The following is a 72,089-nucleotide window of genomic DNA, read 5'->3' as shown; positions in this document are numbered from 1 at the left end:
GAAATTCTGGCGCATGCCTTTAGTCAACACATAGTTCGAGCCCATGGAATACCCAAGGTTGTGATATCAGATAGGGGATCCCAATTTCTATCCCATTTCTGGAAGGCCTTCACTAAGAAACTAAGTATTGACTCCAAGTACACGACTAGTTATCACCCAGAGACAGATGGCCAAACTGAGCGCACAAATCAAGAGTTAGAGCAGTACCTCAGACTATGCTTATTAGAACAGGAAGGAGATTGGCCAGATTATCTGTGGGCAGCAGAATTTGCCCACAATAATGCAAAAAACATGTCCACAGGTTATTCCCCATTTTATTTAAACACAGGAAGACATCCCCATCAAGCTGTAGATTTTCAAGAGGTAGATGTTCCAGCAGTAACAGACTTAGTTGATCACATGACAAGAGTGCATTCAATAGCCACAGACAATTTAACCAAGGCAAAGGCGACTTACAAATATTATTCTGATAAAAGAAGAAGGAAGGAACCAGACTTACTAGTTGGAGATAAGGTTTGGCTAAACACTAAGCACCTTAGACTTAAGGGGGTTAGGAAGTTTCAACCAAGATTTGTAGGGCCATTTGAGATTGAGAAAAAACTAAGTGCCGTGAATTATCAGTTGAAGTTGCCCAAAGGATTGCGTGTGCATCCAGTCTTTCATGTCTCCTTATTGAAAAAGGTTTCAAGAGATCTACGAGTAAAAATACCCCCAAAACCAATCCAAACTGAATTAGGGGAAGAATTTGAGGTACAGCGAGTCTTGGACTCCAAGATACGAAATGGGCAGATGTACTATTTGTTGGATTGGAAAGGTTATGGGCCCGAAGAAAGAGCTTGGGAAGTTTTCTCAAACATTCATGCTTCTCGATTAATTAGGGAATTTCACAAGAGATTTCCTAATAAGCCCAGAGCGGGAGGACGTCCTTTGAGAGGGGGTACTGTCAGGACCAGCAGATCATATACAACAGCCATCCCCAAGCGATATAAAGTAAGACTGGGATCTAAGATGGCCGCCGCAATGGGAACGCTTGAGCAGCAGGTTAGCGCTCTAGCGTTCCACGGTAATCAGTAGGATCCAGGTGTCAGCCCGGTGGAGAGGCGCACTTCACCGGAGTCGTGAGGAGAGAAAGTCATCGTTTATGTGCCGCGCATCTGTGAGGAGAATTATCGTCAAGTAGAGAGAGAAAATCGAGTCCAAGCCTCAGAACACTAAGTAAGACTGTTCCGTTGTTTGGCACGGAGCTATTTTTGGAAGAGTTATTTTTCCCTCAGAAACGAACTTGTAAGCGAAGGAAGGCAAACACACGCCTATCCTCGTTTTTCTTGAATTCATTGTTAAAGGCACCAGTATGTCACGGAAGCGAACTTATGAGGAAAATCTTCTATGATAAAAATTACTCAAGGCGTCACAGTTGAAAAATCCAGTCAGTCAGTCTGTGTAGGGAGTCCTACTCTTAAAACACGGCACAGATATTACCACAGGGTAGCGTGATAATAGGATAGTATGCAGTTTTAACTCCTTGGTAAAGTGGACACCCAGGTGACCTCCTAGGAAGCATTACAGGAGTGCAGAATAATGAGAGAATTGACACAAGGAAAAAGAGGAGAAAAGATACGGTAGCAGTACTCTAGAAGTTAGAAGAAGAGATACTCATCAACCAGAATCCAGTTAAGGCACCTACAGTGGTATCTTGGGTAAGCAAACTTATAGGAGGGAAAAGAAACAAGAAAACACAAGCTAAGTGGAGGGAGAGAGGAAAGACAAAACCTAAAAGAAATTATTTGTAATTACAGTAACAACATCCCAAGACAACACCACCACACAACAGAAGAGGAGCATCGGTCACTAGAAGTTAGGGTGGGTATCAGTAAGGAAAGGTTACTCAGAGTATAGAGGAGTAGAGTGTTAAATAGCGTGATTATTAAATGTGATTATTTCTTTACAGTATATCCACTACTATCACCGCAGTGGAAGATAAAAGAGTGACAACACTCAAGAAAGAAAAAGACGTAGTGGCTGTCTCTTCTCTGTCCAATTCCCCTTTCCCCCCCCTGGGTTTCTTGGGCCAACGCGTATCATAGGCGTGTGGCCCAGAGAGCTGGGAAGGGGCGTTGGGAAACAGCAACGTTCTGCTCCCGAGCGATTCAGAAGAGCACTGATCCTGACAGCGCATCTCCACTGGACATGTAGGTGTGGGCATCATTGATGTAGGAGCAACTGGGTCATCTGTGCAACTTGCTGGACATATGTATTGAGTATGTGCAGATGACTTAAGGGACACTCCCGTACCCAGGCTGTTGTGACCAGAGCCTTCTATGTGTGGTAACTGATGGCTGACAACCAAGTGTTCTGCTGACATGACTGAGACCTGCTGGGACTATGTTTGGCACAGCTGAGCTTCCACAGGAGTTGAGTCCCCTCAAGTAAGTGTGTTGTTCAATGACATTGCCTGGGCCCATGGTGTGTGTTGTGTGAGCATGTGTGTGTGTGTCCACATCCCTTTTCATACACAGGCAGGGTTCCCTTGATATGTTCCTGTTGTTGATGCTTGCTGAGATGTACTGTGTTCATCCCACATCTTTGCCATGGGCTACCAGATGTGGGGGTGCATGACACACTACTGTTAATTGGTGTTTCATCATTGGGATCTGTCAGTTCTGAGTGGTGATGATGTGGTCCGACGCAGATGGGACAGGGTCAGGGGTCCCCAAGGCACTTATTTGTTTGCAATATCATGTAGTTGTCCCTAGGTGGTACCTTTCAGTGATTGAGACATGTGTATGTGTGTGTGACTGCTCCCACTTGTCAGGTTCAGGACTGCAATGTTGGCAGGTGTCAGCATGTGTCTTGTGGTTCTCTTGGCTTCTGCATTGTCCTGGGACTGTGGCAGGCATTACATGGGTTACGGGAGCTTTGACGTCATGGCCATGTACCACATACTGTGCAGTATGTCTGTCATTCACCAGGGTTGTAGACTGTCCTTGTGTGATGAGTCTGTGCACCTTAGTTCCTCCCAACATTACTGTGTTTGTCATGGGTGCATGTGCAATGTCACCTGTCCATGTGGGCTTCACAGATGCACATTGGTGCAGTTCAGGGTGTATGGTGTTGAGGGTGGACTGATGTAAATGTTTGCATGGATGGGCCCCTAGCTCCTGTTTGTCCATGGATGACGGGCCATGCTGAGTGATTTGTATTTGTGTAGGTGCGATGTACATTTGTGGCACAGGACACATGTCTGGGTTCCACAGTTTGTACGACATCTCAGTCATCACAGTGGACGTATCGTACATACTTGTGTCACCTCAATGTCTGGTTCCTGGGGTAGTGCTGTTGTGTGTCAGTCTCTTGCTGTGCTAGTTGCTGTTCATTCCAGCTTGTGTCACATGTGTCTGTTGTGCTCCCTCTCATCTCACAATGCCTGATTGCCCACTAAGGGGGGCCCATGGATGGGTTACTTTTGTATGGCACTGTGTCCACATCTGTCTCACTGTGGTTCAGCCCCCCTCATGTGTTGTGTAGTTGCCTGGGGATACTGAGACACACACATGTTGTGTCAGATGTGCAGTGTGAGGTTGCCTGTTTGTGTTTGTGCAACTGCACCAGTGCATTGGTATTGCTGTTGTGGGCCATTGTCTGGATGTTGTTTTTGTGATTTACCCTGCTGTCCCTGTGAGTCATATCACATCATTCTTCACATTCATCCTGGTTGTTAGGTCCCATTGCTGGCATGGAATGGGAGTTTGTGACCTGACACCTACAGTCTACACAGGATGTTTTGATTTGTGTGTCTATTTTAGAGATGTGTGTATGCTTTGTGATGGTCACTTCTGCTTTTGTGTCATTGTACACTGTATGCATTGTCAGCCCCCATGGGTGGTGCTTGTCTGCACATGGCCGAGAGTATGTTACGGTTTCACAGCACTGTTAGCCTTACCACATCTCTGTGGGTATGGGACACAACCACTACTTTGCCCCAAAAGTGTTTCATGTGTTGGGACCAGGAATCATACATGCTGTTTGGCATTTGCAGCTTTGACCATGATGACACTTACCTTTTGGTCACTGTGATAAGGGGGGTTTTGGATCCCATCACCACAATGCTCAACATTTGCTGCAGTTTGGATCCACACACTTAACTTTTGTTCTACACAGTGAGGGGGTGTTAGTTTTACATTGACACAGTGCTATAGTGATGCTTGCCTTGTTTAGGCCACACTCAGTTTTTTGTTGCACATAGGATTGTAGTTACATTGTATGTTCGAAGTCATAATCACTGTTGTGGGCATTTGTCACAGACTACACACTGTTGTCAGGATGTTAGGGGGGATGTATTTTGCTGACATACCTAATGTTGGTGTATGATGGATGTGTGGCGCATCACCCATCCTATGGGTGGGGGTGGCAGGGGTGATGGGCAACATAAGCCCTATGAGTGGGGGGTGGCAGTAGTGATGGACAACAGGTCCCTTATAGGTGGGGGTGGCAGGAGTGATGGGCAACATAAGCCCTATGGGTGGGGGTGGCAGTAGCGATGGGCAACATAAGCCCTATGGGTGGGGGTGGCAGTAGTGATGGGCAACATAAGCCCTATAGGTGGGGGTGGCAGTAGTGATGGGCAACAGGTCCCCTATGAGTGGGGGTGGCCGTAGTGATGGGCAACATAAGCCTTATGGGTGGGGGTGGCAGGAGTGATGGGCAACAGGTCCTCTATGAGTGGGGGTGGCAGTAGTGATGGGCAACATAAGCCCTATGCGTGGGGGTGGCAGTAGTGATGGGCAACATAAGCCCTATGGGTGGGGTTGGCAGGAGTGATGGGCAACAGGTCCCCTATGAGGGGGGGGTGGCAGTAGTGATGGGCAACATAAGCCCTATGAGTGGGGGTGGCAGTAGTGATGGGCAACATAAGCCCTATGGGTGGGGGTGGCAGTAGTGATGGGCAACATAATCCCTATGGGTGGGGGTGGCAGCAGTGATGGGCAACAGGTCCCCTATGAGTGGGGGTGGCCATAGTGATGGGCAACATAAGCCTTATGGGTGGGGGTGGCAGGAGTGATGGGCAACAGGTCCTCTATGAGTGGGGGTGGCAGTAGTGATGGGCAACATAAGCCCTATGCGTGGGGGTGGCAGTAGTGATGGGCAACATAAGCCCTATGGGTGGGGTTGGCAGGAGTGATGGGCAACAGGTCCCCTATGAATGGGGGTGGCAGTAGTGATGGGCAACAAAAGCCCTATGAGTGGGGGTGGCAGTAGTGATGGGCAACAGGTCCCCTATGGGTGGGGGTGGCAGGAGTGATGGGCAACATAAGCCCTATGAGTGGGGGTGGCAGTAGTGATGGGCAACAGGTCCCCTATGGGCGGGGGTGGCAGGAGTGATGGGGAACATAAGCCCTATGGGTGGGGGTGGCAGGAGTGATGGGCAACAGGTCCCCTATGAGTGGGGGTGGTAGTGGTGCTGGCCACGCAACCCCTATGGTGGTCTGTTGCTAGTGGCGAGGACATGGATCCCCTGGGTGCGTGTGACATTTGGCGGGTACGTGTCGTTTGTTTGTGTGGTGGGTGTCTGACTTACCGTCTGCGCCGTCCGCGTCTGTTCCTGATCCGGTCATAGATGTACAGTACTGGTATGACCTGCGCAATGGGATTCATGATGTGTTCGTCTCGTACACGCTGCTTGTTGCTCTGTCTCGTACCCGTTGCTAGCTGGTCCGTCTCGAAGCTGTGGATTGTGTTCTCACGCGAATCGTACCAGATATACTTCTTTTCCGGATGCTGTGACGCGCTGTATATGGCGACCCGGAAACTGATGTGGATACTGCTTCCGGGTGACTTGGTTCGCGTTCGAAGGTACGGCTCGGACTGAGAATGAAGCTTGAATCACAGCCTACGTGTCGGTCGGATTTGTGTCAGTTATGCGCATCGTACTTCATCGCCCAGACGGATCGGCTCCGGGTATGGAGAGCTGTCTGAACCGGATTGGAATCGACCCCTAAGAAGTTACCTTTCCTAGAAAAGTGTAACTTTTCCTATTAGAGTGCCACCTTTTGTACTCAAGGGTCACGTTTAGTGGTAAAGCATAATTTTTCCTACGAAATCGTCACGTTTACTACTAAGAACTCGCCTTTCTGAGAAAAGTGTCATCTTTCCTTCTAGAGTCTCACCTTTCCTACTCAAGCATCATGTTTAGTGGTAAAACATCACTTTTCCTACAAAAGCATCTGATTTACTACTAAAAAGTCACCTTTCCAAGAAAAGTGTCACCTTTCCATCTAGAGTCTCTTCTTTCCTCTTCAAGCGTGCTTTTTTACTGACACATTCCTATGGAAATGGGCAATGCACAAACGACACACAACATGACAATGCACAGTGCATGGTCTCTGATGCTTTGACGTTGATGCCTGGCTTCCGAGCTGATTATAAACTTCTGTGGGAAATTTCTAGTTGATGAGATATGTGTAAGTAGATGTTTCCTGGAACTGTGACATAAACACAAAACAAGTAATGGTTTCAAACTTTTGTTGTCCTGTTGAACCTTTATGACATGTTGGTTAATGTTCCATTCCCGAACATGTGGATCAAGTAAAGAAATGTTGCACAATGTGTGTGCGTCTGTGATTACCAGCAGCAATGTTTTGGATGTCTCCACCATCAGCATCCACCTCCTACTCCTCCATTGGGTCCTGCTGTTGTAGGTCCCCGTCCCAGGGTGCATTAGTCCACACACATATATTGTGCAGTATGGCACACACCATTATTATTTTGCACACAATTTGGGGGAAGTTGAGTAATCTACCCCTGAAATGTCCAGACAGCGGAACCTGGCCTTGATCAGGCCAAAGGTTCACTCAACAATATTCAGTTTCTTGCCGAATGTCTAGTTGTAAGCCTTCTTCAGCTCAGAATGGGGGTGTGCATATGGGGTCATGACCCACAGCTGAATCCCATATCCCTGGTCAGCTAAAAGTGAAAAGTAAGGGCAACAGTTACTGATACATGCCAGGCCATGTGTGTTATGTGTAGTTACATTGTAATACAGATTTCTAACAGTGTTTTCAAAATATTTGTTAGTGACACAGTTGTTCATAGGTTGACATATTTCTCTTCCATTACTCTATGTTATAGCAAATGTTGCTCACGGGCTGACATATATGCCGGCCACGTCTAAAACCCTGCATATTTATTATTCATTATTCAACATAAAGGCCAACATTGATTTATTTATCTCTGAATACTTTGACTTTAGACACGTTACACATGTGTCCTCATGCTCTATTTACTTATACCTTCATCTCTCTATAGGCATTATCTACACTTTAGACACCGTGAATGCTAGAAACCGGGTCACCCTTTTTCAACCTATTTAATGACGTCTATTATTGAGACACTGTGTCACCTTGCTCGTTCCCACCACTCACGACTTGGAGTCTACTTGTTTTGGACCTGGCTTGTTTGTCAATTAGTGTCAACTCTAATTGATGATGGAATTTTTTGTTTGAAACTATACTAATGAGTACAGTTTGACCTACTCATATGCCTTCTCTTCTTTAGGACAGATTGGCTCCCTTCAGTTTGCACCAAGGTAGAATTTAATTTAATTACCCGACTAAGTGAGTAAGCATTAAAGATAGCCATTCCTATTGGTTGAATGTGACCATACTTGTAAGGAGAGTTTATATCTTGTTACATGTGCTCTTTCGATATTCCCTTGCAGGTTATTAACAATCACCAGTGGAACCCATCTGGGCGAAGACTTACCTCAAACCACTGGTGTAGTATTGTATGTCAGAATACTGAGAATTGTGATGCAACATTCCCATCATTTTCGTTATCTTTTTTGTTTGTTACATCATTCATGCACTTTCTTTCCTGGTCTTGATGAAAGCCACTTCACCTCTACGGAGGGCATTAGGCAGAAGCATGTCGGCCAACACTTATCTATGAAAGGTTGAATTCCTTCCTTTCATAGTACCTGTTTTTAGTCCTGACCTATGGAGGCCCTAATACATTTTTTAGCCTACTATAGAGATAGTTTTAGCCCACCTATCACCATTTAGTCCTTCCTCACCACACTCTGCCCACATTATTGTTTTAGGAAACCTCTAGCAGAAACACTAAAAACATCCTTGAGCTTCTCCCTCTCAGAGAGCGAGTTATAGCCAGCATCGCAACTAGGTTTGAAATGTGAGGAGGTTTCCCTATGATGAAGCCTGCCACCTACGGGTGGGTGAGGGGAATCGTCCTATAAAAGGGATATCCTACTTCCTTATATTTCTTTACTCTCCACATAGACCAAGTTCATTGTGCTGTGTGACATTGCACACTTCGGGGCCGATTCACAGAACTAACTTAAGACAAAATCCTACACTTACTACTTTTGGTCTTCACAGAAGTTAAGATTTTGTCTTAAGTTTGTCTTAAGACAAACTTAAGACAGACTTGAGACAGACTTAAGACAGACTTAAGACAAACTTAAGACAAAATCCTAACTTAAGTCTGTCTTAAGTCTGTCTTAAGTTTGTCTTAAGTCTGTCTTAAGTCTGTCTTAAGTTTGTCTTAAGTCAGTCTTAAGTCTGTCTTAAGTCAGTCTTAAGTTTGTCTTAAGACAAACTTAAGACAAAATCCTAACTTCTGTGAATACCAAAATCAGTAAGTTTAGGATTTTGTCTTAAGTTAGTTCTGTGAATCGGGCCCTTCTACATCATGACTTTCATGTTGATCCTGTAGTTATGTGATGTGTATTTGGAGATGCTTCTAGCCAGTCTATGTTATGTGCTCCTACTACATGTGTGAAGTGGCCGATTGTGGATCAAGTATTTGAATAGTTGGTCCTCCCTAGGTAGGTAATGACAGAAGACATGCCTTACACTGAAGCATGCATATGTGTCTATGGTAACTGACAGATGTCAGTGGTGCGATATGACATGCCTGATGAACCAAGGGAGTGGCATGTGGACAGCCCCACAACCCCAATGAAACCCCTTGCACACAGTGATGCTACACAGCATTTGGCCAAGCAATCCATTGCTTTGTACTTTTCCACCATTAAACGGCAACCATAGTGGCTTTGCGTGTTTTGACATTGGTAACTCGTGGGTTTGCATGACACATGTACCATGATGCATGGTTCATGTATGAACCTCACCCCTCTTACTTATTATCTGCGTCAACAGTCACAGTGATGGGATTTATGTCATCCATTTCTCACTCCTAGTGGGTGTGTTAGCTATTTGAGTTTTGCATCTACAAGTTGGCTAATCCCAAATTGTCCATTATGGAAGTGTTCATTTATGATGGGGTGCCTGAATATGTATGCATCATGCACACTCCCAGGGTACTTGGCCAGCACGTTAGTAAACATGCCCCGATGGTCCACGATGGTCTGCACATGGATGGAGTAGGTATGTTTCCTGTTCCGTTAGAGATGGAATGTTGCAGCAGGGGGTAAACAGCTTCTCATGTGTGCAGTCCAAAACACCCAGTAAATGTGGGAACCGAGCAATGGTATAAAACCCTTGTTTTGTCTCCAGCTACATTTCGTGGGTGTTGGGGAAGGGGACGTGGTGGGGTGTCAGATGGATGATGGCATCCAGGACAGAGTGAAGGAATGAGGAGAAAGATGGCTAGAAGATTCCAGCCACTCTGGCGGCTGTTATCTGAAAGGACCCTGATGCCAGCATGAGTAGTACCGCCATAGGTTTCACCTGTGGAGGGATGTTTTGAGAGCTGTCAGATGTCGGCTGTGGCCTTGGCACAACCAGGTGTAGCAGCTCTACAATGGACTTCCTCTTCAGCCGGTAATAGGTGATTACCTCATCCTCCCTGAGTCCTCTGGTGATAAACACGCGCCCTTCTCCTGCATTGCCTCTGTGGTGGTGAGGAAGGGGTGGGGTGTGTGTTTGGGCTGAGGGAGGATGGTGGTGGTTGTATCCTTGTGACTCCCATCTGCAATATTAGCACCTCCGTGGTTTAGTTGTGGTTGAAACACTATCCTGTCTAGCTTCTCTTTAAGTGGTAATTTCAATGCATCATTTCCTATACATGGGATTCTCAGGCGCAGGATTTTTGACATTGTCGACTTCTGCACCACTCAAACCACCACTGCGTCACTTTGGTAAAATCTCATAAATATCCATGCATCATATTTACTGTCGAAATTAGTACAGAATGCCTTTCTTGCATATTTTAAAACTTACATAACGCAGATGGTTCTGACACATTTTCCTATTGACGTAAGACTCCAAAAAGTGACGCATCCTCCAAGAAACATCACCTTGTAAATATGGAGAACTGACAGCACCGCTAATGCATCAAAATGTAAACTTTTGACGCATTGGCGGCATAAGCTCCTTGTAAATGAGCCCCAATTTTTTTTTTCTGAGTACTAGCCATGAGTTATTGCTTACCATTTTTTCTTAAATGTTTTTGTTGCTTAGGCAACATGATATGTGTCAAATGCCTTCTATGTTTTTAAAGCCACTTTCTTGACTTTTAATGATATACAGGCAGAGAATTTAGCTTACTTTTCACCGATTGAAGCAGGATTAGGGAATCAGGGGTATTACTCATTAAACTGAGTGAGCACAATATTAAGATTTAAAACCTGCAAAATCTGTATCTTAAACTGGTTCCAAAAAGTGTAAAAAATAAATGGTTAAGCTGCTTCTAATTACTATAATTGTACACAGGGTCCTCTTAAATCTGTGCGTACTTCATTTTCAACAGAATTAAAAGAATCTCTGATACCCACTTATATTTAGCTGCCTGTTGGCTTAGAAAGCAGTTTGGGTTACTGTTAGAGGAGTGAGGAAGGACCTTTAGCCTTTGTCTTAGATGTTCATGAAGCAGGCCAGAGGATGGAACCTCCTGGTATAAGGAGCTTTCTTCAGAGGGGCTCTAGCTATGCAACTAATTTCCTTGTTTCTTTTAAGGCTGCATATAAAATACTGGGAAAGCACTTCTGAATATGTAATGTACGTCCAGCACCATGAGAAGCCCAAAATAAACCTCTAGTAGGAAAGACGCAATGTAGCACGTGCCATCGATCTCCAGGCGCCAGTGAGGATTCGCGGCTATTTTAATATCTTAACAGCATTTATTGTACCCTGCTCTGTGGAATCCAAGGAGTTTGCACACATGAAAGAGGCCTGCCTGTTTTGTGCTCATCTCAAAGAGCTTCGAACCTAATACTGTGCTGGGTGGGCGCTGACTTAACGCGTGTGAAGATCCAGCCTTTCATCGAAAACTTGAGTGACTGCGCCTTTCGTGTTATCTTTAGGGAAAGGTTAACCCCTTCCTCTCCTCACACCCTGTCGACATGAGATGGGTTTGAATCTGATTGAGAGCAGGTCCAACCTGAATCTGATTAAATTTTCTCTGGCCTCTTTACAGATAGCTGCTAGTAAGGGACACAAACTACACTGGTAAAGCCTACCTTCGCTCCATGCTTGCTGGGGGTAGCATCTAAAATGATGAACAATCATGTATAAATGAATGCTGGCTATCAAAAGTTACTGCTTCTGTTTTGTGATCACTATTAACCTTCAGCAAACTTAATGCTATCTTCTTTCAAGTAGCCCATCTCCTTCAGTAGGAGAATCGAGCTTTAGTCATGGCTGACCACTCCGCGATAGCAGTGCTATGAAGTCACCTCAGCCATCAACCAGCCCTTTACAAGCCAATGAAATAAATAATACCTGGTCCCTTGCGAGTATCTGGTCTTCAGTGGGCTGCACCTCAATTTGAACATGTTCCTTCACCAAATTCTAATATTAGCTTTTATTAGCCTGTCCTACCGTGGTTCTGCTGTCTCTAAGAAAGGTAAATAACATCATATTATTACCCGGTTTAATCATACCCCGTTAACTAATCGGGAAGGATAAAATGCACCAGATTAAAACAAATGACTAGCAGATCACAAAATATGTCATAAGTGAGTCTTTAACTCATGGAACCATCTCGCCAACGGTTGTATGGTGGTCTCCTGTCGTTGATAGTATTGACCGACAAACAAATTGCATCCATTGCATTGTCTACATGGTCAAGGCGAGTATAAAATTATTATTTTTAACCTCCATATCTGCTTACCCTGAAGAACATTGAAACACAGTGCCTAGGATCCACCAGTGGATGCAACATGTCTGTCCTGCAATAGCACACTGAGCTAAAGTGGAGAGACCCATTCAGTGATTATGCAGCCCTGTAATGTAACATGATGCATGGTTTAGTAAACCCAAATTTGTATGTGTAATGTTATGTTATATTATGCAGATTTGTAGAGTGAATTATCACCAGGGAGGGAATCCTGGTGCTGAAGAAGGTGTGAGCCTAACGTCTAGTGGGACTACTGGGAAAGCAGGGAAATTCAAGAAGTGAGCAGATGCTTACTTGTTGCAGCAAGTCGTTCCATGCTTTAGGAGCAATGTAGGAGTAATGTGTGAGGTCATTGGGTGCTCTAAGTTTACAATGGAGCATACTGCACCTAGATGATATATTAAATAAGAATGAGTGCCAGTGCCAGGGCCCAAAGCTCTGCTCAGAAAAATTGGCACACCGAATACCAGGACTGCGTAGTCTTGAATATACCTCATGCATCTTTAATGCACTACCAGACAATCCCTGTCCCTTTATCTCACTTTTGTGGGTTTCTGCTTTCTCCTTCCATGACGGTTTTCTATCTTTCTCTGCCTCCATCTTTCCGTTGTTTGTTTTTCTCTCTCATGCCTGTACCCAACAAATTAGTGCCAGTTGCTCCCACCAGTAACAACTGACTCAAATTGAGCACTGCATTCATTTATATATGTTATTAAGTCTTTTATAAAGTGCACTAAACAAGTGTCATCATCAATACAAATCCAGCACTGGTGAGGGTTGAAGTGAGAGTGGGCTTGGGCTTGGTAGGTGTGGTGATGCAAAGGCAAGGTTGCAACTTCAAGTCAAAACAGTTTGCAAGGCAAATTTCATTAAAGATCTGCAATGAGCAGGATATGAAAGTATGAGTATCTAGGGGCATCGTTGAAATTCAGGATTTATGAGGCAATTTTTTATTATGACCTTCTCAGAGTGGTTATTGGCTGGCCGTTCAGGCTGGACTGTTTTTATTGACGCAGGACCAAAACCAATTTGCATATGGCATCTCTCTGATGGATGTAGCACAGCACAAAAAGTGGATGATTGGAGTGTAGCCTTAAGGACTACCATTGGCTGAGACTATTTGGAAGCATTCCAACAATAACCTTTATGTTATCCTTGAGTGTAGGAAGGTGCCCCTTTTGACATGGTTAGCCCCCACATTTTTATTGATGCCTGATGTGATTTCAAACTCTAAGTGCACTGGCTCCCTGCTAACCAGGTTCCCAGTGCCAGATTTCCTTTCCATAACTGCACCACAATAGGCACAACTTCAGCCACCTCTGCAAATCCTTAGTAAATGGTACTTCTGGCATGTGTACCGAAGAGGGTGCACTGGGGATGCAGCACAATTTGTGCCCCCCCCCCCGGGAACCCCTCACCAAGACCATGCAAACTGCCATTGCAGGCTGTGTGTCTTGGTGCAGATAAAACCGAAGAGTCAACATGACCCCACAGCCCTGGTGTGCCATGCCCTCATACAGTGCATGAGATATAGGTAAGTCACCCCTACTGCAGGCCTAACATCCGTAAGGCAGGGTGCACTATATCCTATGTGTGGACATATCTGCATGAGCAGACATGCCCCTGCAAAATCTGAGCCTTTCTTGGAAAATGTAAGTGCATTGAGAAGCCATAGAGAGAACATGGGCTGGATACTTGTCATTACGAGTTTCCTAGCTCCATGATGGTTTCACTGTACCCTACGTTGTTTGGTACCAAACATCTCATCTTAATAAATCCTCATTGATGCCATTGTTGTATTTATTATTAAATGTACACAGGAGAACCTTTAGAGTGTCCCTGAAAATCTACCAAGCACTGGTGTGGTCTCCCACCAGACATGTTTCTGACCTCATGGGAGAGGGCCTGCGCTCTCAGAGGCTAGAAACAAAGCCTGCTCTGGGTGCAGGAATTCACCCCTCCTCCTGATGCCAAAGCTTCCCCAGATAGTGGGGAATGCCATACTCCCCTGTCCTGCTCCACATTTGGCAAGAGGGTAGGTGGGAAATGAGTTAAATGAGGAGGAAAATCCACATTCAGCCAGCACCACCCCTAAGGTGTGGCAGGCGATGTGAACCCCTCTCCTGAAAATCCACCATCTTGGGATGGCGGAAAAATAATTTATCAGGGCTAGTGTAGTACCCCTTCCCACAGAAAATGGTCACTTAGAGGGTGTAGAAACCCTAAATGTAGGTAGCGCATTGGCCACTACCTTTCTCCCCCTTTAAAGCCCCTTAACTTAGTATTTAGGTGGCATCCCTGGACCTTGAATATTAGATTCGATGGACAAGAAGAAGACACAGACAAAGAAGAGCTGCTGCCCGAGAACTGAAACCCTGCTGCAGAAAGAATTGGCGCCAAAACCTGCCTGCTGCTTCAAGGACTCGACAGTCACGGTTGTGCAGTCTTGTCCTGAGCCTCTCAAGACTCCAAGAATCCTGGGGCTCCTCGAGCCTTTGAGAAATTCCCAAGAATCTTCCTTGGAGTGATGGTATCACTCCCCTGTACACCGCAGGCACCGATCCCACTAAGTCTGGTCTGTCGACATGCTGCACCCCGACGACTCTGAGGCAGCACCCACACCACAAGAGGTACATCACCTCCAGAAGGTCAGATCTGTCTCCACACCAACTTTGTAGACACCAAGACCTACTGGAGTAGCACAATACCAATACCTGGGGTACCAGACCTCCTTCAGCAAACAGCAAGACGAACAGTCGATGCCGGACTTCAACTACCCCAGAAACAAGTACCTATTTACCTATTTAGGGATGTTGAGACCTCAGAGACCCACATTGTGAGTGGCCCAGCTGTCCCTAAATTGCCTCTCCATGTTGCCTGCTCCTGACTGCGAGTACCTCTCGACGCACGGGCGCCCTGCAGACCTAACTGCTGTGCACCCAGCCTGACCAGCCCTGGTAACAATGACCCAGCTGTGTTCACGTGGTCCTGAGACCCTTGCGACCCTATCCCTCGAGTGGGACCTACTGGACTTAACTCCTTTGCAGTATCTTTCCAGGTGGCCTCATTCGTCATAGTGTACCAGCTACCAGCACCCTGCTCTCAGCCAAATCCAGGACACTCCCATTCTTCTGCTACTGGAACTTTGGACCTGGACCTGCTATTGGCCTAAAATAAGAAGGCCAATTTTGTGAAAGCATTGCCTGATTTTATATGCATTTTTCTGCTTCTCTCCATTAACTTCATTGGTGCGTAATTGCGCACACAAGTGATATATTTTTCGAACTCTGAAAAATTGTACATTCTTGGTCTTAAAAATTAGATTAAAATTGGTAGTATTTTATAAAGTGGTCTCAGATTTATGTTTGGGTATCATTTATTGCCTCTGTGCAAATGCACAGCACTACCCTCCGTTAAGCCTAACTGCTCGCCCCCACTACCCCAAATAGAGCGTTATTATTACTTTTACCTGCGTAAACCAATAAGGGACTCACTGGACTCTCTGCTAGGCCTGGGCAGTAAATTCTGTTCCGCTCGCGGAATTTGCGGAATTTATTTGGGTAATTTCTCGTTCCGCGGAGAACGTGGAATTGGTAAAAATTTCGAGATCCACGTCTTCGCGGAATTTTTTGCTTGTTCGTGCTTAAAAAAGGCGTTTTTGCAAGATATTTCTCCCCGAGCACGCAAGCAGCGTTCGCGAACAGGAAAAAAGCAGCGCGAACGGGCGGAACAAGCAATTCTGCGTGTTCGTGGAACTTTTGCGTGATTTTTTACTGTTTTGCGGAGCTTTGCGTAGCGCGACTAGACAAATACCACCCACCGCTACTCTCTGAGCAGTGAGCTTCATTTTAGTACACTGTATATATTACAAGTGTAATAAAGATCCACCACTGGTGAGGGTTGAGGTAAGAGTGGGCTTGGAAGGTGCGGTGAAGCAAAGGTAAGGTTGCAACTTGAGGTCAAAATAATTTGCAAAGCAAATTTAATTAAAGACCTATAATGAGGAGGGTATGAAAATATGAGCTGAGGTTGATGAGCATCCAGGGGCATCGTTGAAATCCAGGATTCATGGGGCAATTTTTATTATGGCCTTCTTGGAGGCGTTATTGGCTGGCCATTCAGGCTGGATTGTTTTTTATAGATGCAGGACCAAGACCAATTTGCATATGGCTTGTCTCTGATGGATGTCGCACAGTGGGCAAAAAAGTGATTGATTGGAGTGTGGCCTTGAGGACTGCCAGCGGTTGATACTTTTTGGAAGCATTTGACTTATCACCTTTATGTTATCGTTGAGCACAAGCAAAACTGAACTAATGTTGACCATACTAATAATAACTTTTTCAGCATACGACAATTCTATGTACTCTAAATTACACATGTTACTAAGTGTACTTAACTCAAAAGAAAGGGTGGTTAAGTCTACCTTTCTCTGGTTTGAATTTGTGACCTTCAGATGCATGCAAGAGTGCTACTTCTTTTGAGGAAAAGGCCACCCGAGTCAACTATAAACATATCCCCAGAACCCTTGAACCGAGATGTTTCACAATCTTATTCTATTCATATCTTACTGTTCGTCTACTCACCCTTTGACATACAAATAAAGTTGATGGGATGTCCTCACATACTTGCCAGGTGTCATGCTTCATCATTGGACAACCCCAATAGAATAAGATTGTGAAACATCCTGTTCAAGTGTTCTGGGTATATGTTCATAATTGCTAATGTGGGCCTTTTTGTGAAAAGGATTGTGTTGGAGGCTGGCTCATTTTTGAGGCCCCAAGTCTCCAATTCACCACCTAGGAGATTTTCCTTTGATTTTGTGTTTTTTTAAGAGCATTACTTCACCATCTTGCCAGCTGCCTATGAAAATAAGGTTGCAAGAGAATGGGCAGACACATTCTTGACATGGGTAACAGTGGACAGGGGTGGGTGCACATGTCTTGCAGCATAACATAAGGCATCCACAACTTGATTTTATCAATATTTGTTCTTTAGTCATGCTGATAAAATATTATTGTACGGGATGTGGTGTGTGAGCCTGTGACTTGGAGGGGTAAGGTGTGAGTGTTCACAGGCAATAATTCAGTAAATGAGTACTTTTGTAGGTAGGTGTTGCCATTTATGTAGTGTAAACCTAGCTGAAAAGCAATGGAGTGTATAAAGTGAGGCTGTACAAGATCATGTGGTGGTTTATAACCTTTTGAATTACAGAATTACATTTCACATGCCTACAGTTTTATTTCTTCAATCAATCAATCAGGGAATTGTAAGCGTGCTACTTACCCGTGACGGTCTCAAGGTGCTGAAGTGGGGGGGGCTTAGGGAAGGGGTCCGCAGATCTGTTTAGCCAAAGAGCCAGGTCTTTAGGGTCTTCCCGAAGGTGTTCAGGGAGGGAGCACGTCTTATGTCTGCTGGTAGCTCGTTCCAGGTCTTGCTGCAATGTGAGAGAAGGATCTTCCGCCTGCTCTGGCTCTGTGGATACATGGGGTTTCATCCATTGCGAGGTTGGAAGATCGGAGGTTTCTTTTGGGTACGTGGAAGTTGATTATGTTGTTGCGGTATTTGGGTTCGTTGTTGTGTAGGCATTTGTAGGCGTGAGTGAGGATTTTGAAAGTGACTCTTTACTCCACGGGGAGCCAGTGGAGACTTCGTAGGTGTTGACTGATGTCTTTGTGTCGGGAGATGCAGAGGAAGAGGCTGGAGGCAGTGTTCTGTATTGTCTGGAGTTTGCGGAGTCGGGACTTGTTGATGTGGGCGTAGAGTGCGTTTCCATAGTCCAGTCTACTGGTGATGAGTGCATGGGTGACTGTCTTCCTTGACTCTGGGGGGATCCACTTGAAGGTCTTGCGGAGGATGCGGATGGTTTTGAAGCAGCTGGAGGTGACAGCGTTGACCTCTCGGTTCATGGTGAGTGATGAGTCGAGTACGATGCCGAGGTTCTTGGTGTGGTCTGAGGGGGTAGGTGGGCTTCCGAGGGCGGTCGACCACCAGGTGCTGTCTCATGCAGAAGGGGTGGTACCGAGGATGAAGACTTCCTTCTTCTCGGCGTTGAGCTTCAGGCAGCTGTTGGTCATCCAGACTGCGACGTCTTGCATTCCTTTCTGGAAGATGAGTTTGGCAGTGGTGGGGTCTTTGGTGAGGGAGAGGATGAGCTGGGTGTCGTCGGCGTAGGATACGATGTTGAGGCCGTGTTGTTGGACGATGGCTGAGAGGGGGGCCATGTAGATGTTGAAGAGGGTGGGGCTCAGGGATGAACCCTGTGGGACTCCGCAGGTGATTTTCATGGGGTCGGAGAGGAAGGGTGGGAGTCTGATCCTTTGGCTTCTTCCGGTGAGGAATGATCAGATCCAGTCCAGGGCTGTTCCTTGTATGCCTGCGTCGTGTAGTCTAGCGACTAGTGTGCGGTGGGAGACGGCCGCTGATAGATCGAGTAGGATGAGGGATGGCCAGTGGCCTTGGTCCAGGAGGGTGCAGATGTCATCTGTGGCGGCGAGTAGGGCGGTCTCTGTGCTGTGGTTGCTTCGGAATCCGGATTGGGACGGGTCGAGAACTGCGCTCTCTTCAATGAATCGTGTCAGTTTCCTGTTGACTGTTTTCTGAGCAACTTTGGCTGCGAAGGAGAGGAGCGAGATGGGCCAATAGTTCTTGAGGTCGGTGGGGTCAGCTGTGGGCTTCTTGAACAGAGGTCTGACTTCTGCACGCTTCCAGTCGTCTGGGAAGGTGCCTGTTTTGAAGGTGGTGTTGATGGTGCGTTGTAGTTTGGGTGTGATGGCGGCCGCGGCTCTGTGGTGGATGTGAGGGGGGCAGGGGTCAGTGGGGGCCCCCGAGTGGATGTTTTTCATGGTCGAGGCAGTGTCTTCGGCCGTGATCGGTGTCCAGTTGGAGATGGTGGGCTGGCTGGTGTTTTAGGGGGCGGGGGGCCGTCTGTGGCAACTGGTGGATGGTCAATAAAGTTGTCGTAGAGGTTTTTGATCTTGAGGTGAAAATAGGTTTCAAGCTTGTCGCAGAGGTCTTGGAATGGGGTGATGTCTATGGCTTCGCTGCGTGGGTTGGTGAATTCTTGAATGACACTGAAAAGTTCCTTGGAGATGTTGGAGTTGGCCAGGATTTTGTTGTGGATGAAGTTCCTCTTGATGGCTCTGATCTGGTTATGGTAGTCCGTCATAGAGTCCTTGTAGGTGGCGTGGTTTTCGGTTGTCTTGGTGTTTCTCCAGTTCTTCTCCATGCGTCTGCAGGTGCGTCTGACTTCTTGGAGAGCGGTGGTGAACCAGGTGGCTTTCCTGGGCCGTTGTCTGTCGGGGTTGCATAGTGGGGCGAGCTCATCTGCACAGTTAGAGATCCAGGTGTGGCGTTCTCTGGCTGCGTCATTTGCATCGTGTGCCGAGGTGTGGTTGTCTCAGGTGAGGGTGGAGTTAAGTTGCTCGTCGGTAACCTTGCTCCAGTTCCTTCATGGTTGGCGTGGGGCCAGTTTGGGTGCCTTGGGTTTGTTGATGGCGAAGTGTACGCAGTGGTGGTCGGTCCATGGCGGCTGCATTGTGTGACTGTATTGGACGCTATTTCCTGCTGCGAAGATGGGGTCGAGGGTGTGTCCTGCTCTGTGGGTCGGTGTGTTGACGAGTTGTTTAAGTCCGATGCTGGCGAGGTTGTCATGAAGGATAGTGGAGTTGGGGTCGCTGGGGTTCTCATGGCGGAAGTTCAGGTCTCCAATGAGTATGCAGTTTGCTGAGGCGATGGCGTGGGGTGCGATGAAGTCGGTGATGGTGGTGGCGAAGTGTGTTCAGGGGCCGGGGGGGTCTGTAGACAAGGGTTCCTCACAGTGTGGCTTTGGGGGTGGTCTGCATCTGAAAGTGCAGGTGTTCGGCGGAGGGGAAGGTTTCGCTGGAGGTTGTGAGGCAGAGGGTGCTCTTGTGGGCGATGGCGAAGCCCCCTCCTGGGTGGTTGGGGCGGTCTTTCCTCTGGATCTTGTATCTGTCTGGGATGGCGGTGCTGATGTCGGGTGGAGGATGCGTTGGTCCAGATCTCTTGTAAGACATTTACTTGTTATGCACAGAGAGATTAAAATATGATTCCAAAATCTTATGATTTTCAGTCAGGTTTGGAGGCCAGCATTTGGAACGCAGGTGCCAAGGTTCCAAAATTGGCTACTTATATACAAAAGCACAACTCCTCTAAAAGTACAGAAACCAACCCTTGGAACTGTGATGAAAGTGGTCTACCAATCGTTGTCACACAAGCCTTGGTACTGAAGGGAAATATTTTTTATGGCTGATGTGGGCACTGTGCACAAGCAAACTTCCATCACTCACCAATTGCTGCAGTGGGTTGACCCATTGTCCCATGCATTACGCTGCTGTGGGCAAAAGCACAGTATGAATGACTTGGAGCTGAGTGGAAATAAACGCACCTGATGGTTCACTACTGGTCTGACCTCCTTTCAGTGGTGGCGATTTTCAGCTGCAGCATTCACCATAGTGCCTCTGTTCCCATTTAGGCGTCGGATGATGCTTTCATGTTGCCAGTGTTTTAAATTATTTGGTGCCACTGTGGATTTAGCATGTGGGTCCAACATGAGAATTCTTAGGCGAGATTGGGGGCTTGCTGGTTGGGAAGTAATAAACTAAACCATGCATACATGCTTCTTGGCAAATCTATGCCGCAAGAGAGATTGCCTGTCAAAAAGGGACTGTGACGTGAAGCCCATTTTGGGAAAAGGACAATGCGCAGGTCCAGTGGCCAACTTAAGTAGTAGGGATGCTTCATAAAGTATGCACAATTGGCTCCAAAAACATCTTGGATTAGGATAAAACGGCCATCATCGATAGGTGTAATCAGGTTAACCTGCCTGCACTGTATCTCAGCGACATGCACACCAGAAAAAAGATAGGTGACAAAATAAATAACCTGCCTGCACTCTACTTCAGTGACAGGTACATCAGAGAAGCACAATTGTTAAGTTATATAACCAGCTTCCAATATGGAATCATGCAAAACACATAGCAGTACACTTATCCTAGTCTTAATCGAAACCAGTGACAGGCACATCTGAAGAGTGCAATTATAAGCGGGGACAGATCTCTTGAATTTAGGCATAATTGGCAGTGTGTGGCAGCAAGGTATGTCACCTCATGTATAGAATACTAGTGCCAGCACCACTTCTGCAAGTACCAGGAACTCCGCCATTGAATTGGCAGCAATGGAAGGATACTTTTGAAGTCTATTTAGAGGCTTTTGATGGGAACACATTTTTTTCCAAAAAGAAAAAGGCGCTTTTGGTATACAGTTTAGGTACAGAAGCCAGGAATATTCTGAAAACGTTACCACTGGAGATATTAAGTGTTATTACATTGGGAGGGGAGGACGGTGATTCTTCAACTGTGATTGACAAATATGCATCCATTATCAGCACATTCGATACATGATTTAATCCAAGAAAAAACATAGTTCTTGAGTGTCATAAGTTCCTTCAGCGCTCCCAAGTTCCGAGAGAATCGACTGACGACTTTGTTGCAGCTCTTAAAACCCTTGCTGGAACATGCAACTATGGATAATTCAAATATGAGATTATTCAAGACCAACTGATAGAAACAACTGGTAATAAGAAGGTTCAAGAAAAACTTCTATCAACTGAAGATCCAGATTTAGAGACAGCCTTGGGGTTAGCTAGAAGCATTGAACATTCAAAAATTTGCATGAAAGGAATTAGTGAATGTGCTAAACCTACTAAAGTGAAGCATCTTAATACCAAACTGATTTCTAAGCAACCTACAAAAGGAGTTAGTAGTAGTATTCTTCGTAATTCTGAAGTTAATCATCCAATTCAAAGAGTGAGAGAGCTGAGAAAAGTCAGACCTCATGTTTCTACTGTGGCAGGAAGTCACTGTTGGGCAACACTAGATTTTGTTCAGCAATGAATAAAATAAACTGTTTTAAATGTGGCAAGAAAAGACACTTTGCACAAGTGTGCAGAACAAATACTGGTCGACGAGCCACTCCTTTGCAGACTGTCAAGAGTACTGAGGAAGATTTTATTGACTGTGATGAGGATAGCAATACCGTACTAATGTTATCCTCAGTGAACCAAGAGGAGAGTGGAATCGTGGAAATATCATGTACAGAGGGCTCACGCAAGAGGAAGCCTCTCTCTTGTGTAATATCTGTGAATGATAGAGATGTGAAGTTCTTGGAGGATTCTGGTTCTCATTTTACCTTGTTGAATATTAGGGATTTTGGTATAATTGGTGACACTGCTGTGTACCAATCTTCCATAAGAACTTTGTATCTATGGAAGCAAAAGAGTGGAAGTTGTGGGTAAATTTGAATTTGCAATTTGATGGAAAACATACTCTGGGACCAGTATACATTGTCAAGGATTGTGCTAATCTATTAGGTTGGGATGAGCAAGGGGAAGTGGGATATTTTGGACCCCATTCATCCTGACATGGTGTTATCTAAACAAAAGGTGGTTAGGATGGTTTGTACATAACTATTTCCCAGTCCCCCAAGTTCTAGCAAGGTCAATCATGTAAAAGCTGAGGAGTGGATAAAGATTTACCCTGGGGTTTTTAATGAACAATGGGGCAAGCTTAAGTGCTCCCACAACAACATAAGTTTAAAGAATGATGCAAGGACAGTGGCTCACAAGGTATGAAAAGTGGCATTAGGTTTGTGCGAAGAATTGAAGCTTAAGTTTGAAAAACTCTGTTCTGCAGACATAATTGAACCCATTGAGTCATCAGGTTGGTTGGCACCCATAGTACTGGCATGAAAAGCAGGTACATCTATCAGACTCCTTGTGGATCTTAGGGATCTAGACTCTAACATCCGGGTAGATTTCCAAATCTTGCCTAATATTAATAAAATGCTGGCAACTTTGGGTGGTGCTAACTTCTTCACTTGATGTATCCTCGGCTTATCATCAAACTGAGTTGAGTAGAGATTCTAGACACTTTACATCATGTGTTACACCTGAAGGGACATATCAATATATCCATATGCCATTTGCCCTGGCATCAGCTTCAGCTGTATTCCAGCATTTGATGAACAACTTATTTAAAAGCACCAAATGTGTAGTATTTTGATAGTTTGTGAATCAGAAGCGGAACATGACAGCAGAGTGAGAGGTGTGTTAGAAATCATTAAATTTTTTTACAAAAAGGTGTAAATTACTTGGGTCATCATGTATCAGGGATAGTAGTTGAACCGAAAGTGAAGATTTTAGATACCATTCAAAGTGCGCATAAACCCAGAGACAAAGACAAGCTTCGCTCATTTCTCGGGCTGGTAGAGTACTACTCCAAATTTGTAAAAAATGTTTCGATAAAACGGCATGTTTGCGTAGGCTCCTGAAGAAAGGGAATTTTGAATTAATAAAAAAGGAAATAGCAGGTGCCTGTTTCATCAAAAAGTTTGACATCAATTAATTATGCATCATCACCACTGATGCTAGTAATGTGGGGCTAGGTGCAGTGCTTTTGAAGAAAAAGAGTGATGGGAGGGAAGAAACCATTGCTTTTGTATCAAGAACAATACAGGGAGTGGAATCTACATATTCCACAATAGCGAAGGATGCCTTGGCTATGTGGTGGGGGTACAACATTTCAAAAACTTCTTGAGGGGTAAGCGATTGGTTTTAAGAACAGACAACAAACCCTTGGTGGATCTGTTCACCCCGAAAGGTGGTGGTAGAGCACCCCCAAGTATTGCCAAATAGCAATATAAATTGCAAGAATTCCTCTACAAGTTGAAATATGTCCCAAGGGTGAAGAATTATGTTGCTGACTGCCTCTCTAGATTACCATTAGAAGGAAGGGAAGAACAGGAACAGATGAATGATCTTGAGATGGTATGTGTGGTGAATTCGGTGAGTAACACCACGAAGGGGAGTTTGTCTGTGCAGGAGTGGTTGGAAGCTGTATTGAATGAAAAGGAATTATAAGAAGTGACTAATTTTGTGTTGAAGGATTGGCCTATTATCAGGAATACCCCAGAGGCATTGATTCCTTACAGGAGAGTGGAGGAGGAGTTGTCTATTGCTGGGACCATTGTGCGCCGGATTAGGCAGTTGGTTGTTCCTGAATCCCTACGGAGAAGAGTATTGGATTTGGCCCATGAAGGACATCTTGGGATTTGAGCCATGAATTAGAGAATAAGGGAGGATTTTTGGTGGCCTGGGGATGACAAAGCCATTGAACTTTATATCAGAGACTGTTGCATGTGTGTCCTTACTTATAAATCGCAGGTGACATGTCCTTCTCCCGTCAATCATATTGTAGTTAAAAGTATACCTTGGAGTAAAGTGAAATTTGATGTGGCAGGGCTTTTGAGGTTATGGGCAGTACACCTAAATATGCTTTAGTCATGATAGACTACATGTCAAAATAGCCGTAGGTGAAATTTGTGGACAATATAAATTCTGATGCTGTCATTAGATTTTTCAAGAGGGTATTTTTAAGAAAGGGTTTCCCGGAGGAATTAGTGACCGACAATGGTACCCAACTGATATCCAGGAAAATTAAAGGCTTTCTTGAAAAATCAGGTATAAAACACATCTTAACCTCCCTCTAACATTCCCTCAGTAACAGTCTTTGGGAGAGGGTGATCCGTGTTATCAAGGACCAGTTACAGCTTACACTCAACAATAGATTGCATTGAAAAGAGGCAATTGATGATATGTTGTGGGCAGCAAGAACTACCCCTCATATAAGTACAGGAATGTTCTGCTTTTCGTTGCTGAGAGGCAGAATTTCGGGGTCTAACTTAAATAAAGAGTGGATGTCTAGAAAAAGTGTTGATGTGGTAAGAATGGCAAATGTGATGGATGCTGTACAGGAGAAATATAGGGGCATATCAACAAGGGCTTTATCTCTGCTTTTTTGGCTTTAAAAGCCAAAAAAGCAGAGATAAAACTAGCACACTATCAACAACAGGGTGCTAACATGCAAATTTGCATGTTAGCACCCTTTTACTCTACGCTTCCCCTTGCATCTCTAATGAGATGCAAAGGGGGCGTTCCAGAGTAAAATAATAGGAGAAATGTCGCTAAGCGACATTTCTCCTATTATCAAGAATATCGCTAACCCTGTTAGAGACAAAAAAAGCAGCGCTAACCGCGGTTAACGCTGCTTTTTTACGTCTGGTATTTTTCTGACTTAGCCATGATATCCTATGGGAGGAGGATATCATGGCTAAGTTTGCCTGTCCCTATCAACAAGCTAACGTGAGATTATCGCTGGGTTTCCAGCGATAATCTCACGTTAGCCACTTAGGTTGAGGATTTTTATCGCTATTGAGATAAGCGTTGCTAATAGCACGCTATCTCAGCGATAAAAATCAACGCTAGCCGGCGATAATTATCCTAGCGCTAAGTGCGCTTAGCGATAATTATTCGCCGGTTGTTGTTGATATGCCCCATAGTTTTATGAATGATCGTCACAGGACCTTGTCTGTTCAGGTCGGAGACTGGGTGGTCTAGTTCTGTTCGCAAGGGTTTGTCATGCTTTCCTCCGTCTCTCCGGGTTAAGGAAGTGAACGATCGATCATGTTGTGGTGCTAGAAAACAGAAAAATGTGGAACAAGTTTTCTTTCATTAGTGCCCGAATCCAAAACCGAGCATGTTGGCAGGAAGATAAGAGTACAAATTTATGTTACTCTGGACAAGGAAAATGCCAATAAGAGGGCTCCTGGGAGAACGAGGTCCTGTGAAGTTAACAAATGTGGTAATCTATTTGCCTTGTCAATGCTGCCTAACTTTTGACATTCACTTCTGTGTTCTCTTTGTTGTGTTTTCTATTGTTGGTCATTTGTAATGTTGCACTCCTCATGCATTCATTTTTTATTTTTTTAAGAAGGAAGGGGGGGGGTGTAGGGATGGAGTGTGGGGAGGTTATGTTCTGGATCCTTGGGTAGAACACGGGATGGTTTCGATGTGGGGGTTCTGTTATCGGCAGTTGCTGCTAGGATGTGGGGCTGTGTGGAAATAAACGTACCTTGGCGGTTCACCGCCTGCAAACCTCCTTTCAGTTGAGTTGTAGTGAAGTGGTCCATCAGGTTTGGGTGTTAGTGGAGTGATCCCTCCGAGGTTGGACTGTAGTGAAGTGGTCCCACCAAGGATGGGCTGTAGGAGAGTGGTCCATTGATGTTGGTTTGTTGTTTAGTGGTTGTCCATCCAGTGTAGGGCTGTAGCCCACTCATGGCCCAGTGTAAGGCCACCGATTGAACTCGGTGAGCTCTCGATTTGATGACTTTTGAAGTGCACACATTTCATTCACCTCTAAAACATGTACATTAAACGATTTTATAATGAAGACACCAGAAGGCACAGAGTTCATCCAGAGAAGCTGTTACTAAGGGCACGACTGCCTTCCCTCTGAGAATCTCTCCTCCTTTCCACGGATTGGGTTTCACTGGTGGGAACAATAACTCTGTGTTATCGTGCGGCTGCGCCTTCGCTGTCTGCCTGCTTCGGTGATTTGTTTTCAGTTAATGCCTTTCATAACTCATGCGTTTTCCCATAAAAAATTAATGCTGCGCATTGACATAAACAAATGAAATGTATATTATTAATGTTTTACATAGGTAAGGCTTTGTAACAACAGATTCATCATAACAGACGTCCTTAATTAAAGACTCACACGTCCTCTGAAGTAATTGCCGAGACGTCTACTGAGACGTGCAGTTCCGTAGGAAGCAAGTCGGGGCAGAGGAGGGGAGGGCCACTTCATCTCCCGGAAGGACTGGGGGGGGGGGGGGGGTCTCCTGGCATCTGCAGTCAGTGCATGATGCAGAGTTCATCATCAGCGCAACACACAACAGGTGGAATCTGCCACAACATAGCAGGTGGCGGCTTGTTAATAAGTAACACCCCAAACAGCCAATAAACACCACATAATAAGGGGCAATGTTAGTGAAATACTGCCCAATTATAGCTCAGCGGGAGGAGATCCCTTAGGAGAATGGGACTGCTGACTGCATAGCACTCTGGAGCTGTGCAGAAACATCCTTCCATATGTACTGCCCCCTATTGCATCAGCACCCTGGCAGCTCCTTTATGATAGCGGCAGTGAGGTGAAATTTGCATCTAAGTTTTCCAACCAATAGAAGCACTCCGGAGGAACAGTGTGTCTAAGTAAATAATAGGACTCACAGTATTGGTTCAAGGGCAGGGCTCCCATATAACTTCAAAAAGTTCCGAGTCATGTATGACACCTTAATTCCGTCTTGATTTTTGCCATCAGAAACTACTAGTTGTAGCCATAGTGGTAGCAAGAACTAAGGGGCAGATTTACAATAAACTAAAGTGGTGCAGCAAGTCATTTTGCTGCGCCGTGCTGCGTTAGTTTTGAAGCACAGGGATGCAACATATTTGCAGCAATATGTCGCATCTCTGTGCTTCCCCCTGCGCTGGGGCAAAAACTGCTGCCTTGCGCCGACGCATGGTGAAAGGATGCCTGCATCACGGGGATGATTGTTTATGTACAGGAATGCAGCACGCATAGAAAGAGGAAAATAACAGGAGAAATTAATACATTTCTCCTCATTGCGCCTCCCTATGCCTACCCTGGGAGGTCTAGCATTCTGACGCATTTCCAGATTTACGATTTCTTGTAAATCTGGAAATGTGTCAGGTTCCATGGGTGTTGCGTGGGAAAACTCACAGCAACACCCATGGAGCGCCCCTTCAGGCAAAATGCTGCTTGTAAAGGGGCATTATTTACAAGGACAGGAAAAGCCACGCAGGGTGGCTTTTCCTGTCCTTGTAAATATGGAGCAGAAAAATGAGCTGCCATTGCGTCACAAAAAGTGATGCACTGGCAGAGCAAGGGGCTTGTAAATCTGCCCCAAAGGGTGCCATCACAAACCAGGAGCAATTGCAGGCTCAACCCCAACTAACTTGTTTGCAGGAACCAGCAATCTGTGGGCATGTAATCTGCAAAACCAAAGGAAATGATGGACGGAGTGTTGAACATTGCAAGCACTCACCCACAGTCATCTGATCTGGGTTTAATCCACCACCGTTCTTTAGCCCACTCTGCCACCCCAGTTCAGACATGGCCATATGCAAATCAGTCTGACTCTGTGCCTCATGGGAACAGTCCAGCCCGAACTGCCAAGCCATGTCCTGTGCTCTCCATGCCACTGGAATCAAGCTATCCTGGCTGAAGAGGGGTGAAACCCCGAAACCGGTCCTAGGATGCTTGTTTCCAGTCCAGAGAGGACCTGGCTTGGCAGTTGGGGCTGGACTGTTCCCATGAGGCACAGGGTCAAGACTGATTTGCATATGGCTTGGTTCAAACTGGAACGGCATGGTGAGCAAAAAAACAATGGATTTAGGCCCAGATCTCTGTACTGGGGTGAATGTATGACATTGTTCTGCATTCTGTCCATCAACTGTTGTTTTGGCATGTAATCTGCACCTGACTCCTAGTTTCAGAGCTCTGAATAGAGCATGATTTCCCCATTCAGAGGCACACAAATCAGTCTTTTCCATTATTAAGCCTCCAGATTTTCCATAGGTTTTACCTGGTAAAGTTGGTAGGTCAAACACTTGTGTATGGTACAGTTTGATTCAAACATGTAATCCTGTTTCTGGTTCAAACAGGAATTTGTGCCAAAACAGGTTTAACATCTTGAGTGTAGTATTCACAGAACCGGTGGTAGCTTTAGCGGTCCCACTGTCAGCAGTAGCTATAGTATAAGCATTAGGCTCAGTAAAACAAACAGTAGATAAATGAGTACCAGTAGTAGAACTAGTGAGTGTGGTACTAGAGGTACAAGTAGGGTTTAGGGAGAGAACACCATGCACAAGTTTATGGGGAAAACATTGATAGGGTCATAGTGTGGTATACTGGCTTGTGTAAGAAAATGTGTTCAAAGTTAAATGTGATGTTGGCAAAGGTTCAAAGAAGGGGCAATAATACCAACCTTTGCGAGATTTGCTTTTATCTCTCAATGTTGCACGAGGTCCCCATTGACGCACACCTTTTTATTCCACAATTTGCGGCTGATCACATTGCAGACTATTTGTAGAGCGCACAGTTACCCATATTCGGGCTTCACATGCATTAGCGTCTTTGTGTGGAATTTTGAACCATAGCACTCCGTGATGCTGCTGCATTTGCCATATGGCTCACAACATTATAGGTAGCCCTGAGTGGGCGCCTTCTCTTAGCAGCCTGATGTCCTTCCCCAGCTGTAAGGAAAAATAGGTTATCAGAGTGGATAAAGTCAGGAAACGTAACCTGCCTTCGCAAAAGGTAACGGGGCATATTATCAAGGACGGCGTTAAAATTATCGCCAGTTTAGCGGCAGAAAACTGCCGCTAAAGCGGCAATAATAATGGGCTTGATAATATGCCATGGGGAATTCCAATAGAAGCCCATGTTCACACCAGAGCATGGACTTCTATTGGAATTCCCCAGGGCATATTATCAAGCCGCTTTAGCGGCAGTTTTCTCCGCTAAACCGGTGTAGGAGGGTGGAATCTGACTACATGGTTGCCCCCACTTTTTTCCTGGTGTTTGAATGGTTTTTGACTAGTCTGGCTGGGATCCTGCTATCCAGGACCCCAGCCTATCTGCTTACTCCCTTAAATGACTGGTGTGCATATTAGATGCACTAGGGATTGGATACTGTGGTTCCTTATGAGCCCCTAGTATATGGTACCTTAGGTACCTAGGGCATAGGCACTTCACAGGCCTACGAGGGGCTGCAGCATGTATTATGCCACCCCTGGGAAGCAGACTCAAACTGACACCACAGGCCTGCTACTGCAGCCTGTGTGAGGTAGTGTTAGCACTCCTCACTGAGGTATAGGTTTCTATATCTCACCATACACACACATGTAAACCTATCAGCCACCCCTATGGCAGGCCCTATCAATCCTGAGGGCAGGGTGCTTGGTTTACAATGTGAGGGGGTGCCTCTGCATGAGCAGTGCCCCTCTGAAGCTACCAGAGCCTATTCTCTATGGCTGTTTGAGGATGCGGTTAAACCATATACTCTTAAGTGCATTACAATGCTAACTTTGGAATGACTGCATCAAAACATGTCGTGTTTGGTGTCAAACAACTTGAAATCATAATCCCACATCAGTCAATGATGTGGGAGCATGATCCCACCCTTCTAGAGGGGACGACATGTAAAACAACAGAAATCTGAAAGAGCCCTGGCATCACAAAATGGATGCCACCAGCACAGACACTGGGCTGCCCTCCTGCTGCTGACTGAAACTCGCAGTGGAGGAAGCCCAACAAAAGGCATCCTGTCACAGGGAGGTGTCACCACCTTCCAGACAGGATTTAGTGTATTGGGGCTGGGTGGGTGCACTCCTAGAGTGCTTTGAAGTCCTGCACTGGGGAGCAGTAGGCTCCTCTGTGCATATGCCAGCTCAAACCGGTTCAGGGGCTACCTGCCCCTGGTCTGACGTGAAACTGGACAAAGGGAAGTGGGTGTAACCACCCCCTACCCTGACCCTCCCAGAGGAGTGGTCATAGAGCTAGTCCCTCCCCTATCTTCAGTATAAGATAGCAAACCTTGCCATTGCAAAACAGATAACCCTGGACGACGCTCTACAAAGAAGAATCCTGGCCCTTCAACGTTCCACTATCTTTGGAAGACAGAAGAATCTCCCTTGGAGTCAAGGAGTGACTCCCCTGCTTGGCAGGCACCAAAAACCTTAATCAACAGTCGCAAACTTTCCCGCTCCCGCCGGAGTTCGAAGTCTCTGCAGCCCCAGAAGTTGATATCCTGACTTCTCGATGGCCATTGTGAGTCCCCAGCAGAGCTGTGGCAAGTGGACCCAACGAGTGACGAGGAAATGCAATAACTGGGGACCGTGCACTATTGTCAAGTGCAACCCCTTCACGCCGTTCTATGAACTTGTGCATTAGACCATTTGTGGCCCAAGCCTCCAGCAGGTTTTGCAGCGAAAATCAGAGGCCTAACCCGTCCCGAGTGACCGTGGGCTCCTGTGAAGCATTTCCTGAAGAGGTGTCTTTGCGATCCCTTGCCCGTTGGCTGGTGGGTCCCCCGAAGACTTTTTATCAACTCAAAGTGTTAAATGGTAGAGGCAGTTTCAGTCGATAACCCTTCAAGTATTGCCCGGCGGTAATCGCCTCTCATACCATTCGATAATTTACCAATGAAAGAGGCAGGCGCCGGAGACTGGAAGGCAGGAAACAAAGTTTTTATTCCATCGGAGCAGAACACATCAGATCAGACAGCAAGGTATCATCACGAGGTGCTCTAACTGCATCTCTGAGGCCTGGCCTCTTATACACAGGTTTATGACTTTATTGCAGGTTTATCATACATGGCACATTCTTGAGATCACTTTGATGCATGGAAGAACGTCTTCAGAATCCTTGGCTCAGATCCGATCCCACGCATAGCTACAATAGAAGTTCCCACCCCACCCGCAGTAGGAGATGGCTATCACACAGCAGGATATTCCACCAATTCCCGGGGGTGTGTGTGACCGGTCGGGTCTCAGGGGATGGGGGGCCTTGATCTACTGTAATCCCTTTGATGTGGGGCGTTTCCCTTACAGTAGGGACAATAAACTGCATCCGCAGGGCTAGGTGATGGCCTGGGATCGGTTCGGACAATGGGGCGCAGAGGAAGGGGGTTATCAAAGAGATGCATGACCATGTATGGGATGTCGGTCAGGCGTGGGATGCGGTTCCATGGCAGGGTCGCGCAGAAGGAGAGGGTTTATGGCCCGTGTATGAGAGAGCGGGGGTGGCCGGCGCGCGGGGGATGCTTGCAGCGCCAGGGGGACGCGCTGGCGATCGGCAATGAGCAGGGAGAGACCAGGGTGCCTAAAATGGCTGCCGTGCGCTTTCCTGTGTGTCGCGCTGGGGAGAGACAAGATGGCGCAGATAATGTTCAGTTTGCAAGCTAAATTTCCACAGTCCTCCCTTTTAACATATCTCGCCAGCTTGTCTAGTTCGGATCTATCCCCATAATACTACGAACTTCCACCTCATACAGAGCTTTCATTCGTTCCGCTTCAAAGTTCAAAGTCTTAGGGCAGATGCAGTTCATAAAAAGCGAACATAAAGGTGGCAGATACTGAATCCCCAAGCAACATCCACATAGTATCACAATCGGTATTAGGATAAATGAAAACAGCCTCCATCCCCAACTTTTAATAGTGTCCCAAAACCAACTCCCAAGGGACCATCCTTCTTGCTCCTGATGAACCTCTGCGGAAAGTCTGTGGAGGTGTTCAATTGCTTTGTAGACTGAGGGTGGGTTATCCGGTACGTAGGTACAACAGCTGGACCCAATGATGCGGCATGCTCCTCCACGATCAGCCAGAACCACATCTAGAACGAGGCGGTTCTGAAGGGCCACCAGGCGGACGGCCTGAAGCTCGGCAGTGTTGTTGGTGAGGATGCCAGCCGTAATGTTCATCGCCGTCTCGACTGCCTGAGTTAAGTGGCGGATGGCACGGCTGTTTGCCATTGGACCCCAGAGTGGAACAAGTCCCTTTACTGCATCCAGGAACTGTGCCCCGGTGGAGTCGGCTTGTACAAGGTCTTTGGCACGTTTCTGTCGGTGATGGTTTGCTGGAGCCACATATGTCGGAGGAAGGACAAAAGCGATGTAGCAGGTGCCTCCCCAACCTTTCGGGAGCCAGGTGTAGGCCTTAGTACCACAGATGAAGTACATATTCGGGGAGGCAACAAAGGAGGGTGGATCAACTGAGTCCAATGTTCGGGTGATGAGGCAGGAGCTGTGGCCCACCAGCTGCGCCCCCAGGCTCTTCGAGGCACACAAATCCAGTGATGTTGATGACGGATAGGGCCACTGTCAGGGTGGCGGCCATTCGTTTCCGGAGGTAAGAGAAGGTGGGTCTGGCTGGGTTGTTGAACACTTGCATTTCAACTCGTTCTTTGGCAGGGATGTTCATGTGAAAGGAAGTGTTTGATCTCAGAGGGCAGAAGGGGGCAGAAGTTTTTCCAGTTTTGTTCAGCCAGAACCCATGGTAGAAGTGTGACACAGTTTTGCCGGAAGTGGCATTGTCCTTGTAGCTTTCCTGCAGGAGGATTAGCCAGGCGAGGCAGGAACCATGGACAGAAAAAGGTGAAGGGATGAAAGGGATAGAGTGTCCAGTGGCATGTGGTAGCAATCCACAGATCCAGCAATTAGTGGCGTTGGCAGCAAGATTGTGTTGGTGGAGCAACTGCACAAAAGAGTTATTCCAGAACTCCTTACGCCTTTCTCGGAGTTGGGGTGAAAGTGAGATCAGATGGTGTTCTTTCATGGTGGTAGGTTGAACGGTGGTCAGCAATGTCTTATGAGCGGGTGTGCTCTCCTCCATGATCCAGAAGGTGACCACGAGGAGAAGGCAAAAGAGAAGGGTAATGAAAAGTGCAATAGTCTTTGAGCTGTGCATTCTGTCAGTCTTTGGGTTTTTGTAGTGGATCTTCGGACGTCCGGTTGCTTCCATCATCTTCATGTCGGGCGCTTCCATCACCTTCAAGGGACTCGGTAGCGGGCAGAACCACAGACTTTGTTTAGTTTCTCTCCTGGTGGCCTTTGAGGTGACTAGGCTACCGCTCTGAGATTTCCACTTAGTTTGTGGTCTGCTTAGCCGAAGTTCTCTCCTTTCGTCGCAAGTTATACCCTTCCTTGGATGGCACGGTGGGATCGGGATATTTCACTAACTCAAGTGTCTCCGTATCTGGGCAGCGGCTCAGGGATGGTCGGTCTTTGTCCAGGAGTTCTTCTTGGGCGGTGATGTTGTCCGTGGTCGTCAGGGTCGGTGATACCTTCTTGCAGTGGTGTGCATGCAGCCAATTGCGTTTCCCCTCCACTCGAAGAGCTGTTCGGGTGGTGATCAGGACTTGCAGGGGGCCCGTCCACCGGGGCTCCAGACTCTTGGTGCGCTGGAAGTTACGCACTAAGACAAAGTCGCCGGGTTGGATGTCGTGCCCGGGGCCCCTGGAAACATCGGGAATGGCTTGCAGCACCTGCTGATGGATAACAGACAACGTTTTAGTTAGGTTATACAAATAGTCAGACATGAGGACGTCCGGGACGTCGTGGATGGATGTTGGCTTTGGTGCAGTCCAAAGGTTCATGGGCCGCCCGAAAACGACCTCATAGGGGGTTAAGTGGTGTTTAGTGGGGGTGGAACGCATTGATAGCAATGCTAGCGGGAGAGCGTCTGGCCATTTCAGTCCTGTGGTGGCAACTATTTTTGCTATCTTAAGCTTCAATGTGGCATTATGTCGCTCAACCAAGCCTGCAGATTGGGGATGGAAGACCGCATGGAATTTCTGTTTTACACCCAGCCCCTTTAAGATGAGTTGGATAACCTCGGCTACAAAGTGGGGGCCGTTATCGCTCCACAAAATTCGACAAAGGCCGTATCGGGGGAAGAATTCTTTCAGTAGTACTTTTGCGGTAGTCATAGCGGTGTTGTCGTGGGTTGGGTAGGCTTCCACCCACTTGCTGAAGGCACACACAACGACAAGTACGTACTTAAAACCTTGGCACCTTTCTAACTGGACATAGTCCATTTGTAGGACTTCAAAGGGGTGATTGGGAACCCCAAACCCTCCCCGGGGTACAGCAGTTCCTTTCCCAGGGTTGTGTTGGAGGCATACCAGGCATTGTTGGACCAGACGTTTGGCTGAGTCTGGGATTTTGTCGTTGTGCCAGACTTTGGAGATGAGTTCGATCATGGGGGCAGACCCTATGTGTGCGGGGGAGTGTGCCATGGTCAGCATGGGGATCAAGTATGAGTCGGGTAGCAACCATTTGTTCGAGTCTTTAGTTCGCCAGCAACCGTCATCGTCCTTCAATCCCACCCGGGCCCATTCAGTTAATTCGTGTGGTGTGCTGGATAGTTGGATATCCCTAATCGTTTCCCTAGCATCCTTCCATTTCTCAGTTTGTGTCCTGGTCACGTACATATGGGTCGTGGACCTATTCTCGGCTGTGGTTCGGGCAGTAATGTCAGCTAGTGCATTTCCCTGTCCTATAATGTCTGTCACCTTCTTGTGTGCCTGGCATTTGATCACAGACAGCCGTGTGGGGAGGAGGACTGCTTCGGTCAGGGCAGAGACTAGATCTCCATGCAGGATGGGTGTGCCATGGGAAGTCAAGAATCCCCTCTCTTTCCATAAGAGCCCAAAGTGGTAAACTACCCCGAAGGCGTACTGACTGTCTGTGTAAATGTTTGCGGTTGTCCCTGCTGCCAGGATGCATGCTCGTGTGAGAGCAATTAGTTCCGCCGCCTGTGCGGATCGCTGTGTGATGCGGGATGTCTCAACAACTGTTCGGGCTGTGGTGACTGCATAGGCAGCTGAGGTGGTGCCATCGGGGAGCTTGATACATGAGCCATCCACCCACAGTTCTCCGTCAGGGTCCGGGAAGGCAGTATCCCGGAGGTCAACCCTACTCTTGGTCTGTTCGTCGGTGAGGGTCACGCAGTCATGTATAGGGGACGCATTGGGGTCAGCGTCAGGGAGAGGTAGTAGAGTAGCTGGATTCAGAGTGGTGCATCGTTTCAATGTGATGTGGGGTGCAAGCAGAGTTAGTTCGTAACCAGTCAGTCGTGCGCTAGTCAGGTGTTGAGTCTTGGTTTGGTTCAGGAGGGTGTCAACCGCATGGGGTACCAATACTGTGAGGGGGTTCGAGAGCACGATCCCCTCACTTTGCCGGATAGAGACAGCAGCGGCGGCTACTGCTTGAAGGCAGGCGGGCAAAGCTCTGGCTACAGGGTCAAGAGTGGCAGAGAAGTAGGCACAAGGGCGTTGTTTAGGGCCTATGGACTGGGTTAGGACAGACAACGCACATCCCTCCCTTTCGTGGGTGTAGAGGGAGAAAGGTTTAGTGTAGTCTGGGGTTCCTAGGACTGGGGCCGAGCAGAGGGCGTCTCGTAATTATTTGAAGGAGGATTGGCATTCGGGTGTCCAGGGGAGGGGGAAGGGGACATCTTTAGCCAGCAGGGAAAGCAGAGGTTTTACAATAAGACTGAAGTTTGGCAACCATTGTCGGCAAAAGGAGGTGAGGCCTACTAGAGACCGCACTTGCTTCTGAGTTTTGGGAACAGGGGTTTCTAGGATGGTCTGAATTCGGTCAGGGGTAAGTTTCCTCCCGTCTTTGGATAGTAGGTGGCCTAGATATGTCACTTGGGGTTGGCAGAATTGCAACTTCTTCCTGGAGACCTTGTGACCGTTTTCCGCGAGGAAGTGGAGGAGGTGAATGGTGGCTGTGACGGCAAGTGGAGTGGTGTCGGCCGCCAAAAGAATGTCATCGACGTACTGTATTAACACCACTCCATCGGGTAGTTGGACTGCATCTAGTTGTCTCTTGAGGGCTTGGCTATAAATGCTGGGACTCTCAGTGTAGCCTTGGGGTGCCCTACAGAATCTGTACGAACGGGCTTTTAAAGTGAAGCCGAACAGGTAGCGGCTGTCTGGGTGGATGGGGATGGAAAAGAATGCGTTCTTGAGATCAATAACGGTAAAGGTGGTGGCAGTGGACGGAATCAGGGTGAGGATGGTGGTGATGTCTGAGACCACGGGGTACTGAGGTATGACTACTTTGTTAACTTCTCGTAAGTCAACAATAAAGCGGTATGCTTTCTCATCTCCCTCGCCTTGCTTTTTTACAATGGGTAGGATAGGGCTGTTGCAAACATTACTGACTACTTCTTCTACCACTCCTGCATCGACTAGGGACTCGATGATTTCCACCAATGCCTTCTCGCCTTCGGGCGATATCCGATACTGTGGAAGCTTTGGGAGCACTGCGTCCGGTCGGACGGTTATGTGTACTGGGTCGATCACCATGCGCCCTACATCTGAGTCGGTTTTAGCCCATAGATGTGAAGGTAACGTGTCGAGTAGGGACAGGTCAGCATCGGTTATAGAGAGCATACGTCGTGTGTGACAAGGTCTGAACAGATCTGGGTGATCGTGCAGGATGACTCGAACTCCGTCTGGGGAGCATCTGATGGTAGCTCGAAAATGTTTTAGCAAATCAAGTCCCATAATAGCATCCGGCGTGTTGGAGGAGAGCAGAAAGGTCGTGTCAGTGGCGTTATCTTCTAAGTCAAAGGAGATTGGTGCTGATAAGGGGTTAGTGGAGGGCGTTCCATCGAAGCCTATTGAGGTTACGTGTGAGCCAGACAAGGGTGCCCTAGGAATCAGTCGTTTAGATAACGCACTACGTGTCGCCCCAGTATCTACCAGGAATGGAGACTTGGTGCCCAAGACCTTAGCAGTGACGTAAGGACCTTGCTGGTCAACACGGAGTTCGACTGGATCCCTCCCTTGCCCCTGGCGGTCCTATACGAAGTCATGGGTGCTTTCGTAGTCGGACTGCTGACACTGGTTTTGTCGGGGGCGATCAAAGGTGTTTGGTCTGCCTGGCCTGCCGTTGATGGCGTCGTTCGTGTACCCTCGTCCCTGTCCTCTATTTCTGGGGTCATATGCTGTGTCTCTGGGGTCCCTATTTTTGTTCAATTCCAGAAGGACCGGGCACTGGGATTTCCAGTGTCCGAACCCTCTACAGAACGCACATTGGTTCCCATCTAAGTCTCTCCGTCCGTTGTAGGGTGCAGGTGTATGGTCTCTAGGGGGTAGCTTTCTAGGGGCGGTTGGTTGGTAATTTCCTTTCGGGGGTTCCCTTCCTATGGTCACCCCTTGCAACTGTGCTATCATTACCCTCTCCTTCAGTTCCTTTTTCTTCCTCTCTGACGCCCTATCGTTCTCATTCTTTTGGTTTTCGTAGTATTGGTCCATCTGGAGGATTGCTGCGGGTTTGGAGGCTGCCCAACTACTCTCGCTGGTCTGTAGCTTCTGGGAGACTTCTTGTGACAGACCCTTCACATAATTCTGGACAAAGAGGTGATGTCCGGTTGCAGTGGTCATGTCCTGGCCACTATAATCGGAAAACACAGTCTCGAATCGAGAGAAGTATTCAGACACATCCTCCTGGGGTTTCTGGCGACAAGCCGTCACTATCGACCAGTCTACCTTTCTTTCTGGGATTAGAGTCTTCAACTTCTGTACAATCTTGTCTGGGAGCTCCAATATGGCTTTCGGGGGTTTCTGTCCCGGTTCTCGCTGTTTATCTATGGTATCGAGTTGTACCCAGGTATATCCGAACGGCTCAGCGTGGTCAACTTTCCGGATTTGCTTCCACACATCAGCCGGCAGACATAACCCGAAGAACAAGTCGATATCTGCTAAGGTCATTATTGTTGAACCTAAGGCTGTACCTAGTTCAGTGTAGAAGGCAGTCGGGTTCTTTCTTAAGTCGGGTAGGGTTTTTCTAAAGGTCAAAATGTCTTGTCGGTCCCATGGCTGGTAGACCCAATTATATACAACCCTTCCCTTCGCATCTTGGTGGTTGATGTCGTCATGTGTTCCCTGACCTCGTGGGGAGACCCAGTAGGGGGCGGCCTCTTTGATGGGCATCATGGTATCAGTCCTTCCTTCCTGGGGCTTAGTCGCTATGGGGGTTTCTGCTTTGGTTGTCTGTCTGTGTTCTTTAAGGTGTCGATAGACCTCGAGTGTACGAGTGAAGAGGTTCGTCACATCGCCCTCTCCTTCTTCCCCAATGTCTACCTTCCTATAGAGGGCCGCTAAGCCTTCGGGACCTTTATCGTGGTACCTATCCTCATATGTATTCAGGGCGTGATAACAAAGTCGTACGACAAAGTGTCGTCTGCGGCTGTCGGCATACGAGTTATACACGTCTGTTATATACTCCTCACTTTCCTTTCGCTCCACCAGTGTCCCTACTATCTTGTCGATTCCTGCTCGTTCATCCTTTGTTAGTCGATTCATTCTGGTGGAATCTTTCTTTCTCATCTCAGGGTCATCCAACGTTATTGCCGACGTTGTGTTCAGTACAAGAGGCTCGGCCGGCGCGGAGGCCGTGAGGACCGAGGCCCCTGTACTGCTTTCGCTCGTGTTTGGGGGTTGTGGGTGTTGCACTACCGATTGGGAGGGTGCGTATGGAGGGGGCATGTAAATGATCGGGGGACCTAATAGTAATTCATCATTCGTTCGTTGCTTAGAGGACAACTCAGGGTAGAGCATAGAGGGGGTCCCAACAGCGTACTGGCCTGATGTTTCGGGCTCCTGTCTTAGTTTAGTTTCCCTTCTCTCCTTTATTTCTTCTTCTATTTTTCTAGCGGCAAGGTGAGCTGCCTTTCGTAATTCCTTTTCTGCTTTTACTTCTTCCCTCTTTTTCCGTTGTGTTGCTTCTTTGCGCCACATGCCGATACTGTCAAGCATAGTAGGCGTCGTCTTATTGCTACGCAGAGCTATTTCTAGCATTTCTATCTTATGGTCGTCGAAGGATCCCATCAGTGGCCACTGACTCTCGGGGTCCTTCCTTGTATATTTATGCCATAGCTTGCTATAAGCTACGGCGACTAGTCCATATTTAGTGAACATGTCCTTATTAGGGGTGCCTTCCAGTGGAGCCGGATGGTCCACCTCTAATAAGCGGTCCGGGCAGAACCAACTACCAATCAGTGGGGAGAAGATAGGCATGACGGGTTTCAACGGGGACAAAAGTCAGCACTACCTATCCTTTCACTGCTTGCAAAGACTAGACAGAATATCTCTATTTCTCGTTATTTGTAAGCAGAGAATACCTCCAAAGAACCAATATCGAACAACTAGTGTTCGGACAATCAATCAATCAATGGGGAGATAAAGATAGGCACGACGGGTTTCAATGGGGACAAAAGTCTGTGTTACCTACCCTTCACTATTTGCAAAGACTAGACAGAATATTTCTATTCTACGTTATTTGCAAACAGAGAATATCTCAAAGAGCACTATTCTTTAAAACAATCAATGTTCGGACAATCAATCAGTGGGGAGATAAAGATAGGCACGACGGGTTTCAACGGGGACAAAAGTCTGCGTTACCTACCCTTCACTATCTGCAAAGGGAGAGAGAGAGAGAGTATTTCTACTCCTCCCCGTTTGTAGACAGCGAATATCTCAAAGAGAACAATCAATAAGCAATACTAGTATTTCAATCAATCAATCAATCGTTTCGCAATTTGTCGTGTTTCACGACCTTACCCGGACAGCGTGGACAGTTTCTCGTCTTCCGCCTCCAGCGCCCGATCGTCCTCTACTCTCCGTATTTGCCGCGGCACTCCTGATGGTTCCCAGTCAGGACCGTAGATCACTCGAGAGAGGTCTGCTCGGAACCAGTGAAGTTCGGATGATCGGCTGCCAGACGAGGGTCTATCGGGCAGGAGCTCTCCCGATCGTTGCAGTCGTTCACTCTGTCGTCGGGACCTCTCCCACTGGATCCACGTGTCGCTGATGGGCCCCACATTGGGCGCCAATTGTTAAATGGTAGAGGCAGTTTCAGTCGATAACCCTTCAAGTATTGCCCGGCGGTAATCGCCTCTCATACCATTCGATAATTTACCAATGAAAGAGGCAGGCGCCGGAGACTGGAAGGCAGGAAACAAAGTTTTTATTCCGTCGGAGCAGAACACATCAGATCAGACAGCAAGGTATCATCACGAGGTGCTCTAACTGCATCTCTGAGGCCTGGCCTCTTATACACAGGTTTATGACTTTATTGCAGGTTTATCATACATGGCACATTCTTGAGATCACTTTGATGCATGGAAGAACGTCTTCAGAATCCTTGGCTCAGATCCGATCCCACGCATAGCTACAATAGAAGTTCCCACCCCACCCGCAGTAGGAGATGGCTATCACACAGCAGGATATTCCGCCAATTCCCGGGGGTGTGTGTGACCGGTCGGGTCTCAGGGGGTGGGGGGCCTTGATCTACTGTAATCCCTTTGATGTGGGGCGTTTCCCTTACAGTAGGGACAATAAACTGCATCCGCAGGGCTAGGTGATGGCCTGGGATCGGTTCGGACAATGGGGCGCAGAGGAAGGGGGTTATCAAAGAGATGCATGACCATGTATGGGATGTCGGTCAGGCGTGGGATGCGGTTCCATGGCAGGGTCGCGCAGAAGGAGAGGGTTTATGGCCCGTGTATGAGAGAGCGGGGGTGGCCGGCGCGCGGGGGATGCTTGCAGCGCCAGGGGGACGCGCTGGCGATCGGCAATGAGCAGGGAGAGACCAGGGTGCCTAAAATGGCTGCCGTGCGCTTTCCTGTGTGTCGCGCTGGGGAGAGACAAGATGGCGCAGCTAATGTTCAGTTTGCAAGCTAAATTTCCACAAAAGGGCTCCCCTGGTTGCTCCATGCCTGCCCTCACTTACCTTTGCTGGGTGAGTCCCTCAGACCTTGCTGGTCTGCACCATCTACGTTCTTCACTCCACACAAGACTTGCAGTTGCCAAGGTGTGTTGGCTCCAATCCGGCTGCCGACACCGCCATCAGCTGCAGACGTTGTGGGACACTCCGTATCCAGCTGCCGATCATCGTCGATCCCTCCTGGACCTCGTGAGCAAAGAGTCAAAACACCATCGATGACCTGAAATCACCCGACATCCGTGGTCAGCCATCTTCCTGGCCACCGGTCACTGGCAAGTGACTTTGAACCGTGTCCCTTCAATTTTCAGGTTGCCTCCATCTTGAATGCACCCTTGGATTCCACCGGACACTTCTCCAGTCGACGCAAGTAGAAAGTCTTCTTTGGTCTCCATAGAAAACAGCGACGCGACCCGACACCAAAAGACACCTATGCACCCGGCTTCCATGGGTGAGGTAACTCACGCACTCCGGTGCCCTAGTGTGTGTTGGCCCTCAAAGTACTTACCTTGTAAGTGGCTTGCTTGTAGACTTCCTTGAAGCACCCTAAAACTTTAAAAATCAAACCGCGACTTGCACCATTATAATCAATAGGGAACCCGCGGCTGTGTTCACACACTGCGCGCGTCTCCCGTGGGCCTGTTACGTACCTGCCAACACTGCAGTAGTGAAGCCCGAGCGATTCCCCTGGCCCTAGGCCTTCTCATTTTGCAAGTCGACATTCTTATACCATTTTTTTAGTATATGGTCTGGTACGCCCCTAGGGCTCCAGCCATATTTGTGCTTAATTATTGAGAAACGTTGAATTTTGAATGTGTATCTGGCTTCTAATCTCATAAAGAGATTAGTAGAGTGTAGACCAATCGCAATGGACCGCACTCCGCTAGCCCCTCCTCCGGGTCGCCCCTGGGGAAGCTGGTACATGGAGTTCTGGAGTGGTTCACCCCATTGGGTGCAAGTCAGTACTTGTTGAATTGATGATCTCTAGACCCGATACATGTCCCGGGTTTTAGAATATCACCCGAGACATGGCTCGGGTTTCGGGATAACTTCCCTCCTCAGTAGAGAAAATAGTTAGGGGTGGAAAAGAGGGCCGCCAAACAACCGTCAAAGGCCTCGTTGCCCGCACAGGCACGCAGGTGCGTCGTCCAGGAGCTCGTCAGCTCAAAGCTCGAGGGAGCCATATTTGTAGACCAATCGCAATGGACCGCACTCCGCTAGCCCCTCCTCCGGGTCGCCCCTGGGGAAGCTGGTACATGGAGTTCTGGAGTGGTTCACCCCATTGGGTGCAAGTCAGTACTTGTTGAATTGATGATCTCTAGACCCGATACATGTCCCGGGTTTTAGAATATCACCCGAGACATGGCTCGGGTTTCGGGATAACTTCCCTCCTCAGTAGACAAAATAGTTAGGGGTGGAAAAGAGGGCCGCCAAACAACCGTCAAAGGCCTCGTTGCCCGCACAGGCACGCAGGTGCGTCGTCCAGGAGCTCGTCAGCTCAAAGCTCGAGGGAGCCATATTTGTAGACCAATCGCAATGGACCGCACTCCGCTAGCCCCTCCTCCGGGTCGCCCCTGGGGAAGCTGGTACATGGAGTTCTGGAGTGGTTCACCCCATTGGGTGCAAGTCAGTACTTGTTGAATTGATGATCTCTAGACCCGATACATGTCCCGGGTTTTAGAATATCACCCGAGACATGGCTCGGGTTTCGGGATACCTTCCCTCCTCAGTAGAGAAAATAGTTAGGGGTGGAAAAGAGGGCCGCCAAACAACCGTCAAAGGCCTCGTTGCCCGCACAGGCACGCAGGTGCGTCGTCCAGGAGCTCGTCAGCTCAAAGCTCGAGGGAGCCATATTTGTAGACCAATCGCAATGGATGCACTCCGCTAGCCCCTCCTCCGGGTCGCCCCTGGGGAAGCTGGTACATGGAGTTCTGGAGTGGTTCACCCCATTGGGTGCAAGTCAGTACTTGTTGAATTGATGATCTCTAGACCCGATACATGTCCCGGGTTTTAGAATATCACCCGAGACATGGCTCGGGTTTCGGGATAACTTCCCTCCTCAGTAGAGAAAATAGTTAGGGGTGGAAAAGAGGGCCACCAAACAACCGTCAAAGGCCTCGTTGCCCGCACAGGCACGCAGGTGCGTCGTCCAGGAGCTCGTCAGCTCAAAGCTCGAGGGAGCCATATTTGTAGACTAATCGCAATGGACCGCACTTCGCTAGCCCCTCCTCCGGGTCGCCCCTGGGGAAGCTGGTACATGGAGTTCTGGAGTGGTTCACCCCATTGGGTGCAAGTCAGTACTTGTTGAATTGATGATCTCTAGACCCGATACATGTCCCGGGTTTTAGAATATCACCCGAGACATGGCTCGGGTTTCGGGATAACTTCCCTAGTAGAGTGTGTCTAGTAATAAATACATATATATTTGATATATATACCTGTGTGGTGTCCTTTAATTTGGTAATTCAAGAGATTATAAGGTAAAACAAGCTGCTTTACATTCCTCTGAGACTTAGCCTGAAGGCTGCTCTCCACAGCTACCACGAGGATAGCTTTCTTTAAAAGGTTGTCTTAAACCTATCTACCATAAGAGTCGAATTGGACTGGTGCAAGATGGCCACTATAACTAGTGACCAGCATATGCCACGCCAACTTCTCACAACCGGCGATAATTTTTAACGCCGTCCTTGATAATATGCCCTAAGGTTTCTTGACTTCAGTCAAAATCAATGGCCAAGTAAAAACTTTACTCACCTCTAGGTGAAACCAAATACAATAAAACAGTTATCACAATTACAGTAGAGAAAGAATGCACTGTCAGAGTTGCTATTTTGAGCTGAAACACTTCATGGGTGTTTCACAATAAATCTTTGCACCCTGCCACCTTGAGTGAGCATGTAGGTCTTTGAAAAACAGGATTTTTTAAATGGTAATGCAGGGGTTCAAAGTCTGAGCAATGCACTGCTATATATATTCACTGAAAAAACAAAGGTTGAACGGTCTTTTATTGTTATGTAAAAATGTCAGTTTAAACAACTTTTTAAGCTTACAAAACCACCCAAATTTACCAGTTATAGTTATCTCAAGTAACAACAACTACTGCCTTAAAGTAACTATAACTCGCGCTCTTACCATGCATAGTGTAGTTATCAATGATTTAATTTCATATGTCATCAGCAATGTTATAAATGATGTGATAGAACATCACATGAGTAATATAATATGTGAGATACTAAGCAGTGCATGGTGAAGCCGGCCTCAAGGCCTGCAAGTGCTGTGGTTGTCTAAGGTGGGACTGTGGAACCCACGCCATTTTTCTTTTTGCTGTAGCCCTAGGGGATGGGATCCCAAAGGCCTTGCAATGGCTTGTGGAGGAGGGTTGCATGCCCCACTCCCCTTTAATAATATGATCCTGTCCCTGGGTAAGGGGACCCTGGGGCTTCACAATGGCTCAGTCAGTGGGGGGGGCGCATGTCCCCCTCCCATTTAGTAATATAATGTGGCCCTAGAGATGGGGTCCTTTGGGCCTTAAATTAGTTCAGGGAGAGAGGACAAATGTCCCATCCCCTAAAATAATAAAAAGCAACTCCCCTGGCCCACCTGGAATGGATTAAAATTGAAAGGAACAGGAGCACCCCCTCTTTTTTTTTTGATTCACGGTCACATAAAAAACATACCATTTTTGGACCCAGAGACCCTACGACCTGGCCTAGGGGGTCAGGGAATCCCTACCCTGACACCTTAACTGTTCTATTTAACTTTTTGAGGAACATTGGACTGAGTCTGATTTGATTTGATTTGAGCCTCCAAGACCTAAAATGGCTGCCCTTACATCTTTGTTGATGTGATGGCAGCCAATCAAGTCTTATCTGTTGATCTGTCAAGTCTGTGGATACTCTGTGGCCTGATATGTACATGTATTTTCAACCTTAATTACTCAAAAACTACTGAACAGATTTAAAGCAACTCAGAAAATGCACACTTTCAGTATCAAGATCGAGCTTTCTGCCAAATTTGGTGTAATTCAGTTAGGCAGTTTTTGCAGTACTATGGTTCACTTTCCTATGGAAATGACATTGGAAACATATGTTTTGGGATCCCCCTTTTTCTCAGTGCCCTTAATGGATCACCCTGAAACTTTCCCAAGAAAAAGCTGAGGTGGCTAAGACTGTATTTGGGAAGTTTTGTGAAGATGCATCAAATGACACCAAACTTGTTAGCAAAACAATAAATACCTTTGCTATGGAAACGCAGTCCGAATTATAACTACCCAGTGGCAATCAAAATATATATAACTATGAACTCATCATCTTACAGAAACATTTTTAATAATCAACCAAATTTAAAAAATAAGTGAAACTTTTAATAAATATTAACATAATTGTAGTGGAATATATATATATATTGAGTGAAAAAAACAAAGGTTACAGCGATGTTATACTTAGGCTCACTCATAACAAACCATAGAAATTTAGCAACTATAGTTACCTGAGCTAGCTATAACTTACGCCCCCACAATGCACTGCTTATGATCTTACATATTACATCACTCATGACATGGTCAGTGGCATCACTGAGGAAATCACTGATTACATCATCTCATGACTGTGGTGTTTTGTACACATTTCGGAGACTTAAAGATATATACTAAGTTACAGCATAAGTTAAATTACTATTCTTTGTGTACCAGTAATTAGTCATACTATTTCTTACATATGTCATCTGAGTGGCTGTCCGACTGTATCAGTGTGTTAGTGGATGTCTGACTGGCTGCATGGGTGTTTGGATGAGTGGTTGTATGGACATTGTAGTGAGTATGTTATGTGAGTAGCTGTATGAGTGAGTGAGTGACTGTGTGAGTGATAGTACTGGAGTGAGTGGGTGTGTGAGTGGCTATATGGGTGAGATAGGGGTTGTGCGAGTGGCTGCATAGGTGTGTGTGATTGGCTGTATGGATGACTGAGTGTCTGTGTGAGTGGCTGTATGGGTGAGTAGTAGCTGCTTGAGTGGGAGTTTGGTTAACTTAGTGGATGTGAGAGTGGCTGTTTTGGAGAGTGAGTGTTTGAGTGGCTGTATGGGTGAGTGAGTGATTGTATGAGCACATGTAGGGATGAGTGAATGGGTATGTAAGTGGTTGTGAGAGTGTTTGAGTGGGTGTGTGAGTAGTTGTAAGGGTGTGCCAATAGGTCTATTGAGATGCTGTATGGGTGAGTGACTGGCTGTCTGAGTGATTGTATGATTGATTAAGTAGGTGTTTCAGTAGCTGTATGGGTGATTGTATGGCTGTGTAAGTTGTATGGGTAAGTAAGTGGTTTTATGAGTCGCTGCATGCATGAGGGAGTGGTCATGTGAGTGGCTGTATGTGTTAGTGAGTGGGTATGTGGGTGTTTGCATGGATGAGTGAGTTGGTTTGTGGCAAGTTGTATGGATATGTGAATAGATATGTGAATGGCTCAGTGGTTCAGTGGGTGTGTGAGTGAGTGAGTGTATGAGAGACTGGAAGGGGGTGTGAGTGTGTGTGAGAGTGGTTATGTGGATGATGTCCCTGTAACCTTTGTTTTTTTCAGTGAATTTGACATCACGGGTGTCATTTGAGATGTCACCCGTGATGTCATCAGTGATGTCACTGACCATGTCATGAGTGATGTAATATGTGAGTTCATAAGCAGTGCATTGCAGGGGGCCTAAGTTATAGTTAGCACAGGTAATTATAACTGCTGAATTTCTATGGTTTTGTACAAGTGAAATCTGAGACTAACTATAACATCTCTGTAACCTTCTTTTTTTCAGTGAATGTCTCCGTTTAAAACGAAAATTCTATTTCCTAACTATAAAGTCCCTGTAACCTTTGTTTTTTTCAGTGAATTTTAAAGGTTTTATTTTAAAGTTAATTCATAACTATAACATCCCTGTAACCTTTGTTTTTGTCATTACATTTCTAAGGTTTTTTAAATTCTTTTCCTAACTAGTGGAGAAAGGGGGCAGGGCCTCCCACAACCTCCTAGCAATCCCTCTGTGTGAGACTTACTGGAGGTAACAGGAGGTGTTCTTGACCCCCAAGGATCATCAGCATGCAAGGAGACTTCATACCCCAACCAGTAGTGGACCAGCAGGTGAGTTTGCAGAATTGTGGAGAAAGGAGGCGGTACTTTGGATTAGCTCTCGGCAATCCCATTGTGTGGGATTTACTGGAGGTAACAGGAGGGGTTGTAGGACTCTCAGTATCCAAAGGGACTTCATACCCAACCAGTAGTATGTCAAGAGGGAAGTTTGTAGAGTGGTGGAGAAAATAGGCGGACTTTGGATGGGCTCTCAGCAATCCCATTGTGTGGGACTTACTGGAGGGAACAGGAGGGGTTATTGGCCCCCAAGGACTCTCAGCATCAAAGGGGACTTCATCCCCAAATCAGTAGTGCGCCAGGAGACATGTTTGCAGAGTGGTGGAGAAAGGGAGCAGTGCCTCGGATGCCCTCTCAGTAATCCCACTGTGTGGGACTTACTGCAGGCAACAGGAGGGTTTGTTGGCCCTCAAGGATTGTCACTAGCCAAAGGGACTCATCCCCTAGGCAGTTGTGATTGGTTTAGAAATGGGGCAGGGCCTCTGATGACCTCCCCCGAGGCCGACCTTTATTTAAATGTAGTTTAATAGGGGAGGGGAGCCGCACGGCACCCCTCCCCACCCAATTTCTACCCGGGGGCCACATCCCTGGGGTGCAGCCCTTTTGCAAGGGGGGTGGGAACTGCATGCCTGATTTTGGCCCTGGAAACCCTATCCCCGGAATGTTTTGGGGTGATCCATGAAGCAGGGGCAAAAAAAATGGGGGGGTTCCTAAAATGCGTATTGCCTATGCAATTTCCCATAGGGATTTTGAACACGACTACAGCCCGAACCGTTAAATGGACTTACGCCAATTTTGGCAGCAAGCTAGCTTCTGGTTCAGAAAGAACCCTTCATGAGATTTGGTGTAAATCCAATCAGTAGTTTTGGAGTGAAAAAATAAATGTTTATATCTAGGGACGCGAATCCTCTGCGGATCCAAGAGCTCTCATGCTGAGATCTGATTGACTGCCAAAACTTGAACCAGGAATCATTGGCAGCCATCTGGGAGGGGTCTCTAAAAGGGGTGTGGCCTACGTAGTTATAGTCATGGCTTAAACACATAAACTACATTTCTGTGCAATGATCAGATCACTTTGCGCTCGGGAATGCTTGTTCCATTGCATCACACCTGATTTTCTTGTATTCGTCTCCCATTTGGTACCATTTTTTAATGGAGAGGATCACGCTACACACCAGACATTAGAGCATTGACTCCCTTGGTTTGGGGATGCCTCCATTTGGCTCACAGCATCCTCCTCTTGGAGTTATGAACCATTATCATCAGTTATTACTCCCTAGTAGTTGCCAATTTTTGCATTACCCCTTGAGTGTTTAACAAGATCCCTTTTTTACTCATGATTCCCAGGCTCAAATCCTGATGATGATCTCGTTATCTCCTAAGGGACTGAAACGTTGACTGAAATCACAGACACTTATCTTTGTTATTGATGAGCCAAGAACAGAGCGCGCTATTCTTGTTTTTAGATACACACTTTTAATCGCTATTGTCACACAGGTGTATCACCGATAAGAGAGCACCGAGCATGTTTTATTAACTCACAAAAACTGCACCTTTATATAATGCTTTTATAAATAAACATTTTCTAGATTATTGCTTGGAATACACAACCGTTTGGTTGGTAGCATTGTTGCATTCATATGTCTAGGGGCCCTTGTTTTGTATTACTTAAGAAGGGTGTGTCAATTCGAATAGTTTTGCATAGGTTATAGTTAATAGCAAATGTTATAGCAGTTTTATTGAAGCCTATAGGCAGATGCCCTATTACTCTCAATGTTACATGGGTTATGTGCAAGGCCCTTCTTAGGATGTGTTTTAAAGTATTGTTCCCATTGGCATTGTTTAACTGTATGTAGCTTCTTGTATGTACTTTTCATTTTTTAAATGGGTGCCTTTTGTCCAAATGTCACCTCTAATGTATTAGGTAAATGTGTACAGTCTTCTAGAGCCATTTCGTGCCACAACTTATTTTTCTTCGGGTTTGCATGGTGGTTCCTGAGCCATCTAAAAAGTTCAGAAATAACATATATTCATGTGAGGGGGCTGGTGCGTCATAGGTATACTGCAGAGGCACTTTCAGAAACCTCTCTCAGAAGGGATAAGGTTGGTGGGTACAATAAAACAGAGAAATTCAGCAAGCAAAGCAGCTCCTGGAAGGCGATTTAGCCAGAGGCCCAAGCACGGCAGGAGCATCGTGAAGCGAGGAAGTGGGAGGGGCCACATGTCACTCCTAAAGATGAAAAAGAAAGCTTTGCAAGCTACTCAGCGGGTCCAAGTGTGTGACATGCAGAAGGTATAAATGATGCCCGTGTTGCATGGGTCACTGGTGGCAGGAGGCAGTGGTCACCCCGTGCCCAGAGCATATGATAAAGTACTCAGTGGTCTAACGCAATTAGAGGTGAGACTGCGGGGCAGCCAAGAAGATAGAGCTGCGGGCAGAGCAGGTCCAGCGTGGGGCTCTCCTGCCCTCTGATTGGACGTGCTCAGGGGAACCTAAGATTCATCTTCACGGCTGCTGAACACGAATTTGATGCTCAGTGCAGTGACCCCTGTGAGTCTGTGGCATTATCTAAAGATGAACGCACCGGAGCAGCACGGATTTAGCAGGGATCAGAGCGCGAGGTTGAACTGCAGCCATCTTGCTCAGCGCGCTTCGCTTCCATTGTCCCGCCCTTTCCTAGCCCCATGTGCTCTGCTAATTCTTAATGCTGGCATGCCTCTTACCTTACCTTGAAGACCCCAGTGCCTACAATGACAGGGCTAGTCCTTCGTCCACTCTGCTCCTTGATCTTGTCCTCCTTGGGGTGTGTCACTTACTCACTTCCCGCCTCATGTAGCTGGTCTCATCTCAGCATCCTCTGACCGCTAGCATTAAGTGACCCTGTTCGCAGCCAATCTCTCTCGTTCCCTGTTTATCAAACAGCGCCTGTATTAGTCATCGCTTCTTTCTTCTCCCACCCCGTTGCCGCACACTCTTCGTCGGACGCATCCTTCCTTGTCACTTTGTCCTTTAAAGCTCTGTGATCTGATCTTTTTGCCTGTGGTGTCCTGTGTTAGATTTAGGCGGACTGTAGTGGCCTTCAGATCTCAAAGCGCTGGTCCTCTTATTCACAGAACCCCTTGATGCCACAAAGGTTTGCTCTCTGTAGTGTAGATTTAGCTCCTGAGAGGGGGAGGATCATCGAACCAGGCCGGGGCCTCTGCCTCAGCCTACTTTGGCGCCTGCGCACTCGTACTGAAGGGTTCACACACCAGTTTCCATATTACCTGCTCCCTCTGCAGGGCTTGCACTGACACGTTAATCCTTACTGGGTTCCGGAGTAGCATGCTACTTTCCAAAAAAGAGCTTCAACACCACAGCAGGGGTGACAAGCATGACATAAATGCAAACCTTTTCCCCTCTTCTACCCCTCCGCTATCCTTCTGAATCAAATAACTGACTAACCTATCCACCACTCAAATCACTTTCATATTCAACTATACTAATTCAACACTAATCCTTTATGGGTTCCGAAGTAGTGGGCTACTTGCAGAAAAAGCGCTTTGACGCTTCGTCAGGGGTAGTAAGCGCTATAACAATGCAATTACAATACAATACGATATCTCCTCCGTGAGTTGAGGTAAAGGCAGCGCACCGTGCAGATCAGAAAAGTGGATCAGTGGTTCCCAGGCCTTATTTCTGAGCTACACTGAACTGCGTGGGATAACTCACAGCTGGCATGTTACCTTATGCACTGCAGATTTTTTGACCAGGCCTACCGAACTGGTGCAAATTGAAGCCAAGAAAACTGCTAACGCCAGAGAAAGTATGACTGGAAAGTTGCTTGCTTGAGAAGTGCCTGAGGAATGTAAAACTCACTTTAGCAATATCTTTCAGGCACGCTTGCATCCTTATTCCTGGGACAGCCTGGAACTATATACCCCACCCCTAAAAACATGATTGTGCTGCATGACATATCTCCCTAAGCTAGCGTAAGGGCTGCGAACAACACATCGTGGAAGCATGGTGTCCGTTCCATTGATTTGTTTGTTTATTTATTATGGGGCATATTATCAAGACAGGCGATAAAATTATCGCCGCTTTAGCGGCAGAAAACTGCCGCTAAAACGGCGATAATGGGCTTGAGAATATGCTCTATGGAATTCCATTTGAAGCCCATGTTAGATGTGGAGGCCGTCTAACATGAGCTTCAATTGGAATTCCATAGAGCATATTATCAAGCCCATTATCGCCGTTTTAGCGTCCGTTTTCTGCCACTAAAGCGACGATAAGTTTATCGCCTGGCTTGATAATATGCCCCTTGGTTTTTTAATGATTAGTGCAAACTAGGCTAAAGGGCATCAGAACACTGAAATAAATAGGCGCAGAGTGTTAGAGCAAGCATAAACATTAAACATAAACCGTTAAACAGAATACAGGGTACCAGCTTAGGAGGAATGTTCAAGACAAACACAAAATATAATCAAAATATACAGAGGACTGGGAAGACCAGCTTGATGACAGAAGTAGAGGAGACTAGAGAGAAACCAAAGTGGCATAGTAAAGAATTGGGTTATTACTTGTGAAGGATGGGAGTTCTTCTCAAGTAAAGTGTCCACAATGGTATCCTTACTGGGAACCACGTGCCCTACTGTAGCACTTGATTCTCTCAGAGTTAGTGAGGCTGAGCAGTCCAAGACCGACCCAGTGGAGGGGTTGAGGGCTAGCAATCCCAACTCACTGGCACGCACCAACAACAGTCAATACATTATTGTCTAGTCAGTGCTTTTTCTTTTAAAAAGGAAAAAATACTTTTATTACACACACACACTCACTCAAACATAAATACTATGCATTAAATTACAAATATATACATTCAGGTAGATGAAAATATCTTTGGTGGCACCCTCATTACATTATTGTGGTTCCTGAACCCCTTAGTCACAATACTCCTCTCCTCTACATAGCAGATGAAATATCACAAAAGAAAGGGTGTCGGTATATATCAGGAAGGCCTCCTGACTTTGTCAGGGAAGGTGTCAACAAAAGCAATCACATGTTATACTTTATCCATGTACCATAAATGGAATAAATGAAAACAATATTGATACTGAGAAGCACTCATTCTAAATGTCAACATGGCATTGAGTCACCATTACCCTCAACAAGACATACATTCAGAACAACCATAACTATATGTGTCAGTGACTTTGTTTAAATTTAACAGGCCACACAATGCAACCATGGAACCAACCACAAGCAACCCCCCTCATTCCAGCTCCCAAGAGAAAAAGCTCCAGCTGTGGGAGGGATTAAATGAAAGAAAACTTCTCCCTGGGTCATCATTTTTAGGCCCCATGAGAATTGGGGCACCTTATGAGAAACTCTTGGGAAAGGGTGGGGCTGCTGCACCTCTGCAGCCCCCCACAACACATTTAGAATACATTGGTGGCCCCTGCCCAATTTGGAGCCACCACAAGGAAGTAGGATATATTCAAATGATCCCTTGTGGAACATTATGGAGAGCTCCTCACCACAGTTTACGAATAATAGATGAGCAGGTTTACCCACTGATTTCTATTCACAGCTGTTTCACACTGCCTATATGTTTCCAGTGTTTACTTTACTTTTCTGTGTCCTAGTCTCATCTGGGACATCTACCGCCTCATTGATTCATTGGGGGTCGAGAGAGAGCCCTCAGGCCCCAGTGACCCTGCTGGCTCCCCATGTGCAGCTCCTGTGGTGCACCGGAGCTAACTTCTTCCTTCAGCTCCCATGGTGGTAGTAGCTCTGTGGAGCTAAGAGCTCCTGGCCATGGTTGTCTTCGGTCCCGGGAACTGGTGTCCGGGAACAAGTGAGTATTGTGCACTGCAGTGCCCTTTTTGGTTTTCTTGTGATGGGGAGAAGGGACTCTTGGGGGCAGTACTAGCTATACGGAGGGGACCCCATGCACACGTCCACCCAAAGGGATTCATTTAATAAAGATGTGCCTACCCTTGGGCCTTGGCCCACACAGGGGGCCTCATTTATGAAAAGTGACGCATCACTGCGTGAAAACAGTGATGCGTCACTTTTTTACTGCGCCCTCCCTGCGACTCCAATGATGCGTCATATTTACAGTATGACGCATCATGTCGCAAGGAGTCACAGATACGTCAGTATTTCTGATGTATCTGTATGCGCAAAAGTGACGCATTGCTGGAGTGTGTCACAAAAGTGACGCAACTCCAGCAATGTGTCCTTTCACATGGGGCAAGCCCCATGTGAAAGGGCCTGCGTCAGTCTTACGCCTGCTGTGAGGCAGGCGCAAGATATTGACGCATTTGCACCCTAGAAGTGGCGCAGTGAAATCTCGTAGATTTCACTTCGTCACTTCTACGATGCTTACTTACGTGGGAACGCCCACCCTGCATACATTATACCTGACGCAGGTATAATGTAGCGCAAGGGTTTACAAAGTGACGCATCTAGGTAGATGCGTCACTTTGTAAATATGGCGCATCATGGCGCATGTTTTACGCCACTGGTGCGTCACAAAAAGTGACGCACCGGTGGCGCAAAAGTGATGCAGGGGCTCATAAATGAGCCCCAGGGTTTTTAAGAAATGGCACCGGACACCATGAGCTCGGGTTGAGGTTTCTAAGGCAAATCTTTAAAGATGCATATCTCTGGCCACGTTGGGCCGAAGTTCTTAATCCTTGGGCTGAATTTTCTCCTGGTTGCCACACCTAGTGACCAGGAACATTCTCTTTAGGCCTCCAAACAGCACATTTTTGGGGACCTGGATTTTTACTGCTCCCTGTTCCAGACCTGTTTCCTGCGTGCGCTCCTAAGGCTCTTTCTGCTTGGAGGGCATTTTCCACAGCACCTCCACAGTCAGCAAGCAGAACACCCACCCTGCTGCACTCCCTGGGCTCAATCGTCTTCTGGCCATCGTGCAGGGAAACTGTGTATAAGCACTGGTGTCAAGGGCAGGCCTACAGTAGCTTGAGTGGAGCCAACCTGGGTCCACAACAGGGCCTTAACTTCACTTGTTCCTCGGGGGGGGGGTGGGGGGGGGGGAAATAAGGGGGCCGGTGCCTCTGGCCATGGAGAGACCCACGCTTGTCCTGGAGGGTCAGATGGAGTCGAATTCCCCAAATCCATCCTTCCAGGACATCAGGGAGCTTCTCCTTCCAGCTGGGCTTCCTTTCACCTTTGTTACATCTAAGTTCAGGGTCTTCTCAACTATCTCGCCCTTGTGTAAGGGTTTTTAAGAGGGGGGTGAAATGTTCTATGGGACAGGCACTCCTTGTTAATCCTAGGATGCCACATAATCAATCCATCCTTGTCCCAACCCTTTTGCACAGCATTCTGGGCAAACCAAAATGGTGACTTCAAGTTGTCTCTCATCAGAGCTCCCTTTAAAACCTCTGTCCCACCCCTTGATGTCACAACTGTCTGTCTTCCCTTCCCACCATATCTTGGAAGGCAAACCCCACCTGTGTTGGCTCCAAAGGTCTGGGCTTCCTCTTTGTTTCAGTGTGCCTTGGCTGTCTCAGATCTTTATGGCAGATTTTGCCTATAATGTGTACATTTTGAAAACAGTACAGACCTCACTAATCACTACAGGCCTACACTATGGATGCCCTCCCTGCTTATAAGGCCTACCCTTGGCAGTACCAAATCCTGAAGAATCTCTTTTGAGAGAGGTTACCTGTGCATAGAAACCAGGCTTTGCTCAATGGTAGTCTCACACATGCAGCCCACACATGTCCACACATGCTTGTACTCATGTGTTCATGTGTAACCAGCCTAGTGCCTTTTACCCTAGCTTTGCAGCAACAGCCTTTTCTGAAAAGGTGGACACTAGCAGCTAACAAGGTCAGTTCAATGATCATTTATTTACCATGAGTGTGACTGAGGTAGTGAGACTTGATCATGATAAACGTCCAAAAACTGGGTAGTCAAAAATAAATATCCAGATGCACTAAATTGGCAGAACCCATTCACTACTGGTGTATACAGGTTTGATAAGTATACAAAACAGTGTTGGGTGGAATGTTTGAAATAATTTCAACCACTGGTCCTGGGTTGTTGTGTTCCAGTTCAGGTAGGACGTGGCTTGACAGTTCGGGCTGACTGTTCCTTTTGGAGCAGGGTCAAGTCTGATATGCATACAGCTGGGTCCAAACTGAGGTGGCATGGTGTGTAAAATAATAATGGATTGGGATGCGGCCTGAGTGATTACAAGTGGCTGAGATTAATTCAAGCACTCCACCCATCACTGTTTTGCATACAGATTTGAGCCTGAGCCAGGGGTAAGAGTAGTGCAGTGAACCAAATTGTGTGGTTACCCTCTGGTTATGGATTAGCACGTTTAGGTTGAGAGGTGATGGCTTGAACTGTAATCACTAAGGTTGTTTTTTGAACGCCTGGTAGCAGATAGTCAGGTGGAGCTCCGAGGTAAAGCAATTGCTAGTTCCTGGGACAAACCCTGGAAAGGCTTTGTCATGCCTACGGTCCTATAATTTGGGGATTGGAGGCAGGCTCTTGTGAGCTGGGCATAGACAGTTTCAGTGCACATCTCTCCCTCAGACCTGTTAAAGAATTGCAGACCACTGGAACCTGATCATATTAAAGGTTTGCCCATACAGGGTACAATTGATGTAGATTCTGCTGTGTACCTTATTTCTAAAAACGATGTGGTCTCTACAATTTAAGCACTATTCCTCCAAGGTAGTACATTTGCTGAAGACACCCTTCTATAAGTTTAATGGGATACTGAAGGCCCCTACCAGCCCCCTTCGTGGTCTGGGGTGTAAGGTGCCCTGACTCTCATTACCACTGCAGGTACATCATGGCATGTACTTGAAGGGTGGCTTCCATAAACATGAGGGTATTATGAGTCATCAACCTCTTCTTGTTAGGGCCACCTGAAAGTACTCTTGGCCCACCTTGCCCACTTCCAGAGAACATTTGATAGTGGGGCACACTAACTGCATGCCTGTTCCTTGTTAGCGCACAGTAAGTGAGCCTCTGCAGGGCCAATTTTCCCTTGTGCCTGTGTCTCTAATGAGGTGTGTACTTATTTTTATGTGATCACTCTCCCATGCAAATAAAGGGACACCCAATTTACATTGCCAGGCTGATAGCTTTGCACCAACACAACTGGTATTACAAAAGGGGTTGCACCCGCTTCTGTAAAATGAAAGTACACCCAGAGCACACAAATTGGTACTTTTCCCAACATGACCTTAGTCTCCAATTATTCTGTTCTGATGTCTTATGTGCATTTTTATGTTTATCTTTGCCTTTTGAGAACTATAATCAACCTCCACTCCCCTCACCTCGCACATACACCACACATCTGCTGCTGCTGCACCGGAGGACGATCCTTCTCCCGCCTTGCAGCCAAATCCTGGAACGCCCTTCCCTTCCACCTTTGAACATCACCATCTTTGACAGATTTCAGAAAGGGCCTCATGACCTGGCTCTTCATCTGAAACCCACTGCCCAGCACCTGGATACCCTCACAGGGGATAAGTCGCGCTATACAAGTACTGATTGATTGATTGAATGACAATCACTGTCTTGCCAATGTTTGCTATGAAATTACACATATGCTGTGAGCGGCTCTGTTCTTTCCTTCCTGTGTCTCCATTCAGCAATGATCATGTTCCTCATCAACCTTCCTTCTTTAGGATTGCATTCCACTGCTTCTCGCTTACCTCCCTTCCGCAGAGGCCTTCCTTGCATCTTCAGTGTAAAATATCACTTGCTGCCCCTATTCTGCTTCCTCTCTCCTTCCCTCTCCTGAATGTCTGCCCTCTTCAACCCTGTGCTTTTATTCTATTCCTGGCTTCGTGCCTGCCAGGAAGTGGGACATTCCCTGATTGTTAGTACTTTTCACTGCTTCCCACAGCAGCTTTCATTGATCAAGGAACTGAGGTCTGATGTCACACAAGGGCAAAGGCTGCAACCTGAGGCACATGATTTCCAGGTGGACTGAAGCGGTTATGGATTATAAGCAGGGCACAGCCTCTCGTGTGGCACGTATCCTTCTAAACTTACTATATATGGTTTTTTTTGCTAGTGGTAGTCCTGTTGATGCATACTTGGGAGGCATCGAATTCTTCCAACTGACTTTGTTTTAGATATGTACACTTTAAAGTAAGTGTGTGCAAAGTGGTTTCCCACTTGCAGAATTAGGTTAATTTCACGATTTTGCTGTTCACGGTGGTTGAAAAGTTACGACTCTGGTGATATTTTCTCTAGTAAATCCGTTTTGACGAAAAATGCTTCAACAAAATGTCGAGTTAATTTTTTATTTTATTTGAACTTTAAGCCAAAAAAATGAATAAACTAAGGCTGATTAACGTATTTCGTCAAAAATGAAATAACTGAAACTTGTTGTTTTTCTGGTTACATCAATGTCGATGTTTTTTTACCCCACATTTAGTAAACTGGGGGGCATATTTACAAAGAAGTGATGGAGTGCGGCCTTAGCCTTCTTGGCTTAATGCTGTGCTCTGCCACTTCTGAAATGCAGGGCTGCACTGTATTTACAACAGTACGGTGCGGCCCTGCGTTTACCCCTGCGCTGGTGCTAATTACAGCTGCCTAGTGCCAATACAGGCACCCTGGCACCATAGTTAAAATGCGCCTGGGTTGAGGGGAAGGATTGTTTATATGCAGGAAGGTGTCCCTACCTGCACATAAACAATCTTAAATGGTGATTTGTAACTTCCATATGTGCTGCTTTGTGCAGCACACATCAAAGTTGCAACCCACCATGTTTAAAATCATTGTTTATGTGCAGGAAGGGACTTCTTCCTGCACATAAACAATCCTGCATGGCGCTTTGCTGTTTTTATGTGTGCCGTACAATGCAACACACATAAAAACAGCAAAAATGAGGAGAAATAAAGCATTTCTCCTCGTTTCGCCATGATAAGAGCATGTTTTCCCTGGTCTTAATTTTGGAGCTGCCCCATATTTACGCCACTCCTGTAAATATGGGCAGCGTCAAAATCAATGGGTGTTGCGGCAGAACGCCCAACGCAACACCCATTGCCCACCCCTTTCACGGTAAGTATAGCGTGAAAGGGTGCCTTGTTTACAAGGCACCGTTAAGCCACGGTGAAATAAAAGTTTGCTGATGGGATGTCCCAAAACTTTGCTCCGCCCTACAGGTGACCACGGTTTGAAATTTAAACGATATCATCTAGATTTGTGAGACTTATTGAAATGGATTCCCACTGGTCGTGCATTTCATTGGCGGCACCTTCGCCTTGCATGCATTGCGCTGGCCACGCCTCCCACTGCCATGGATCACACTAGCCTTGCCTTCACCTGCCACGTGTCACGTTGGTCCTGTCTTCATCTGCCCTGACTTCTTCACCTTGTTTATGCCATCACCTGTCCAGCTACTTTTGTCTCCATTCTGCTTTCGCATTCCATGCTTCTTGGTCCTCCCTTCATCTTGGGCCTTCTTCACCTGTTATGCGATTAATATGTCTTACCTTTGTCTGTCTCAGTTCTCTTCACTTCTGCCTTCCTATGCCCTGTGTTTGTGCTGTGAGGTCTTCATCCCTTGTGCTCTATCTGCTCAATCTCACTGTCCAAGGAGCTCCCTACTCTGCTTCTTCTTGGTCATGCCTTTGACTCTTCTGCATCTCATTGGCCCTGACTTTATTTGCCTTGGGAATCTCTGCCTGTGCTTGCACCTCTTTTTTTTAACGTTTGTTTGTTTCTCCTAGGTCCTCTCATCACAACGGGATTTCCATTTGTGCTGCCTTTGCCTGCCCTGGTTGCTCTTCACTAGTCCTGCTTCTCGCTCTTCCCAGCTTCAAATAACTGCTTCCTCCCGCTTCTTCTCCTGGCCCCACCTTCACCCGTGCTCCATCTTCTTGGTCCTGCCTGCACCTGTGTTGTGCATCTCTTGTTATCCTTCACCTTCAATATCCTGCTGGATCCCATGATTTCGCACTTATTGTCTTTACCAGCCCCAGTTCTCTATCCCTGTACTTATCTAATATGAGCCCTCTTTTGTCTGTACTTCTCAGACGCTCTTCCCTGCCCTTTTAAGGACTGGCTTGATGCACTGCTGTCTGTTAGAACTGTTGTTATAAATTCTTTAAAATACACCTTGGGTGGGCTTTGACTCCCCCCCAATACTGTATTACAAACTTATATCATGCTGTTGGCAGTTCGCAGTATCAATCCTACCTCTAGGAAGTGCCGCTCCTGGATTGCATGAGTGACTATATTACATCTAAAACGCAAACTCAATCCCCATATTGAGTATCCTTTTTGTTACTTGTTTCAAGCAGTTCATGGGCGATGGATTTGGCTTAAATGTGCTAAACAGCAGTTGCGAATTCCAGCGGTTACATGTGTTAGCACTAGGCCTGGATGAAATCGAAAGTAGACCATTACGCATATGCGAAATTCCCACAACTACGCCATTACGGCACGGTGCGTAATTATGCATTGTTTGCAGTAAACTTCTATCACAACAAGAGGGAATAAAGCGAATCACATAGTACGCACACAACGTGCCACTTGCACCCACTATCGCATTCCCCCTTCACTTTGCTGCCAGGCGAAAGAAAGATTAGATACATGTTATGGTTGTCCAAGGCATAGCCTTTTGTTTACATCACACAAGGTTATTCAAACCAAACCAAGACGAGATAGAGAAGTATTCTTACACTTTCATATATTTTTACAAAACATGCAGTGGCATCAACAGGTAAAAAGGCACTAAGGAAGATAAGCACAAAATTAAAACTTGATCTTTACCTAGGCACATCCAGCCCCTCGTGTGTATCATCCAGTGTGCACATTGCGCCAGAAGGCCTTAGGACGCAATAGCCCTCTCCCGGTTCCATTCAGGACACCCACAGAACCATCCTGCACCCTTCAATGAGGCCTTGCCAGGAAGATGATTGCACTACTAGAAATCCAGGGCACCGCATAGGTTACCGGCCCACCAGGGTACCTGAACACAGGCGGCCCACCCAAAGTTCTAGTCAGTCCATACGTCACATGTTAGGGCAGCGGAGTCCAGGACCAACAGCAGGTCAGGCCCCCACCTGCCCGATGTACACACAAATCCTGCCCCCGCCTGCGGTCAGTCCAGTCTCTTAATCTCCATTCTTGTACATCCCCATTTATTATTATCTGCCAGGGACTCGCCCTTCTGACAGGGTCAGTGAGTGATTGACTACGGGGTGAGCTTCCGGGCAGGCTCCAAAGGGACAAAGAGGCCAAAGACCCTGGTGTGCTGCCTTAAATTGCCATCCAAGTTCTCGCTGCGCCTCTAGATGACGACACTGCCTAGTCCCTCATATCTGCACTTCCTGTGCCAGTCAGGGCTCCGGCCCGTGTCGCAACTAAGGGCACCCCACCCCTAGGCACGGGGGCTCCTGTTCAAGTACACCGGCAGTTGCTGCCCCAGACACTTTTTTTTATAGCACTATTTATTTTACAGCTAAATGCATCCTCAGGTCAAAAATGTGTGCAAGGCCACATTTTGTTAAAAAAAATACTGCTAAAACAGAGTTGTATTTCATGTAGTTGCGCGTAATTTTGCGTAATTTGCCCAAAAGTTCACAAAATCAAATTACGTAAGATTTCTCCCAAGCCCTACTTAGCACATTACAACCAGACCTATTGCTTTGCCAATTATTGTTGTGTTTATGTTATGCTTTGGTTTTGTTTGGTTTATTATTTCTTCACTTTCTTTTCGCATCTCAAGAATTTTCAGAGTGCCACGTCTCGCCCTTCTGTCTTTTCCTATCTTTGTGATCGTTAACATCTTGAATAGTACAGCCTGCAAAATTCAGAACAACATATTTTTAGAATGTAAAGAGATAAACAGTTCCTTGGAAATCTGGAGCTCCTTATTGAACTGGAAGATTGCATTCAAAGGCCTTGTGGAGCCTAGGGAGGGGATGAGACCAAGAGCTATTGATGCAGGAGATGAAGGGAATGCAGACAGATAGGCGAACATTGTGTAATAGGCAGGCCTGCGAGATATACCAAAGTGATAAGTGCCCAAGATGAGACAACATGAAACACACTCCGGGCCTTGGAGACAGGATGCAGCCTTAAAATGTGCATGGCACGAGCACATAGCCTCGCGCCGCCGGCGCGTGCAGAGCCGGGGCATCTGGCAGGCTGATAACAAGCTGAGAAGCTTTTCACATCAGGCGCTCCTGAAGGGCACTGAATGTGCAAGTCTGCACCATGGGAGGAACATGGCATATCACAGGCAGATGGCACGATAGCAAGTTCGAGAGGAGCTGCTGCAACAAAGAGCGCCAAGCAATAACTAGACCGGCATCAGGGGGCAGTAGAAAAGGCTCAAAATGAGGCATGGAGACCGGCAAATGTGAGCTGACCATTGGCTCGTTGTGGCCAGTTCCAGCTCGGCCGGCTGGCTGCAGTCGAGGCCTTGGGGCTGGACCTGTGCATTAAGGGATGGCCCCCCAGGCTTATGCTCTTCCCCCATAGGTGTTCCCAACACTCCTCAGCGCCATCACAAAAAGAGAAGCATTTTCAGAGCCGCGCTGAGAAGTTCACTTCTTGTTCTGCAGCTCATCCGCCATCGCCACCGTGTGCACATCATGTCATTCTGCACAGCTCTTGTTCACCGTGTGCTCGGCTGCACGAGGGACATCCCAACACACCATCGAGGCTTTCTGCTGGCAGCGCCGTCGGTCTCGAATACACAATGTTGTGTGCACAGCAACTTCACCATTGGGATGGGATCATTGGAGCAAGGGCCGGTCCTAGGATTTTTGGGGCCCTGGGCAGGAAGGGAATATGAGTGGCACCCCTAATTTGCATATTGCGTGACATCGCATTAATACTATAAATGTATCTATTAATCCCATGGGGGTGTTGAAGTGATTTTGCATGAATTAACTTTACTGATGCAATATCAAAGGAAATTTAAATAATTGCACTGATAAATAATTTGGAATATTTTAAAACTATATGAGGAGGAAATACATTATATTATGTAATCCAATTGTAAAATTAAACTTTAAGATTATCTATACATGCTCACTGGCAAATCTGCCCTGTTAGCCAATATCACTGACATCCCAAGGCTGGGAAGCCCTTCTTTAATTAGCAAACAAAACTACATATCCCAGAATGCAAATGATTTTTCACTAAATAAAATGTCACATGAGCACACCGAAAACATGGAAATGGCACACATAGGCAGATTGAAAACTTTCCTAGGCCTCTCAGACATTCTGTAAGCATGAAAGACCCAAAAGGGAGACCCTCACTCCTGGTCTAGTGCTAAGAGGCCCAGGGGAATTCACATCTCTCCTGGGCCTCGCAGCAAACTGGAGGCCCAGGGTTGAAGTCCTCCTATCCTTGGTAACACAGCCATGGTATACCCCTGCAATGCCCAGGGTAGGGGGCCCCTTCCGTAGGCATCGCAGCGATTGAGACCAAGGCAACAAATGAGGCACCCTCATGAGCAGCAGACAGTGTGGCTGCTGTCTACTCTACCCCACCCAAATCTTCTGTGCAGGGTGTTAATCAACACCCCAAGACAATCTACCTTGTCCTTTGAAGTGTGAGGCAGAGCCACACCTGGCTGCTAAATAGTACATGAATGGGGGGGGGACACAAGAGGAGCACACAGCGTGGGCAGAAATGCATGTAAGAAGCGTGCTGTGGTCTGTGACCAACTGATGTGGGGCCCATGTGGATAAGGTGAAGGTGGGGCCCTGGGCAGCAGCCCACACTGCCCATGCCTAGCACTGGCCCTGATTGGAGGGGGCGGCCCAAACCCTTGCCGCCGCCAGCCAATCACAAGGAACCCGTGCATACAAATGTTCACTAGAGGCAAAGAAAGACTCTTCGCAACAGCTGCTCTGTCTGGTCTGATAGTGCCTAGTGTAACTCTATTAAAGTTTCATAAAAAGCAAGAGGTTCTTGTTTCCTGGTGCAAAAGGCAAGAATTTACAGGTTATTTATACTAGAACACTGTTCTTATGTTGTATTTTTTTTGTCCTCCATCTACAAACTTTGGGGAATATTTGTCTAAATTTTCACACAACGCAGCAAGCCACCTTGCTGCGCTGCGTGAAAAGGAGAGGGTAGGAATGTGCTGTATTTAACATTATACGGTGCATTTCTGTTCTCTGCATCCGCTGGCACACAATCTGCTGCCTGGCACCAACGCAGGCACCCTTGCACCAGGCATGGCCGGTGCAGGTAAGAGTGGTGGGGAGGGGGGGCATGGAAGTCGACAGAAGGACAGAATAGGGAAAATAAAAAAATAAAACCACTTACCTTGTGCTCGCCGCATCGCCGAGTCAGCAATGCGGTGTGCGCATGGTAAGTGTTTTTCTTTTTTTAAACTTTATTTGCCCTATTCCGTTGTCTGTCAACTACCCCTTCCCGCCCACTCTGCCCCACTGCTCATACCTGCACTGGCTGTGGCTGCCTTGCACCATGGTGCAAGGGTACCTGCGTGGTAGGCAGGATTTTTATTTGTGCAGGAAGTAGCACCTTCCAGCACAAAAATAACAATATCACTCCTCGTTACAGACTGAGGAGGCGTAGCATTTTTGCGCATTCCTCGTTCTGCCACTAATGGTAAATCTGGGAATGCACCAAAATCCATGGGTGGATGTGTGGGAAGACCCATGCCCTACCCATATAGCGATTTCCTGAGGTAAAATAATGCAAGGCAGCGCCTTGCGCCACCTTGCATTGATCTATATTTCCCAAGCCATGCAGGGCCATGCAAGGTGGTCTTGCATGTCTTGTTAAAGATCATTCTAGGTTCTGCGTCACCTTTGCACCCCCTTGAATGGCGCAAGGGCAACAAAAACCCATGATAAATATGGGCCCAAATCTACAGCCATCCACCTGGTGTAGCTGGAGTCCAACTGATGTCAGTGATTGTACATCCCTGGCCAAGGGGAAACCATGAATGGAATTTGCTGGTGTTGAAATGTGTGAAGATTAGAACATGGGTGTTCAGAAAGGGAGGCCTGAAGGATTTGAGCTTGCTACAGCTGAGCGACAACTTACAGTTCTTCATAGGAGTAACACAACCTATGACTGATAAAGGTGTATAGTGCCAGTGGAATTTTGCAAGCTCCCATTTTTGCCATTTGCGAAATTGCAAAGGTACCTGCCTTAAGTCCCCCCTCGCTAGTGCACTGCTTTACGCGCATTGAGAGATAATTGTCACTATATTCTCTCAACATTTTCAATTACATCAAACTAGGCGAAAAGGGAATCCCTATTAAAACAGGTCCTGGGGATTGCATTATAACAGAGTATTATTTTATTGCATTTATGTAGGGGAAAAACCTCGGGCTGACCTTGCTTTAACATGCAGCATTTGCTGGGTTGTGCACCCTTGTGAAATATTTTCAGTGAAATGTGATTCAGAAATCTTCTGCCAGTCATTGATTGAGGTGAGGTCGTGGTTCGAAACATGGGGCTTGTTTACAAGCTCCTTGCGGCACATGTCAACAGCCGGAGCTCCTGAGGCGCAGTGTTCAGACCCATATCTACGAGGCCACAAAAAGCCACCTTCTGTGTCTTTTTATGGCATCCTACATATGGAGTATGGCAAAGCTGCGCCAGTCACTGTATTGCCTTACTCTTCGTGAAAGAGGCGCATGGGTGTTGCAATGGGTTTTCAATGCAATGCCTATGGATTTTGACATATTCCCTGATTTACACCATAGCGCAAATTTAGGAATGCATCAAAACCATGCGCCCCCCCTAGGGGTGGCGTAACGAGGAGAAATAACTATTTCTCCTCATTTCTTTCTCTTTCCATTTGTGTGCTGCATATGCAGCACACTTAGAAAGAGGAAAACACCTCAATTGATTGTTTTTGTGCAGATAGGTGTTCCTCCTGCACAAACAATAATCCTACAATGTGGACATCCATGTACCATGGTGCAAAGGAGCCTGCGTTGGCGCAAGGCAGCCAATTGTGTACCAGCACAGGTAAAGAGGACAGGAATGCGCCGTATCTCATAGATATTGTGCATTCCTGCCCTTTTCTTTTGACACAGGGCAGTGCAGCAAGAAGCCTTGCAGCCATGCCCTGCGCCAAAATGTTGAACATGAGGCCCACGGCTCCTAAAACGTTTTAGGTGGCCTTTCGAAATGCCGTGCAGTGGCTGATTTGTGCCGGTCACTTGGGCTTAAAGGAAGCTGTGTGTGAAAATAATGTGTTCATGCAAGACAAGATGACACCATTCTTTTTTCCCCGAGGGGCTGTTATTTTTTACACTCATTTCTTCTGCATATGTGCGTTTAGTTTTGGGTCTCTAAATGTTCTACATCCCCTAACTAGGACAGTCTTTGCCAAGCACATGCTTGGCAAAGACACAGCAGAAGTCGCTAACATAAGAAAGGCATTTTCCTTTTCCTGGTTCTCATTAAGACAACTCTGTTTTTGCACAAGATCGCTTAGTGAGATGATTGTGGGCCTTTTAGATGTGTATTCAAAGAAGACGTCCTTTGCTGAAAGGGCAATCCTTGTCAATGCCCTTTCTTTGCTCTGCATGTTGATTATCCTCTCAAAATAACAATCCATAAATATGCTTCATATAAACAAAGCGCCCATTTTCAGGTCTCACCTATATAATGTTATGTTATGCTGTGTTGTGTTATGTTGTGCTATGTTGTGTTGTGTTATATTATTTTATGTTACGGTACAGTATGTTAGACAGAGCTGTAGAGCACTCTATCACTAGGGAGGGTATCCTGGGCTGAGCATATGTGAGTCTAGCCAAACCTAGGGCCTCATGGGATTCTTCGTAAAACCAGGGGGCAGATTTACAAGCCCCTTGCGCCTCATTTACACCGCCGTTGCGTCACTTTTGTGATGCAGCGGCGGCGCAAATCCTGCGTCATGGTGCGGGGTACTTACAACGTGACGCACCTGGGAGATGCATCACGTTGTAAAGCCCTGCGCCACATGTAGGCGTTCCTGCGCGTGGGGGCATTCCGGCGCAGGAACGCCTCCTAAAAGTGGCTGAGTGAAATCTACGAGATTTCACTCAGTCACTTTTAGGCCCATGCTGCGTCAAAACCCTGCGCCTGCCTGAAGCAGGTGTAAGGATTGACGCAGCATTAACAAGATAGGGCCCCCCAGAGCATTGCTGGAGCTGCGTCGCGCTTGCGAGGCAACTCCAGGAATGAGCCACTTTTACGGCACAGATGCGTCACGCATCTGTGCTGTTCTTGCCCCATGGTGCGCCGCATTGTAAATGCGGCGCATCCATGGTGGCGGAGCTGTGGCGCACAATAACTGGCACATCCCTGCTGATATGCAGGGATGCGCCAGTTATTGTAAATATGCCCCCTGGTCTTCAGCATCTTGCGGAGTTCAATAAGCGAGGGGAGGCTCTTATGAGTGTCTGCAGGTTGTTCCATGCTTTTGGAACTTTGCAGGAGAAGGCTCACTTGCCACATCTGTATTCCTTTGTGCATGGGATGTGTGTAAACAGGAGTTAGGACAGCAGAGGTGTATTTCTAAAGCTCGTGGCTGCCCGTGGAAAGGGGGTTTCCCAGAGCTGATCAGGAGTGAGACTAAGCAGCAGAGGGGAGAAGAGCAAAGGTAACCTTTTTTTAACATTTCTTTATTGTTTCAGCAAGTAAACAGCAGCCATTAACAATCATATGGCAAATAATATATATACCACATCGTCTCTTACAGTATAACTATCCGTTCATTACAACAACAATTCCACTTTTCACACTGTGTTACATAACTTTGGAGATCATACATTTAAAACACCCCATCCCCCTCCCCCAACCAGCTTCCTTCATTCAATATTATTTTTTTCAAGAGTCATTTTGCATGTCCCGAATTTGCCCTTCCTGTGTTTGGGTGTCCACTATTTCCTTTGCTCTCCTTCATTTGGATCTAGTTGTGTGGACGGGGTCATCGCACCTATCTCCTGGATCTTCAACCTCCAGGCTAATAGCACCTCTGGTAGCTTCTCATCTTGTCTAGTTTGCCTCATGTGCTCCTCCTCTGCCGTCGCCCATTCCTTAAGGTCTGTCCTCCATTTGTCTATAGGTGGGCCCTGCGGAGTCAGCCAATGTATTGCTATTCGGCTCTTTGCTATCGTGAGTCCTAGTATCAGAAAGTGTCTGGTTGTTTAACATTTAGGATTGCTAGGTATCAGTCCCAGAAGGCAGGTTCGTATTTCCAGCACTATCCTCCATCCTGTCACCCTATTAAGTTGGTCTACTACTACGGTCCAGTAGTCTTGTATATGGGGGCACTGCCAGACCATATATACAAAATTAGCCTGTGTGCACCGACATCTGGGACATTGTGGGTTTCGCATTGCATTGATCGTGTGTAGGTAATTGGGGGAGAGGTACGTAATAGGTACTATATTTTATTGTATTAGCTTAAATCTGGCACTTATGGACACCTTACCATCTCCCTCATGGATTTCCTTCCAATCTGATGGCGTCAGCGGATGATCGCTAACCTCCTGCCATCTTTCTTCTATCTTAAGGGACTTGCCTTGTCTATCTTCCCTAAATGCATGGTACAAGTGAGGTACAAACTTACCCCATCCCGCCATAGAGATCTTGGTGATTAATCATTGCGAGTGGTCTGAGGCTTCTGGGAATGTCGGCCAGGGCTGTCCAGCCGTGGCTGCTATCTTTGTATATTAAAAGAATTGCCCGTCACCTAACTCAAATGTTTCTAACGCATCCTGATAGGTTATGAACCTACCTTCAGGGTATAGATCAACCAACATCAGGCAGCCTCCATCCTTCCATTTCGCCCCCTCTTAATTACAGTTTTTACCGTCCTATCCCATATTTTGGTCATTAATTGCATCAAGGGGGGTTGCGTCTGGTATGCCTCTTCCCTTCTGTAGTAGTGCTACCAGCTGCTGACTACCATAAGTACCCGCCAGTAGGGCTCTCTCCCAGGAGGGTTCTGTGTCAAGCCACGATATTGCAGGCTGTAACTGCAATGCCAGATAGTAGAGTTCTAGATCTGGGATTTCCAACCCCCCTCTGTCCCATTGCCATTTTATTACCTCTAGGCCTATTCTGCAGCGCTTCCTGTTCCACAACAGCAATGTCAGCAGTACATCTAGTTCTTTAAAGATCTTATGGGGGATCTCAAAAAAGGACCCCTGCTTAACATAGAGGCATCTAGCTAATACCACCATTTTTATTAAGGCCACTTTACCCATCAGGGACAACTTCAGGGTATTCCAGAAGTTTACACTCCGGCGTAACCCCTTTTTTATCCATCCCATGTTCAAATCGTAGAACCCATCTCCCTCCCTTGTGATACGTGTACCCATGTATCGAACAATTTTCAATTCCATGGGGAGCTCTAATTGTGGAAGCTGAGACTCTTCACTGCTGGTTTTTAACATACCCCCATTGCGACAGTTTCCACAACTTCCCCCTACCCCACCCACAGGCAGTAGCTCCACATTCCCATAGCTCCAACGATGGCTTATGGACTGGGGTCTCTGCCCCAAACCTCTCTCCCTCCCCCTTCCTTATCCCCTTACCCTTGTCAATTCAATACTAACCAAACAAAATTAGAAAGGAGAATAACAAGAAACAATATAAATCTAGACCACTTAAGTAACCTCTACTGTGTGGCCTTACCACCGGACCCCTTGATACCTTGTAGGACCATTCACCCTGCTAGGATGCACACGTGGATGGCAGCTGGGAAGTCATATTAAGTTCTTGTAGCGGAGCCATGCAGCATAATGTCCTCCTAGGTATCCTTTCCTGATGTGTACCCACCCAGACCCCCGTACCCTCCACCGATCCAGGCACCAACAGAGTGCCCTTTCATTACTGATCACAATCTTCTCCCGCATCATTTACTCACAGATCTTTAATGTCATTACTCTTCTTCTCGAGCCCCTCCCTGCAGCAAGTGTAGACTTCCCAATCACCCCTTATCCTTCTGGGGTTCAATTTGTCGGCGATTGAGTTTGTTGCACCAGGCAGAATGGGGAGTACTGATTCTGGAGCTGAATGGCTGACGATTTCTTCCTTAAAGTTCTATCCTCGTCGACCAGGATGCGTCCTGTCTCTGGTGCCTCTTGTGGGGTGGGTATTTGTTCTATGGTGTCTCGACGCTGACCTCGCTGTTGTCTACGACGTGTCCGTTGCTCTCACCCTCCCTGGGTCTGGTCTGGTCCTGCCAGTCCTATCGACTCCATCCAGTCCATTGCATCTTGAGGCGTATCATAAAAATGGACCTTATCCTTTTACCGTACACAGAGTCTTGCAGGAAAGAGCAAGCTGTATTTAATGTTATGTTCCTGTAGGTGCTGTTCGACTCCCAGAAAGCCGTTCCGGAGCTCCTGTACTTTCCTGGTGCAATCAGGATATATTTGGATGACCCGATCTTCGTATTTCGGAGGGCCATGGACACGAACATGCTACAAAATTATATCTCTGTCTCTATAATTAAACATGTGCGCTATTAGAGCCCTAGGCGGTGATCCCGGGCTTGGCAGGGGTCCAAGGGCACGTGGGCTCTTTCAATGACCAAACATTTTGAAATTCTGCTATTATCGAGGGCTGTGCTAATCCAGCTCTCCAGGAAGACATCTGCTGCCTGTCCTTCGGCCTTTTTGGGAAAACCCAGAAACCTAAGGTTGTTTCTCCGCGAAGGCCCTTCCGCATCTTCCACTCTGTCCAGTTTGTAGTGTGGAGACTGTCCTACGGAGCCTCTGGACCTCTTCCCGCAATGTTACTACTTCCTCTTTTGTATTTTTGACTTTTTACGCCACCTTCCGAAGATCTAGGCAGAAGATTAATGTCCATCGTCATTGTGTCCATCTTTAGGGATAGAGCTTACTGTACGCGAGCTTGTCTGCGCAGCGGTCTGCGTGGCTGTCTGCGTACCCCTTGCGCTACCCAGTCAGCCTGCTTGCCTGCTTTGGGTGCTGTTCCATTGGGGCCTGCAATTGACAACTATTTTTCCGCAACACCACCTGCAGTAGGGCCAGTGCCCCTGTGTTCCACTTTACTAGCCTCTTGCTAAGGCGAGACCGGGGCCCTTATATCCATTCCTTCACCCCCCTCTCACTTGTTACGTGTCCGTACTCCGACCCCCATGAGGGCCCGGTGCACTTCTGTGGTGCGTCAGGCCTCCTTGGCGCAACTGCCACTATTCCTCCGCCACTGCGGAACTTTCAAGGGCCCTCGGGGCCCACTCAGGTGTTAGGAGCGGCATCTAGCCACTCCAGGTGTGTTATATAACATATCAATACCATAATATAGGCCCAGGTAACTTCATTACTCTTCAACTATATTCTTCCCCACATTACACTTATAACAGTTTACAGGGACTGACCTTTTTCCTAGATACAACACTGCATTCAGAACTCTGGATTTCCCTATTTCAAAATCTCATATATTATGCATGAGGGTTCTTGGTAGCACAGCAGGACTACCATCACCTGTCTAATATCTATGTATAAAGTTCATGTCCGACGTCATTCTTAGACCAACGCAGAAATACAGCAAGGTAGGACCTCTGGGGAGACCAATGGGTATATGAATGAATGAATGAATGAATAGGACACTTATAGAGCGCATGGCTACCGGAGGCCTCCCAGCGCTAAGCAAGACACACCTAAACTGCGAATTTAACTGCTCATGAGAACAGAAATGTCTTGAGATACCATTTTGCTTAGCTTTTGGGTCCAGGTGAGCTGCAGCAACTATTCCTGAGGCTGCGCTGACGGTTCCGCCAGGATATCTGCAGGATTCCTTTTTTCACAGGACGGAGCTCTGCTCTGATGAGACTACACGGACATCATATCAGGCCATGCTCCAGAGCAAAGGTAACCCGTTCTGAAAACAGCCAGGTCTTCAACACTTTCTGGAAGCATATATGATTTGGGGTAATTCTTAGCTTAGACGGTATAGAGTTTCATACGGTCAGAGCCAGAATGCGAAAAGAACATTCTGGCTGTTATGGGATGAGGTATAAAGGTTCAGATCTGCGGAGTGTAAAGCTCTGGTAGGCACATATGATAGCACCAAGGCAGCTAGACTGGGTGCACCTTGCTTGTGGGGGACTTTATCAGAGATGCAGAGAGCGTTGAACTTCACACTTTTTTCAATTTACAAACAGTGAAGCTTACTGTTTGACATGGTATCCTTGGTGTGGTTTCCCCAGGCTTTTTGCCTCTACCTCCTGTATTTTTGACTGTGTGCTGGGCTGTATTTTTGCTGGTTTAGGTACTCTGGGCACTTTACCACTGCTGATCAGTGCTTAAGTGCAAGTGTTCCCTGTGAAAATTGTGATTATGATTGGATATCCATGATTGGCATATTTGATTTACTGGTGTAGGAGAGTAGGGTCTGCTTTCTATGTTCACCCCCACTTTTTGCTTTTGCTTTACTGGTTTTCGACTTAGATGTGGCTGTGGGCCTGCTAATCAGACCCACAGCCCTGCTGTTCTCTCTCTAAATTAATACTATGTACTTTAGGTGCATAACCCATTTGGATAGGATCACCTTATTGGCCCCTGTACAGTGTACCCTAGGTACCCAGGGCATAGGTGTACCCTAGGCCTACCAGGGGCTGCAGCATGTATTATGCCACCCCTGGCCTGGCCTTCCATTTTGACACAACTGGCTGATCA

This window comes from Triturus cristatus, chromosome 1_2 (genome assembly GCF_964204655.1).
Source record: "Triturus cristatus chromosome 1_2, aTriCri1.1, whole genome shotgun sequence".
Classification (NCBI taxonomy): Eukaryota; Metazoa; Chordata; class Amphibia; order Caudata; family Salamandridae; genus Triturus; species Triturus cristatus.
This window is presented reverse-complemented; position numbering follows the sequence as displayed.